The sequence below is a fragment of the Eretmochelys imbricata genome, chromosome 11 (assembly GCF_965152235.1).
Source record: "Eretmochelys imbricata isolate rEreImb1 chromosome 11, rEreImb1.hap1, whole genome shotgun sequence".
Classification (NCBI taxonomy): domain Eukaryota; kingdom Metazoa; phylum Chordata; order Testudines; family Cheloniidae; genus Eretmochelys; species Eretmochelys imbricata.
The window spans coordinates 78,297,357-78,368,231 of NC_135582.1; positions in this window are offsets into that span (position 1 = coordinate 78,297,357).

Here is a 70,875-nt window from a genome sequence, read left to right on the forward strand (position 1 = left end):
GTGGGGGGGCAGTGACATCACAAAGGCCTTTTGCAGGACCTCAGCCCATTGGGCAAAGGTGGTGGTGAGGGGGTGACCTCACAGAGAGACCCCGACATCAGCGGGGCAGGGCCGAGGTGCAGGGCCAGGGCAGTCGCTGAGACCCCCCCGGCTTTGCTGCCGCACGTCTCCTTCTCCCGGTCTCCCCTCGAGGACGGGGAGAGAATTAGGATTCACGTCGTAGCATGAGGAGGAGCCTCTGTGGAGTTTTCTCCTTTTCCACCACTGATTGTGCCAGAAAACGAACGTCCCTTGGACAAGGTCGGAGGCTGCGAGAGGTTTGGAACCTGTTGGGTCTGATGCACCTGCTGCAGGCAGAATTCTCGGCACAGAAAACACTGGCTTAAGGGGGCAGAATGTGATTTCCTACCGAGCGCTTTGACGCTTGGAATCACTGGGGACCTTGGGGTTTATCCTTTTTGGTTTCCCTTTTCCTCTTTCCTCCCTCCTTTCTCCTCTTCTCTTGCTTCTTTTTTCCCTGTTTCCCTCTCTCTCCCAAGGAGGGGTGTGTGTGGAGGGTGGGCAAGGGGGGTTGCTCTCATCACGGGAGGTCCTCACAAAGAGGTGGGTCTGGATCTGAGAGCGATCCGCTCTGATGGTGACCTGGCCGTCCTGTGGGACCTCTGGTGAGACCTCTCAGCCGCCCGCCCCTCAGAGTCTCAGGGCTGGTTGGCCGAGCGGGGGGCTATCGACAGCGAGGAGACTCAGGTCCTTTGGGTCTCGTTTCAAATCAGGCAAATAAGTCACAATCAATGCAAGGTATGGGATTAATCTTGCTGCTTCAGGGGCGGAAGGAGGCAGGGTCTTGGGGAAAGGGGTGTAGCGGGGGGGCGGGTCTAGGGTGGAGCGGACCTGCACCCCCCTCGGGGTGGCCTTGGCAGCAGTATTGGTCCCACCCCGCGGCAGGGCAGGGCTGGAACCAGATACGGCCGGGGCAGGGCAGGGCAGGGCACGGGGTGGGGGAAAGCTGGGCGGACGGGAGCCAGGGGAGGTACCTCTCAGGTTACAAGCCAGACCTCGTAACCTGAGATCCAGAGAGGCAGGGGCTCAGGACACACCCCTCCCATCGGCCTTTCCCGTAGGTGTGGAGATGCCTCGCACACTGGGTTTTGTGGGTCCTACTTTCAGACACCTCCTTCTTCCTGTAAGCGGGGGAATAGTCCCGCTCTTGTGGGGAACTTTCCTGGCTTCTGCACGACCCCGGTGAAGTGGGCTAGCGAAAGGATCTCAGTCCTCGCTCCCACTCCCTTTACCCAGTGGCCTCCCTGCCCTCGAGGACTCCCCTTCCACTCTCCTGTCTGGCAGAGTCCTCATAACCCCGACAAGGCTGGGCCCAGGATTCCTGGGGGGCTCGACCCCCAACCCTGCGGGGGTCAGCTAGGACAGGGGCTCGGGTGTCCCCACTCCGGGGTACTCTCTGCACTGGGTGCTTCCCTGACCCACTGATCATTACATACGATTTAAAGCAAATACAGTTTATTTAATCAGCAATTAATTTTAAAAAGAATAAGGGAAAATGGGAAAGGTGAAAGGAAACACATCACCCCGCTCTGTGGCAGGGAACATCACAAACAGCGTCTCTGGAACGTCAGGGCAGTTCACAGTGAGTTCCTTGTGAGTCCCAGGCCCCTTCTCCTGCCCTGGCCGTGCTGCGGGGATGCTGCGGGTCAGACACTCGCTCTGGTGGTGGCCACACGCTCTCAGGCTCGAAGTGGCAGGACCCTTCTTCCCAGTGTGGCCCCCGCCCTGTCGGGGTTACGATCCAAGCCTGGCCTGCAGAGCCCCTTGGCTGAGGCGTCTCCCTGTGCGGGGCCCGCTGCCCAGGGTCCCCCTCGCTCTCCCCAGCTGCTCACCGCACCCAGCTCCGGACTGCTCCAGCCCCAGCCCCACCACTCGGTCTCTGCACGGCTGCTGCTCTGCCCCCAGCTCCCTGGGCTGCTTCTCTGGCCCCTCTGGCTCTGGTTGCTCCCACGACAGGTCTGCTCTCTCTGGGCTGCTTTACTGGTCCCTCTGGATCTGGCACAGCTCCGCTCCCCAGCTCAGCTCGGGCCCCTGCTTTCTCCTTAGCTCGGCCCCACCCTGTCTGTCTGACCCAGGCAAATCCAGCTCACACGGAGGACAGAGGACGGGACCCGCCTGGCCTCCTGACTCCCTCATTAGCCTTCTCGCCCTGTCATTCAGGCTGACCTGGAGCGTTGGCCTCTCCCCATTGTTCCTGGGGACTATCAGTCTCAGGGTCCTGGTTTCCCATCGACCCTTCCCCTTTTAGTACTGGGAGCGAGCCAACCAAAACACCCCCACTGACTGTTAGTAAGGGGGCAACAGTCCCCTTACATTTAGGCTGTAGCTGGGGGGGTTGAGGATCGGCGGCATCTAAGTGTCAGATTTAGGTAACTAAAGTGAAAGTAGCAGCCAAGCCCAGTTCAGTATTTTTGTGGAGCTAGCCCCTGGTGCTTAACCTGTTTTGAACAGCCCACTAGGCCCCCATCTGTGTTGTCAGGTGCCCGATCCCAGACCTACATTATTTTAAACAGATGCTTTTGAAAAACGTACCAAAAGTCTAACGGGCTCTAAAAATCAGCTGAATACATTCCGGGCCTACAAGCACGAAAATACTTTCATCAAAACAGTGTCTTGTGCTTTGAACGGTATCACGACATGGCAGGGGCTGACAGTCAGTGCTAAATGTGTGAAGACCCATTTTTAATGATTCTTGATAAAGCCAGTCAGCAAATGTCGTCTCGGAGTAAGTGCTGTAATTATGGGGAAGAAAAATCTGCATTTTTCATACGTAACAGAAGTGGAATAACTGCATTCAAAAATAAAACAATGAAAAACTTGAAAGGCCACAAGCCCTCTCAGTCCTACTACTTGTTCAGCCAATCGCTCAGACAAACAGGTTTGTTGACTTTTGCAGGAGCTAATGTTGCCCACTTCTCATTGACAGTGTCACCTAAAAGGGAGACCAGGCATTCACAGGGCACTGTTGTAGCTGTCATCGCAGGATATTGACAGGCCAGATGTGCTGAAGAATCATACGTCCCTTCGCTTTTCAACCACCTTTCCAGAGGTCATGCGTCCATGTTGAGGACAGATTGAGATGTCACCAGCGGAAGGTTCATTTTCTTGTTCGATGGTTTGGATCTTGTCATTTCCACATTGGCGTGTTGCTCTTTTCAGACTTCTGAAAGCATGCGCCACACCTCATCCCGCTCAAATTTTGGAGTCCAATTTCAGACTCTTAACTCTTGGGTCAAGTCCTGTGGCTATCTTTAGAAATCTCACATTGGTCCTTCTTTGCCTTTTGTCAGATCTGCAATGAAAGTGTTCTTAAAATCAACACCACGTGTTGGGTCATCATCCGAGATGACTAGGAGATGCAATCTGTGGCAGAGTGCAGGTAAAACAGAACAATCTGTGGCAGAGTGCAGGTAAAACAGAGCAGGAGAAGACAATTCTCCCCCAAGGAGCTGAGTCACCGATTTAATTCACACATTACTTTTTTTTAATGAGTATCATCAGCATGGAAGCACGTCCTCTGGACTGGTGGCAAAAGCATGCAGGGGCATACGAATGTTTAGCATGCCTGGCACATAACTACCATGCAATGCTGGCTACAAAAGTGCCATGCGAACGCCTCTTCTCAACGTCCGGTGGCCTTGTAGGCGCGAAACATTTACACTGTTTTCCTTTTGGGTGCAGTTCTGGAACAAAACAAAAAATCTACATTTGTAAGTTGCATTTCACGGCCAAGAGCTTGCACTGCTGCACTTTTATGAGGGGAACTGAAAAATGCTCTTTCTTTTATTACTTTGACAGGGTAAATATTTGTAAACCATCATCCTAGAAAGTGAGCCCTGTATTCTGTGTTGTCATGGACATCAGTATATTTGAAAAAAGGAGAAAAACACCCCAAAATCTTTACTACATTTCAGTTGGTATTCAATGTTTAACAGGGTGATCAATCATACCTAAAAAAATCACAAATAAAAAATTAATCATGATTAATTGAAGTTTTAATTGTTTTAATTGCAATTAATTTTTTTGAGTTAATTGCGTGAGCTAATTGCGGTTCATCAAAAGCCCTAATTAAAATAAAATTAAAAAGGACTCTTCTGGCAAATGATCGTTTGTCTCATAAAATCCTCAATAAAGTTGTGCTCCATCCTGTCAAAGTAAAGTAATATCCAAATATGTGACCAAAGGGCCCTGAGGAAGAGAGAAAAAGGAACACAAGAAGATGGGCTGGCTGGCTAACTAACACTTCATCCGTGAGCTACAAAACACTTCCAGGTTCATACCGTCAAAGCCCGCAGAAACTTAACTTCAGAAAGAAGGAAACCAAATGTCTCCGTTTGCTTCTGAACAGCACTTCTTTGTTATGTGGTTGGGTCACACCCAACCATTGTAACCCGTTTCAGGGGGGAGCCCTGTTAGTCTGTTTCAGCAAAAACAGTGAGGAGTCTTGTGGCACCTTGAAGATGAACGCTTGGATTCGGGCTTCAGCCCACTTCTTCGGCTGCGGGAGCGCAAGCTGCAGTTTGCAGGTGAAGAAACCTGCTAAGACGGGGATGAAGCATCACTGTGTGGAGGACCAGGGCTAACAAGGCCATAGAATCCCAGAATATCAGGGCTGGAAGGGACCTCAGGGGGTCATCTAGTCCAACCCCCTGCTCAAAGCAGGACCAATCCCCAACTAAATTCAATCCGAGGGGGATGTGGCCCATTCGGAACAGTGGAGGAGAAGCTGTGAATAACAAACGAGAGAGAATACATTTGCAAACTTGATCCCATCAGACTCGGCCTGAATAGGGACTGGGCGTGGCTAGCTCACTGCAAAAGGTTTTCTCTCTCTTTTTGGATGTGAATGATGGGCACATGGTCACCCAGCCGCCCCCGCCCCTCAGGGGAGAGGCCGATGTCTGGGGGAGGGGGAGCTGTCACAGCCTCACTAGCCGTTTTCAGGATCTGTGGGCTCTGGGGGGCTTGCTGAGGCACCAGAGAGCTCTGGTGTTAAACACCTGCCTTTGTCTGAACCTGGAGAGCCCAGAGCCCTCCCCACACATGGAGCCAGTCCCAGGAAGGGAGCTCCCCAGAGATCCTGGATGTGAGTGAGAGTAATGCAGATAGGACAGGACACTGCTCCTGCTCCCATGAAAGCTGGAGGGATGGAGATGAATGAGCATGTCCATTTTTTCCTGACTCCTCTGTCCTGCTGGAGGAGGCATGAAGGTGAACACTGGGGCTGTGGACTGTGCGACCCACTCCCTTGTAATCTAACTGACCAGGGAAGAAAGAACCTGACCAGAGGCAGAAATGCAGGCCCCACGGCTTCACATAGCTGAGGGGACAGGATCCCTTACCCAGCGGGGTCACAGTCTGCTAATTCTCTCGCATGACGTCCCTGTAAAGCAGGGACCTCAAACTCAATTTACCTTAGGGCCAGTGTCAGTCTTCCAATCCTCCCAGGGGGCCAATAATGTCACTCATGCCGCCCAGCACCCGCCCCCCCGAACTCCGCCCCCCACCTGCCTAAGGCTCTGGGAGGGAGTTTGGGTGGGGGAGGAGGTCTGGGGTAGGGGATTGGGGTGCAGGTTCTGGGAGGGAGTTTGGGGGCAGGAGGGGTGAGAGGTTGGGCTCTGGGATGGAGTTTGGGTGCTGGGTCCAGGCTCTGGGCTGGGGCAGCGGGTGGGGGTGCAGGAGGAGGGGGTGGGGTTGCAGGCTCTGGGAGGGAGTTTGGGGGTGGGAGGGGATACATGGGGTGGGGGTGGGGTTGTAGGCTCTGGAAAGGAGTTTGGGGGCAGGAGGGGATACATGGGGAGGGGTGGGGTTGCAGGCTCTGGGAGGGAGTTTGGGGGCAGCAGGGGGTAGGTGGGGAGGGGATGGGGGTACATGCTCTGGGAGGGGGTGAGGGGTACGGGGCTTACCAGGGGTCCAAGGTGGGGTGGTCCTGGGGGCCTCTGTGCGCTGTTGCCCCCAGGCACTGCCCCCACAGCTTCCCATTGGCCGCAGGGGCGTTCGGGGCAGGGGCAGCAGGGGGAGTCACAGCCCCGCCCTGGGGCGCAGGGAGGGGCCGGCAGCCACGTGGGGCGAGCACGCAGGAAGCCGCTCAGCTCCGCATTGCGGCCGGTGGGGGGCAGGGCCCCAGGCCATTTTAAATCGCCCGGGGGACGCACGGGAGGGGAGCACATGGGGGTGGCAGGCGGGGCCAAGGGAGAGACCTGGCCCCAAAATTGCTGGAGCCCCGCACCCACATTGGGGAGGTCCTTAGGCCGCAGATGGCCTGTGGGCCAGGACGTTGAGACCCCTGCTGTAGAGGGTCCTTTGAGCGGGGTCCAGCAGAGCCCCCGGCCCCGCGGGGAAATACACAGCCGCCCCCTCGAGGGTCACCTGCATCTGCAACAACAGGTGCCCACCCCACAGTGCCTGCTGCCCCACTCACCATCCCGCGGGTCCTGGGGGAAGAATCACAACACTAGACAACTGGGGGAGGCCAGAGGAGCAGAATCCCGCCCCACCCTGCTCAGAGTGTTCGCACTGGGCCCGAAAAGATTGTGCTTTGGCCCTGCTTGCCTCTCGATCTCCCCAGCCGGGAAGGAGAGAGGCTGAAGGAGGACAAGAGACAGGTGGGGCTCGACAGGACTGGAACAGACACTTCCTCCTCCTCTTAAAAGACACCTTAAGCTCCCCCTTGAGAAGTTCCAGCCCTGGTGGGCTTAAACCACCCACCTTCCCGTGAACAGGCGGTGGCCGGAACCAGCTTTATCGCTGAAGGAAGGCCACCCACTCCTGCCTTCCTGGGGACTGCGACATGGATTTTACGTGGTTCACTCAAACCTCCCTCCCCACAAATCCATCCTTGAGACAAGGAGGCAGCTCTCCCCGGCGTGCTCCAGGGGGGCAAGGCGTTAGCGCCTGGCACTGATGGGCAGGGCTGAGGGGAGGGAGGCTGAGGCTGTGAGTTGAAGCGTTACCTGGAGCACTGTCTGTTTTCTTTAAGCAAATGGCTTCAGCCCTTCATCTTGCCCCGTGGAAAATCCAATTCCTGCTCAGAAGACACTGAGAAAGGGAGCCATCAAGATCAGGCCCCTTCACGTGGTACCTTGTCTACAGCAGTGGTCCTCAACCTATTGGCCATGGTGGCTGCCTATGCAGCTCTCTGTGTGCTCCGCGGGCCGCAGCCACACAATGTATATACTATTTGTGTGTCTCTGAGGAAGTCACGTGGGCCGCACCTGTGCTGATCGGGCCGCAAGGGGCCCGTGGGCCCCAGGTTGAGAACCACAGAGTGCCGGGCAGAATCTACAGCTCTGTGATACTCTGCTGTCCACCAACCCTCTGTGTCACCGTGGCTCACGCAGAGCCTCGAGTACGGCCCATCCTGTGAGTCGTGACCCCCGGACCCCGCATCTGCTCCTGGGGGATTCTGCCCCACTGCGCCCAAGCAGAGTTCATGTCTGGCACCCAATTATTTCCCCACAGAAAATACATTCTGGCCAAGAACTGCTGCAGTTCCAGCATGCCCCAGGTCCACGTAAACAGTGCGGCCACCTCCTGTTAGCGCCTCGCAGCCGCTCACCTTGAAATCAGGAGATATTGGGCTGCTGGAAAGAGGATTCTCTCCTGATAGTGCCCGTCACCCCCAGATAAAGAAACAAATCTTACGACGGTTAAAGAAAACTTAGTTTGATAGCATCGTGTCTGGCAGGAACTCACCTATCAATAGTTGTGATTGTGAAACCCTCACTTCTTGTTCTTTTGTCTTTATGGTCTCCACTTCTCTAGTGTTAATCTGTATGGTCTCAGTCTGGTTCTTGGATTGTTTCTGTCTGCTGTATCATTGATTTTGCTGGGTATAAACCAATTAAGGTGGTGGGATATAATTGGTTTGATAATAATCTTACAGTATGTTAGGATTAGTTAGTTAAATTTCAGTCAAATGATAGGTTAAGGTATAGCTGAGAATATTACTGTATAAATTGGGGGCAAACAGGAAGTAGGTTGAGGGGAAAAGGCAAAAGGAAACTGGAGTCATTGCTTGCTGGAATCTAACCCCCACAAACATCTAATTGTCTGCACCTTCGCTAGTTTTGCAGCTCTCTGTTTCAGCGAGAAGATCCAGGGCGTGAGAGGGTGAAGGGAGAAGCCCTCTAACATCTTGGTGCCATGACTCGCATACATTGAGTGGCAGCCTGTAAGTCCCCCTCCGCAACAGCCCAGGCAGCTGCTTGGAGGGGGTTATTATGGCGGACTGTGGTGATGGTAGTTGTGGGTTCTGGCAAGCCGGGGTAATGGATTGTTTGGATAAAGGGTTACGGAAGAATCAGGGCCCATTCCAGTTACGGGGGTCAACCTGAGATGAGATTAAGAAGGAAATGGGGGCAGCGGTAGGGGACCCGGAGGGATGGAGGTGGCTGAGGAGCCCACCCTCCTTGGTACATGGGGAGCGGAAGAAGATGCCTAAGGGGGCAGGATGGCTTCCAGGGAAAGGAGGCATTTCAGTCCACTTGTAAGGAGTTTAACGTAAACTGAGCATTGTGGGAGAGTGTCAGTGGTCTTTTGGGTTTGGTGCTGCTTCAGCAGCTTGAGGGCTGGTGAAGGATTGTGGATTGGATTTGGGGGCAGTTAAAGAGAATTGGGTACAACAGGGTTTGGAGTCAGAAGCAGAGTTAACAGACCACCTTAAGAGACAGGTGCTGGGACTTGGTCCTAGGGGAGTGGAGAAACAAAAGTTTCAAAGTGAAAAACTGCCGGGTTTGCAGGAGCAGGTAACAACCCCCACTCTTCTCCCAGAGCCAGGATAAATAACCTGGGGGTAAGGGCTCCAAACCCTCATGCTTCAGGGCAGAAGCTAAGCACTAACCGTCAGGTGCAGGAAGAGATATAGGAAGAGAGCCCACTTCGATGTTCATCTTGAGGCTTCTCTGAGTAGTTACTGCAACAGCTGGGGAAGCTCTTAGAAGGAAGCTAATATGGGGGGTGAGCAATCAGCTGTTGTGACCTGCACTGGATGTGCCATGTTTCTCTTTCTACGCTGCGGGAGGGACTTACCGTGGCATCTTCACGGTAGTGAGTCGACTCCTGCCGCTCCCCCGTTGACTCCGCTTGCCCCTCTCGCGGCGGTGGAGAACAGGAGTCGACGGGAGAGTGTTCGGGGATCGATTTATCACGTCTGCCCCCCCGGCCCCCCGAGCCCCCTGCCTGAGTGAAAGCGGCGCGGGTCGCCCTGGCCTCCGCTGCCGGCAGCTCCAGCCGCGCACAAGAGCACCTGGGAAGGGGGAGCGGGAGGGGGCACACACATGCTTGGCAGCCCCCGCCCTCTCCCGGCACCAGACGCCGAGGGGGCTTCTGGCGGGAGACATCTGGAGTGGACCCGCTTGACTCACCTGAGCAGCCGCTGGGGCTTCGGTGAGTGTTTGACCCTCTGATCCACCCACCCACCCCTCCTGCAAACACTGGGCAAGGGGCAGCCCTGTCCCCAGCCCCAGTGAGGCTATGAGGAGGGTGAGCAGGGGAGGAAGGAAGCCACATGTGATGGCAGTCCCCTCCCCACCACCCCCACCCCCCGTCCCAGAGCCCACACCCCTCTCTGGCCCCCAACTCCTTCCCAGAGCCTGCACCCCCAGCCTAGAGCCTGAACCCCAACTCTGACCCAGAGCCTGCATCCCTCACCCCCTTCTGCACCCCCAGGCCCTGCCCCAGTCCAGAGCCTGCACCCAGCACCCAAACTCCATCCCACAGCCTGCACCCCCATCCCCTTCCCACACCCCCCTCCTGCACTCAAACTCCCTCCTACACCCCCACCCCTTCCCCCAGCCCAGAGCCTACAACCAAACTCCCTTCCAGAGCCTGCAGCCCCTCCCTCCGCAGCCCCTCCCATCCCCAAACTCCCTCCCAGAGCCTGCACCCCTCCACCCATCCTGCACCCCCACCCTGTGCCCCAGCCCGGAGCCTGCACCCAGCACCCAAACTCCATCCCAGAGCCTGCACCCCAGACTCCATCCTAGAGTGGTGAACAGGACAGATTACTAACTCATCACAGAGGGTTTCAGCCCCCTAGGATCACCTGTCAGGATTTTTCCTTCCTTTAAAGAGGGCAGAACCCAAACCCCATTCAGAAGATGCGGGGAATCTTACAGTAAAGTCTTCCCACATAGTCCCCTCTGTAATCCCGTCTGTCAGAGCTTGCCTTAGCACACGAAAATAAGGCCACAAAGTGGTAACCACACAAACAAGACTTTATTTACGATGGGGGAAAGGACTAGGATAGGCTAGAGAAGGGGTGGAGTAACAAAACTTTAACTCTGGAAATACTCCACTCTCACAAACAATTACACCCACGAGGTAATGTTGATGTGCTTTCTACCTTCTCTTGCAGGGAGAGCGATGAACAGCTTCTGATCTCTTGACATTGGACGTCAGGGACAGACTTCGATGATGGACACAGGACCGGGTGAGTAGACCTAACTAAAAACCCTCCCTATCCCTCTTTGCGTCGTCTCTGCCTGGATGTTAGACACTATCTACGCGGATTCAATCCGTGCGTGGCAGTGTGCTTCCCAACCCAAAATAATATAGCCAATGGCAAAAGGTCACCTAATTCTTTTGCCAAGTCCAAGATGGCCACCTTATAGATAACACAAAACGTACATGCCTTTCTTCCCTTCTTTTACAAAAATTTGGCAGGGGCAAACACCATTTTACACACCCAGAGACTGCATTTGACCAATCAGGGGACGTTGCGGGGCAGGGTGATCCATCCAGAAGGGGGTTGTATCTACCCTCTGAGAACTCCTCCCTCTGTCCTCTACCAATTGAAGTGGGCGTCTGCCCTATAGGGCCACCCCGAGAGGGGATTTGACCAAATACGGGAAGTGCCATAGTGGAGTGAGCTGCCCGCAACAGGATCCCGTGGTCCCTAAAAAGTCACCACACCGCCCTCTACCAATTGGCGAGGGTTTCTCTCCCACCTTAGGCCATCTCAGAAGGCAAATGTGTACCAATCCAGAACAGGTTTAGCCCGAAGGCCTAGGCCACGATTTCTGCAAAAGACATCCTTGGAACGAGACGGGCTCTTCCACGCAGTGTTGTGTTGCGACTTCCAGGAGGATGCTGCCAGCCACGCAAACATGGAGCTCCAGAGATCGGCGGCTTCTGGCCTAGACCTTCGGGCACTGCCTATTCTGATCGGTACGTTTCCCTTCTGGGATGGCCTATGGGGTGTGTGAAACCCTGACCGATTAGTAGAGGACAGTGGGGGGATTTCATGGAGCGGTGATGGGCCCCTCTTACGGGCAGGTCACCCCACCACGGCACTTACCCTGTTTGGTGAAATCCCCTCTCTGGCTGGTCCTAAGGGGCTGAGGCTCACCCCAACTGGGAGGAGTTCTCGGAGGGGTCACGTGACCCACTTCCGGATGGGTCACTGTGCCCCAGAACTTTCCCCCATTGGTCAAATCCATTCCTGAGGCAGATGGATGGAGATAAAACAGCCCCAGATTGGTAGAGGAGTGGCAGGAGCTCTTAGAGGGGTCACATGCTACTCCTTGCTTCTACTCATATTTGCATCCTGATCCCGAAAGTCTTATATCATGGTGTGGGTCTTATGGTGACAGACGGGCGATGCCTTAGGGGTGAAGGGGCGAGGTCCCATGGGTGAAACTAAATAACTGTCCTTAGCCTCAGGGTGGTTTGGCCTTATGGCCAGAGCCAAAATGGCTGCCCTCCCACTCAGGGCTGTGTGGCCCAACAACCAGAGTCCATGCGGCCGCCCTCTCCGTCGGGGCTGTGTGGCCCAACGACCAGAGTCCGTGCGGCCGCCCTCTCCGTCGGGGCTGTGTGGCCCAGCGACCAGAGTCCGTGCGGCCGCCCTCTCCGTCGGGGCTGTGTGGCCCAACGACCAGAGTCCGTGCGGCCGCCCTCTCCGTCGGGGCTGTGTGGCCCAGCGACCAGAGTCCGTGCGGCCGTCCTCTCCGTCGCGGCTGTGTGGCCCAACGACCAGAGTCCGTGCGGCCGCCCGCTCCGTCGGGGCTGTGTGGCCCAACGACCAGAGTCCGTGCAGCCGCCCTCTCCGTCGGGGCTGTGTGGCCCAACGACCAGAGTCCGTGTGGCCGCCCTCTCCGTCGGGGCTGTGTGGCCCAACGACCAGAGTCCGTGCAGCCGCCCTCTCCGTCGGGGCTGTGTGGCCCAACGACCAGAGTCCGTGCGGCCGCCCTCTCCGACGGGGCTGTGTGGCCCAACGACCAGAGTCCGTGTGGCCGCCCTCTCCGTCGGGGCTGTGTGGCCCAACGACCAGAGTCCGTGTGGCCGCCCTCTCCGTCGGGGCTGTGTGGCCCAACAACCAGAGTCCGTGCGGCCGCCCGCTCTGTCCAGGGCTGTGTGGCCCAACGGCCAGAGTCCGTGCGGCCGCCCTCTCCGTCCAGGGCTGTGTGGCCCAACGACCAGAGTCCGTGCGGCCGCCCTCTCCGTCGGGGCTGTGTGGCCCAACGACCAGAGTCCGTGTGGCCGCCCTCTCCGTCGGGGCTGTGTGGCCCAACGACCAGAGTCCGTGCGGCCACCCGCTCCGTCCAGGGCTGTGTGGCCCAACGGCCAGAGTCCGTGTGGCCGCCCTCTCCGTCCAGGGCTGTGTGGCCCAACGGCCAGAGTCCGTGTGGCCGCCCTCTGCGTCGGGGCTGTGTGGCCCAACGACCAGAGTCCGTGTGGCCGCCCTCTCCATCCAGGGCTGTGTGGCCCAACGACCAGAGTCTGTGCGGCCGCCCGCTCCGTCGGGGCTGTGTGGCCCAACGACCAGAGTCCGTGCGGCCGCCCTCTCCGTCGGGGCTGTGTGGCCCAACGACCAGAGTCCGTGCGGCCGCCCTCTCCGTCGGGGCTGTGTGGCCCAACAACCAGAGTCCGTGCGGCCGCCCGCTCCGTCCAGGGCTGTGTGGCCCAACGGCCAGAGTCCGTGCAGCCGCCCTCTCCGTCCAGGGCTGTGTGGCCCAACGACCAGAGTCCGTGCGGCCGCCCTCTCCGTCCAGGGCTGTGTGGCCCAACGGCCAGAGTCCGTGCGGCCGCCCTCTCTGTCCAGGGCTGTGTGGCCCAACGGCCAGAGTCCGTGCGGCCGTCCTCTCCGTCGGGGCTGTGTGGCCCAACGACCAGAGTCCGTGCGGCTGTCCTCTCCGTCCAGGGCTGTGTGGTCCAGCGACCAGTGTCCGTGCGGCCGCCCTCTCCGTCGGGGCTGTGTGGCCCAACGACCAGAGTCCGTGCGGCCGCCCTCTCCATCCAGGGCTGTGTGGCCCAGCGACCAGTGTCCGTGCGGCTGCCCTTCAGTGCAGGGCTGTTTGGCTGAGAGTTCAGAGACAAGATGGTTGCCCGTCCTCTTTGGGCTGTGCAGTCTAGTGGCGCAATGGGGACGTGGGCAGCCACCCGAGGATGGATGGCAGCCAGGGCAGGGGAACCCAGATTCTCCTTACTCCCCCTTGCCCTAGCCCAGGGCCTTGTCCGTGGCCAATGTGTTTGCCGTTGAGTCAGGGGGGATCCAACCGGAACATGCTGACGTCACTCAGCATGACAATGGCTCGTTCACCCAGGTTACTTCAGAGGAGAAGTCTCTAGGCCACGGGCTGGGGGTCTCTGGGCTCCCGGCGTGGGAAACTCCCAGACACTCCGATCTCCCTTGGACGTCTGCAGGCACCCGGGGGTGCGGCTGGGTCTCGGCGCCTCGGGGCTCTGCAGTCAGGGGCTTCAGCTGCTTCTGGACTGGAGCCTACAATGTGCATCCTCCATTTTCGGCGCTCTGCCTAGCGTGAGCTGAGCTGCTCCCTTTCACACTGGTGCTCCAGTTGTAGCATGTCCGGCAGGGCTGGGGAGGGGCTTGGCTTCCTCCGCCTAGACTGTGGGGTTACGTGGGGCTGGTACACCCTGGCACATGCTGCTCGGCCTCTTCTGTCTCCTCCTTCCCGTGCAACAGCTGCTTTGCCATCTCACAAGAGATGGGATCAGTGGTGGGCTCAGTTGGCTCCTGTTGGCCTCTAGATGTCTGGAAGAGGGAGAAAGGGCAGGAGCACAAAATAGAAAAACAAAACCTTCAAGCAGGGTGGTTTTCCACTGCACAAAACCACCCCACTTTGCTAATGTTCATTTGCAACTTCCCGGAGAGCTGGCATTTCTTAAAAGAGCACGCAACCCCCCGCAACCTCCGCGACCCTGGGGGCTGGCAATGGTTAAAGGGAGTCTGGGAGAATTTCTCCTCTCTCCGCCTGGCACTGATGAGTGAGGGAACCACATGCGAGAAGCTGTGTGAATGTCGGGCTCTGTGCGGTGGGGTGAGATGTCCTACATGGTGCCCAAAGGTGGGGTTGTCCTGACTCTGCAGTGACTTCATTCCAGGGAGAGAGATGTCTGAGATCAGCTCCAGGGTGCTGCCCTGTAACAGTGTGTGGGAATGGGGCAGAAGTGGGGCAATGGTGCACTCAGGAAAGGAGCAGGGCTAAGGGGGGCCCGAGCTGCAGCCTCTAAAGCCCCTGTGTGCTGCGTTCCAGCCGGGCCGGCTCTGCCTGGATGGGGTGGGGGCGAGGAGGCTCCGCGCGCTGCTCTTCCTGTCCCCCCGCAGCCACGTCGCCGCGACCAGCACCGCACCGGGAACCTCTGTCCCGGGGGCTGCTCTTGCCTGTCGGCTCTGCCCTCTCCCCGCACATCCCCCCGCAGCTCCCATGGGCCGGGAATCGTTAATCCGGCCCTGGCCCTACTCCCCAGCCTGTTCCAATCCTGCTCTTGACTCCTGACTCCGGCTCCAACCCTTGGCTCCCCTCGGCTCGACCTCCACCACTCTGAGCCCTGGGCCCGAGCGCCCCTGCTCCAACCACTGGGCCCAACCAGCCGTGCTTTGGCTTCTGAACCCAGCGATATGGAGGAGTCGTTCACCGCACTGCTTTCCATGTGTATGGCCCTGCCCTGGTCAGCGCTGGTTTTCATCTGCCATGGTTCTGCCCAGTGACATGGCTTGATTACATCCCTTTGAACTTCTTCGAAGTCTTCTCTCGGCTGATTAATCTGCATAATCTTGTGTCATCTGCCAATATCCACCTCGTTGTTCAGCCCCGGTTCCAAACATAAGAACATGAGAAAGGCCAGACTGGGTCAGAGCAAAGGTCCATCTAGCCCAGTATCCTGTCTTCCAACAGTGGCCACTGCCAGGTGCCCCAGAGGAGTGAACAGACAGGAATCATCCAGTGCTCTATGCCCTGTCACCCATTCCTAGCTGCTGGCAAACAGAGGCTAGGGACACCAAAAAGTTGATAAGCGCCTGGTGTACGTACCATAGCAGGACAAAGAGCTCTTCTGTGTCGGTCCCGGTTCCCTAGTCAAATGCAGAACCCGACACGAGATTTACAAGCTTCTGCAACCATTTATAATGTCTGTTGAGGATGTACCACGTGGTCCTGTCAGATTTCAAAGGCACTTCCTGAAAAGCTGAAACCAAGAGGAAACGGGCTGAAAAGCCTCTGGTGCTGATGTGCCTGGTGCCTAGGAAATCTCCACTCCCGATGGCCAACGCCCCCTGCTATTAGCTCCCCAAGAGTCTAAGGGCACAAGAACAACAACTCCGCTCCTCCCAAAATAGCCCTGCACAGAGAGGAGACCCCATTCTTGTCACTTCCCCCTCCGCCGGCCTACACCCGTACACACACCCCTACACGCAGACGGTTGGGGGCACTTGTTCTTTCGATGGAACAGGAAAGTGACAGCCGCAGCGACATTAAACCATCCAACCTTTAGGCCGAGATCCACAAAGGGATTTAGGCTCCTAATGTCTACTGAAATCTTTTGTGGCCCTGTGCCTTCATTCCTCAAGAGGTCACAGGGAGAAGTGTTTCCCATGTGCCCTCATGGGATTTCCTATGAGCTGATAACCAATCTCGGAGGGAATCTCCCTGGCCTGCAATCACTCCAGTACAGGGAGGGCAGGTGATGAGGGTAATTGTCATCATCATCATCATCATCATCCTTAATAACAACGGCTCTTTTCAATTCTGTCAGGCCTTCCATTACAGACTTTCAGACCTTTATGAAGACAGTTTCCCCACACAGCTTTAAGGCTACATCTATACTAGGAGCTAAAGATGGAATTCCCCTGCTCCCATACACATATTGTGGTACTTCGATGACGCTCGCATGACCATCCTTCTTCCTTAAACGCTGTCCTTAGACAGAGAGGGACCTGTGTCCACATTCAAACCTGTGTTCGGGCCCTGTGCTGCACCCTGTACTTCCCACAGAGGCACAAACACACAGAGGTATTTCCTTACCTTCATACAGGCGGGAGATGCCATCTTCATTCACTGTTTCAAACAACAAATCACAGTAATGGTGGATAGTATTTCCTAGACATACAATGAATACAATGGATCTCATTACTTTTCAAATCCATCACTGAAAACTGCTGAAGATGCAGCCATTTCCCCAAGACAGCCCTTCGGAAAATTAAATACATTTCTTACATCTGTTCACAAAGCACATTAGATAAAGCATCAGATGCCCAGCAGTTACTGAGAAGCTGATTTCTAAAGGAGACTGAATTCACATCAAACCAGCATGATGTGAATTCAATCTCCCCTAGGTGCAGCCAAAGAGCTGCTGTGGGCAGGGGAAGTTGGTGCAGTCGATACAGCTAAGTTGCTCCCTTCATCTTGGAATACATGTTCATTCTCTCTCTCTCACACACACACACCCCCCGTTTTAGGATTCTGGTGCTGTTGGAGGGAACAGAGCAGCTGTCTAGAAAAGGGCTTTGAAGGAAACATTTAAGAAAGCTGAAGTGAATTTGCTCTGCTTACCAATGAACAAGGCTGCAGAGTGTCGTATTGTTGTCTGTGAGCTTTCCAGGTAGTCTAGGGCCTGGAACAGGAATTTGGGGATGTGGCTCTTGTTGTTCTGCATCTGGAAAGAAAGAAGGAAGAAATGCACAATATACAAATGACAGGTTCTCCCCACAGCGAATAGTCCAGGAAAGCCAAAGCATATAGCCAGGCCATGGCAACCGCTAATACGAACCCATACACCAGAGCAGCACCTCTCTGAAGTCACTGTTGTGTTCTCCAGAACCTCCGCTTTCATTTGAAAAGACAAAAGTTTGGAGGTCTGACAGTTGTGGAGAAAAATGTCAACAATGGGAACGGATTGTAACTCCTGCAGAAATGAACCAGCAGAGAGCCTGGAATAGCGTCTTGCAACCCGACCGAAGCGGATGGGTCCTCAGGCTGTGGGGTTAGAAAGGTCTCTCTCAAGTCCCCATTCACCCCTCTCAAGGCACAAGGAATTCACCTACCAGGCACTTCCCGACACTCTTCAAGAGCTGTGAGGAGCCATCCCAGGCCATGCTGCGGAACAGCCTCTTCAAATGAGCCCAGCCGAGAAACACTGCGCAGCGGAAGAGCGTCAGTTTACATCGCTGCAAGAGAAGGGGAGACCAAGAGGGTTCTCACTGAGAGAGGGATAGTGTGGGGGACACTGGACCTTCTCCACCCCTTGTGCTGTGTGCTGTGAGGATGGATGAGGCACGAGGCTCCAGCAGGAAGTGAAGCCGGGAGGAGAAGACTCTGCTTGGGCAAGGGGCTCTGGCGATGACTGGAGTGGGGGCCCCAGGGGATTCTGGCTCTTTGCTCTAAGGAAATAATGATCGTGGCACTTACCAGTGTCACACTCTCCTCCTGGTCTGCAAGATGCAGCAGCAGCGGGAGCAAGCAGTGGATGATTTCCTGCTGCACGAGGGCTTTGTCCGGGTCCTGCACCCTGCTCACCACGTTGCCAAGCAGTGAAATGGCAGCTGAGCGCACACTGCCCCTCTCCTGGCAATGACACACAGGGGGTGGGGACGCCCGGTTAAAGCCAGGCAGTATCAGAGCAGAACGCGACAGAGTCATAATCCGCCCGCTGCTCCGGTTCCCCCGTGTGAACTGACTTGGGTGGGGGGAGCAGGGCGGACACCAGGCCAGCGCCATAGACATCTTGTGCAGGGCCTGAGACCCTGGGCAGGACAGCGCAGCCCCAGGGTGTCCCAGAGGCAGTTTCTGTCTGGAGAGCCTAGAATCCCAGAACCCGAGAAGATTTGGGGAGAGGGAGGGAAGTCTGCTGGAGACTGGTCTGGGGAAGGGGAGAAGCCGCTGCTGGAGCCTTGCAGGGATTCGCTGCTACAAAACACAACATTTCTTTTGCTCTTCGGTGCCCCCGAGAGCCAGGCCATTCCCAACCCACCTCTTTCCTGCTGAGAATCTCCACCTCTTTGGGGGCCTGTGTTCTCCAGACAGCTGGGCATCTGCCCAGGGCCAGGCCCCCTCTCCCCCAGGCCAGGCTGCAGCAGGGGCTGGGAGCATGGCGCTGAGACTGAGCTTTGGCGAGAAGAGCTCTGACAGGGAGGTGGCTCAGCAGGAGATTCCCCACCCATGGCGGGGGCGCTCCTTGGAGGCTCCATGGCAGCCCTGAGGGGCGGGAGCCAAGGAGATGTGGAGAGAGAGACAAGGGCATCAGAGACAGGTGGAGGGGGGGGAACGGGCTTCTCCTGGGGTTCCAAGTCTTACGTCATCAATGAAGGGGCGAAGGCTGACTGCAATGTCCTGGGAGATGGAGCCAAGCCCCTCCCTCTTGAGGAGGTAGACGATGTCTTGAGCTTTGTGCATGGCCTCCTTGACACACCCTCCATCCCGGTCACAAAACCTGGCAACGGTTCCTGGCAGCTGGGCCTGTAACCATCTCACCTGCAGGAATGAAGAAGGCAACTCATTACTTTCCGGGGTGACAGCCTGGAGCACGTGCTGCACCACTCCCGCCTAGGAGAAACCATGGATGGCAGAGCCCCCCAACGGGGCAGAAAGTCGTTCTCCTGTCACTCTGTGCCAGCTGCTCACTGTAACCTTTGTCGTTGCTCACCCCACCTCCCCCATTGCATCCCATCTGCAATCAGGGCTCCGCTCATGGGAGCAGGGAGCATGTCATGCCTTGATTTGCTCAGGAAAGCACCTCCACCATTTGAGGGCTGTGTGTTAAACAACAAGGTTTATGTGGGGATCTGGCTCTCGTTTCCGAGCTATTTGAGAGACATTGGCTTCCTTGGTCCCCTGGGCAATCCACGCCTCTTACCTTTTCTGGCTGGAACACAATACTGCCAAGGCCTCGCAGACTGAGCTTACATATGACGGGATTTGTGTCCTTGGTCCATTCCATGAGCTGCGCCCGGAGCTCTGATTTTGTCAGCACTGTGTCAATGGAAGGACTCTGGAGAAACTGCAAAGAGGCAAATCAACATCAGGTTGAGGAACAGAGGTCTTCCTGTGGGGTCTCTTCCCTGGACAGTCATCTTTACCAAAGGGCCACTTACTCCCACCCAAAGTCTCTGGTGCGTAGGGAGCCAGTTGCTGCTGTTTCAGTTGGTTCATTCCCAAAAGTTGGACTCATGCACAGCTCACAAATCAACCCCCAGGGAAAGGGGCATCTCCAGGCCTCATTGAGCGCCATGCAGAGACCCCTGGGACAGAAGAAAAGCACAACCTCAGGAAAAGGTGAGGAGAGAAGCATGGTCTTGGGGCACTGGAGAAACCTCTCCTCTTGTCCCATAATCCCATCGAGGCACATCCAGCCAGGAGCAATCTCACCCTGTCTCTCCCTCCCTCTCTTTGCCATGCCCCACAACCAGCCTTGTGCAGAGAGGAGCTAGCTGGCGCTAAGGCTGCTGAGCTGCTGACAATGTGGCCCAGAGCTTACTGGCCTGAGCTGCTCTCCAGAAAGCCCCCTTGTGCCGATCAACTAATGTATCTCACCTCAATACAGAAAGCCATGGCAATTGTTCTCTGCTCCTCCTCCCTCTCACTCTGGATGATGGTGATTGCCTCTCTGAAAACTGCAGGGAGCTGAGGGTTCTCACACTCAATCATGGCTCTGGAACATGGAACAGAAAGTCCCTTGTGATTTTCAAGGGGGAGAGAGAGTTCCTCTCCAGTTGCTGGGCTGAGCTGGCAGCCTGGAACAGAGGAATATTTCACACGGAAATCCCATTCCCAAGAGAGACCCAGTGAGGAGGAAACTTTGGGCTCCTACCTTGCAATCAGGCCAACACCCTGTGAGTAGTAATATCGGGAGGCTATCGTGTCCCAACCCTGCTGAAACTGGATGATGGCAAATTCCTTCCAGTAGCCGGGCATGGAGAAAAGAGTCTTCACAGCCTCCACTGATGTGCTAAAGAGGAGAAAATACCAGTCTCAGGCAACGAGATCAGCCCCAGGCATGGCAAATCTGCACGAGCCCTGGGAAACACAGCGTGGTCAGCAGTAGCTAGCCTCCCCGAGGATAGATCCAGAGTGATATCATGGTGCTTCCCTGCCCAATGGGCCCTGTCTACACTGCAGTTTCATTGAGTTTCTAACCAATTAGTGACAATGTAGCTTCTTAAGATGATTGGTGTCATCACTCCCTATGGCTGAATACTTGACTCTTTACTGTGACAGGTAACAGGACTCAAGCGGGCATGTGGGGTCGGGTCCTTAGTTGGTGTAAGCGAGCAAAGCGATGTCAGTTTACACCACCTGAAGTGTCTTCCGGCGCTCTGGTTTTCCCGTGTAGATGGAAGCCCCTCACTATGCCCACAGAACCAGTTGAACGGGTCCCTCTTCCTCCTGCCTGCCTGTGAGGCTGAGATCCTGCAGGGCCTGGCCCCATGTGCTCCCGGTGTGGCTCTGTCTGCGTTTGGGGACGGAGGCCCCCAGATTTGCTCAGCAGACAGTGATGAAAGCACTGACCCTTTGGCGGGTGGCACAGGTGGATGGATGCACAAACATGGTTGCTGCCTGAGTGTGTGGGGAAAGCAGCTGGCCTGTGGACGGCGTCAGATGAGCGAGTGTGACTCACAAGAACACACGGCTCTCAACCCTGTTCCCTCAAGAGAGACCTGCACCCAACTGAGCCTGGGCCAACGACAGCACCCGAACCACCGATGGCCATGAACGGACCCCAGGTGTTTAGCAGAACAAATCTGTTCTTCCTTTTCCTTTCAGTCATTACCTTAGGAGACTGAGGCAGCTGGATCCCTCCTCGGGGCTGGATGTCTCGCTGGCCATGTAGGTCCCTGGCAAGCGCAGATCCATCACATACTGCACTTGCCTGACGCAGAGGATGAGCAGCTGGGGATACATTTCCAGGATGGCTTCTCGGTATCCCCATAGGAAAAGGACCTCGTAAATGGTCTTCATGGCCTGGAGGGGGGAAAGAATTTCACTCAACTATCCCAATCTGCCCCCTGCCCCCATTGCCATTTGCGACTGTCCTTTTGTCATGTCTCATTTCCTCTCCAGCGTGTTTCAAAAGAGGATTGGCTCCTGAGAGGGGAGGAGACATTTGGAAGCTCCTAAACCTTCCCCCATTGCTGGAACGGAAGCAGGATGGAACCCTATGGAAAGATCAGAAGAGTCTGGGTGACGTTATTCCCCGTTATTTCTCTTAATGGTGCAGACCCTGCACTTTGGCTTTCCAGCCGTGACTGGATGGGCTGAAATCATCCTGAGGAGATGCGTTCTCATAGGCCCAGTGTTTCTGGCCCAGTCCAACGTACTGGACATCTCAAGATCCCATGCTGGGAAGGTTTCTAGCCACAGTTTACAAAGCCAGAAACCTGGATACTTCCAAGAGACGCCCGAACTGCACCTGCTCACTAAAGGGCCATCTAAAGCAGAAGACGACGGAGCCAGGGTACCAGCAGAGAAACCACTTAAGATCTGTAACTTTTACCTGGGGGAAACTTTATTTACACCTCTTTGGTTTGATTGGATGTGGCCAGGACACACGAAGGTCTGATCTATACGACAGAGTTAGGTCAACACAAGGCCACTTACCCAGCATCACCCTAACTATGGAATTTCCTTCCCATTGGCAGAACTGCCCCTGGGGGCCAAGTTCATAACTCCACGTCCACAAGGGGCAGAGAGTCCAAGTCAATGCAGTTCGGTCGATGCAGTGTCAGCGTGGACACCGCGTCGTTTACGTCAACTGACCCTCAGGAGCCTTCCCGCAATGCCCCACCCTGACCGAGGAATCGCGACAAGCGCTTCTGGTGAGGACGTGCGCTGCTGGCACCAGGGCTGGCTCCAGCTTTTTGGCGGCCCCAAGCGGAGAAGAGAAAAAAAGAAAAACCCGATTGAGCTGCCCCCGAAGTGGCGCTGAAGAGGAAGAGAGGGAATGAAGGACCCGCTGCCGAATTACCGCCAAAGACCTGGACGTGCCGCCCCAACTTTCTATTGGCTGCCCCAGGTCCCTGCTTCCTTTGCTGGCACCCGGAGCCGGCCCTGGCTGACACAAGCAGCAAAGTGCAGTCCCACCCAAGGGATGGGCTTGCTGTGGCGGCTGTGAGCCGAGGGAGGTTAGGTCAGCTGAGCTGTGTAGTGGAGCTGTGGCCTGAAGCTCAGAAGGGGCGAAGCTCACACACAGACACACACACACACAAAGATGCACCATCCTCCCTGCGGTGGTGCGTTCGCAAAGTGACATCTCAAATCTCACTTACAGCCAGGGACACACAGCCGCTCTTCTCCTCCCGGCGTCTCTGCTGGAGCTTGTCCAGCAGCTGCCGCAGCACCTCCCTGGTGAGCTGGGGTTCTTCACCCAAGGCCTTCCACAGCTCAAGGGCACATCTGCAGAGTCAGAAACAGAAGTCAGACCTTCCCTGCCTGGCCACCTCTCACCCTCCCCAGGGAGAGGCTTGCAATGTAGGCAGGAAAGGCATCTCTCAGTGGAAACACCGATTGGTGTGGGGAGGCTGAGGCTGGGCAAGTCCCTTCAGAGAATGTTGTATTTATTCAACGCTGAGGCTGAGGCTCGGCAAGAAATTCAATTTCTTTCATGCTGCTCTTCAATTTGCTCTCCCATGTGACACAGATTTGTCTCTGGGCAGTGCAGAACTGCATTGCAGAAGATGCCGAGGAAAGCCGGAGTTTTGACCTCTGCCTAGGGTCCAAGTTGAGTTTCACGGCCCCTAGGGACATGGGGATTGTGTTCTAAACACCTCAGATGGATGACTCTGCAAAGTGACCAGCAATAACCAGCAGGACTCAGAGTTTACAACATATTGAGATGAAAAGAGGCACTCACCCCTCTCAGAGCTATTATTGCCGGCTGTCTGCAGACTCAGGCAGGCTGCACTGCATTTACGCTCTGGTCATGTGTGGATGATTTTTTGTCTTTTTTGCAACAATAAGCCCTGGAAATTTCTGTCTTCAGAGATTTACCTCTGCTGCACAGCTCCAGAAGAATGAGTGTATTTTTTGACCTATTCCTCAGCCATGGAATAACTAGGGATCTGACGACAGGTAACAATCCTGCCCTGGTCTGCAGAGGATAGACAGATGGGGCTCATGGGCCATTTCCGTCTCTGCCTTCTCTCATGCACTAAGGAGCAGCCAGACTTCATGAGCGAGGGATGTTGAGTGAGCCCCAAAGTCATTTATTGGCCCTGTACTGGATCTGAGAGGAAGTGGGTGACCCATAGAAATCAGGACAATGCTGGAATTCTCCAGAAAACTGGCACGTCTCCATCCCGGGGAGTGCAGGAGGAGGGGTTGGCTCCTCAGCGGCTGGGCCTGGCCATCTCCTCTTAGTAAGCATGGACAGCTCTCTGCACAGCAGGAAACTCCCTCCAACTGTGTGAGCCCCACGGACCCTTCCCGGCCTGTGGCCTGTCAGTGGGAGCAGGAAGAGAAATAACAGGCTGAGGTGATAACAGAGCAGCTCCCTACCTGTGCGATGACAGCGTGTGAGCCACACAGGTCAGAACCACGACCTGGGGGTGGGAGCGAGCCAGCAAGGCCGTGGCCCTCAGCGCTGCTTTTCTGGCTCTGGGATCACAGACGTTGTCGAGCCAGATTAAGATCCCTCCCACGACGTCTCCAACCTGGAAGAATGCCAGGAAGTTGAGGGATGGATTAATCAAAGAGTGGCCTCCTCCCAGAGAACCCCTTCTGGCAGCCCTGCAAGCCGCCTCTGACCTCAGTTTCCCATCTTGGCTCCTCCCTAATCTGAAGAAAGAGGCTTTGACAAGTCCAGGAACCCCAGTCTTCCTGAGGTCTGGTTTAGCACTTTAAAGCTCAGAAACACACACAAAAGCCTTCCCCAAAACCTAACAGGGGGCACAGCCCAAACTCCCCTGATGTCCCAGGGCCTTCCCTGCCATGGCAAACTGCTCTCAGCCCTGCTCTCAAAGGCTTCCCTGCAGGAGCCTTTCCTCAGTCTCTGCAGCTTCCTGTTGCTCTTTCTAGCACAATCAGTTCCTCCAGACCAGCGGTCTCAACCTAGTTTCCATTGTGGGCCACATCCAATCCTACCTGTTTGGCCCTGAGGATGTCCCATGGGGCGCAGCTCTGTGCTGATTGGGCCGCAGGCTGAGAACCACTGCTCCAGACCCCAGAGCCCATCCTAGAGATGGCAGGCCGGGCTGGTTGGATGGGGCGAGCCAGCTCCAGGCCCCAGCCCTAAGGAGAACCTCTGTGCTGCGGGATTGTAAAACCTGCCGTAACAAATCTTAAAGCCGGCTCTCTCCCCTCGGGCTCAGGCTCTGGCACCAAGAACAGCAGTGTAGACGTGGTGACTTGGGCTGGAGCCCAGGCTCTGAAGCTCCCCTCCTCCCTGGGCTTCAGAGATCAAAGTCCAGCCCAAGCCCAGAAGAGTCTGCATTCCTCTTTTGGCCCCACAGTGCCAGCCCTGGCAGCCCAAGTCCATAGGGCCAGGAGGCTTTCAGGCTCCTGCTGCAGAGTTTGCAGCACAGGCTAGACAGACCCTAGAGGGACAAGCCCCCCCGAGGGCTCTTCCATGAGGAATTGGTCATGGCTCTTGCCTCTCTCGAACAAGGAGCAGGAGTTACAGCCCTGGGTGGGGGATTCTGGTGACCTGTTCTGCTAGCGGGGTGGGAAACGGGATCAGAGCTTGGGAGAGACAGAGAGAGACGTGCAAAGCCAAATTCTTCCTGATACTTCAGCTGGAAAACAAGGCCCTGCAGCATGTCTGAGGAAACCATGTCTGCTCCTGGAGCCTAATGTGGAGGCTCGTCAGCAGACTAGGTGAGTGCTGCCTTGCCCGGGCTGGGGCTGTCACACACCTTCAGTGTGGCTGGGCGTCCTCAGGGAAGTGTCAGAGCTCCTTCGGGCAGAGAACACTTCAAAACCTGACGCCGCGGATCCCCGCGGCCAAGCGCTGAATGGCAAGGGGCTGAGCCAACCTTCAAAGCACCATGCCAGTGTGTCCCAGGAACGGTTTCCTAGGAGAGGCGATTCTCCCATCCCCCACTCTGCCCAGCATCCCCCTGCCCCACTGCGGGCGTCTCTTACTCTCTCCATCTTGTCTCCGTGGAGAGATACGATGGCCCTCAGCTCTTCCTCTGCGGCTCTAAATCTCTGCAGGGTGGGTGTTGTCAGACCCTGCACGGCTGTCATCAGCAGGGCGTGGAGCGGGTCTGAGGAAGGGTGCTCCCCGAGGGTCTGCAATGAACAGGGACAAAGCCTGTGGGGACTGAGTTTTTCCCTCGGGCAGCTGCCCGGGAACAGTCTGTCCCCGGGGGAGGCTGCCAGCGCCGAGGGAGCCTGGAGACTCCGGCTGAGCCCGTTTCTTAAAAAGCCTCCCCAGATGCCAAGGTTTCCTCAGCCTTTCGTCCACGCTCTGTCCCCCTCTCCTGAGAAGAGACGGGAGGTTCTCGGGCAGTGCGGGGACCCCAAAGGCCACCCCATTTCCTCCCTCTCTAGCCCCTCCTCCCAGGACGCCCAGCTGTTGCTGAGAAAGCCTCAATGTCCTGCAAAGCCCATTCGAGTTGCTCCTTGAGTGTCGCCGAGGGGTCACTGGAGAACCTGCCCCATGTCCCATCCCACCCCGAGCGCCTGAGGAGATTGGCTCAGCAACTCTGGCAGCCCACAGTGTCTGCGAGGAAAGGAGTGAGAATAGGGCCCAAAGGGAAACGCCCTCTTCCTTCCCCACCCTGCAGCATGAGGCGCTGCCAGAAAACAGGCAGGAATCGCCGGCAGGAGAGAAAGTAGCTGAGACTGAAGGAGCGAGTCTGCCTGGCTGAGGAGAACCCCAAACCGTGGGCCTCCGGGGCCAGGCCCCTGTGGGTCAGAACTCACTGGGCACAATGTTACTCCTGGGGGCCCGGTTCCAGGGTCACCTCAACCCAGGGCCTGAGGTGCTGGAGGCTTTGCCCTGGTGTCTCAGGGCAGCCCCTGGGGATTGCTGCGGCTGGCCTGCGTGGCGCTGGATTAGCACCGTCTGTCCTGGATGCCCACAGCTGAGGACGCAGTAGAGCACAACGGAGTGGCCGACTCGCCTCCACACTCCAGCCCCCCGGCACCTCAGGAGCTCCCAGAATTGCAGACTTTTGTACGCGCTGCAGGGTGCTCTGTCCCTGACAGCAAGAGTCACAAGGGCGTCGAGGTGCCTTTGTGACTCGGACGGAGCCCAGATGTTGGCAGGCGGGATCGAACCTGGGATCTCAATGCAGGAGCCCCTGCCACAGGAGCTAAAACCCATGCGGCTGTTAGCTCAGGCTGGAGAGCAGACTCATCGGTTCTGTCTCGAAGTGGTCCTGGTGCCACGAGATGGGCCAGAACCCCACAGCCAGGAGATATGCGGGTCACCCCGACAAGGGCAGGGATGGGCCTGGTCTGACTTTCAGCCGTGCCTGTGGGCCATGGGAAGTGCCTCAGAATCAGGCACCTGAGCCAGGCACGTCTGCCAATCCCACGAAGCACCCCTGGGCTTCTTGAGGTGCCTAAACCCCCTTGTCAAACTGGGCCTCCTTCGACAACCCAGAGAAACTCGTAAAGACTGGCTGGAGTTGATCACACTTCAAGAGTGTTCCTTTTCAGCCCCCTGAGCAAGGGGCAGGTCGTTCTCCTGTCAGAGATCCCAGCTCCGGGAGATATGAACACACACAGCAAGGGGTGCTTTCCATGAGCACAGCCACACAGAGTCATTACCATCGTCCTAGGGGAGATGCTCGTTAATGAGGAGACGGGAGCGCGCTCTTCTTCCTGCTCTTCTGGGCTCCCTTTTTCCCACTTCTCCTTCGTCTCCGACGGCTCCTTCTTCATCCCTGCAGCAGAAAGAAACATTCTTAACATTTTGCTTTTCCATGTCTTCTCCCTGGTTTCCAGAGGGTGGAAGCTGGGCACAGAGCCCTGAAGCGAATTGCCCCGGCTCAGACTGAAGGTTGTTGGCAGAGCTGAGCAGAGAACTCCAATCTCCTGACTCTTAGCTGGGGGCTTTTACCAAACAAGGCTTCCTCTTACCTAGGGGCCAGTTTATTTTCTATTCTACTCTTCCCCTCCCCTTGCCCACCTTTCCCGTCAGTGACGGGCATCAGGCCTCATTTTGCATTTAACCCCCCAAGAAGCAATGACTCAGCTCTGGTACGGTTCCCAGGTGTGACCTGCTGAGACCTCGGGAGCATTTTCCTGATGGAAGGAACCCGATCCAGGAGAAAAGAAATGATTTCCTATAGCGTCCAGCCTCTCTGTTCCCCTTACAGCCTGGAGTAATGTTAGTACTCCCCACCGCACAGGGCCAGAACCCAAGAGGGGGTGACCTGACATTATCAGCTCTCCCCACCTCAGCGATGGACCTCTGCCACCTTCTCCAAGAGGATCCAGCACTAAATGGATTCCAGAGTCTGAGGTACCCATCACTGTCCCATGAGACGGCCCTGATGTGGAAGTGTAAGGGGACTGTTGGCCCCTTACTCAAACTCAGTGGGGTTTTTGGTTGGCTAGGTCCCAGTCCCAAAAGGAAGGGGAAGGGTGGATGGGAAACCAGGACTCTGATACTGACAGTCCTCAGGGGCCATGGGGAGAGGCCAACGCTCCAGGTCAGCCTGATTGACAGGGCGGGCAGGCTAATGACGGAGTCGGGGTCAGAAAGGGCCCCGTCCTCCACGTGAGCTGGAATTGCCTGGCTCAGGCAGCGTGGGGCCGAGCTAAGGAGAGAGCAGGGGCCCGAGCTGAGCTGGGGAGCAGAGGCGGGCCAGCCAGCGGGGCAGAGACACAGCCCAGGGAGAGCAGACCCTGGGCTGGGAGCAGGGCTGCAGCCACAGAGCCAGCGGGGCCGGAGAAGCAGCCCCGGGGGCTGGAGGCAGAGCAGCAGCATCCGTGCTGAGGCAGGGTGGAGCCGGAGCTTGAACAGTGGGGCTGGGGCTGGAGCTGGAGCAGTCTGGAGCTGGGTGCGGAGAGCAACGGGGGCCAGCCAAGGGGGGACCCTGGCAAAGGGCCCAGCACAGAGAGACACCCCCAGCCGAGGGTCCTTGCAGGCCAGTCTGGGAGGGGGATCTGAACCCGGCGGGAAGGAGGGTCCCACTCCCCAAAGGCCGGAGGGGTGTGGTCACCACCAGAGCAAGTGTCCGACCCGCAGCATCCCTGCAGCACAGCCAGGGCCGGAGAAGGGGCCTGGGACCTACAAGGAACCAACTGTGAACGGCCTGACGTTCCAGAGACATGGTTTGTGACGTTCCCTGCCACAGAGCGGGGTGATGTGTTTTCCTTTCATCTTTCCCATTTTTCCTTATTCTTTTTTACATTAATTGCTGATTAAATAAACTGTATTTTCTTTAAATCGTATGTAATGATCAGTGGGTCTGGGAAGTGCTCAGTGCAGAGAGAGCACCCCGGAGTGGGGACACCCTAGCCCCTGTCCTAGGTGGCCACAGCAAGGTTGGGGGTCGAGCCCCCCAGGAATCCTGGGCCCAGCCTTGTCGGGGTTACGAGGACTCTGCCAGACAGGAGAGTGGAAGGGGAGTCCTCCAGGGCAGGGAGGCCTCTGGGGAAAGGAAGTGGGAGCGAGGACTCAGATCCTTCCTCTAGCCCATTGCACCGGAGTAGTGCAGAAGCCAGGAAAGTTCCCCACAATAGCAGGACCGTTCCCCCGCTTCCATAAGGCTTGTAGAGTGACTGGTATGAGTATTCCTCACATGCTCCTTGCTAACCACGTGATTTGTATCCTCACCTGTAAGATCCAGTTCAACTTGGTCTTGCTTCTCCTGCAGCTTCTCCTCCTCTGACGCCACCTGGTTCTTGGCTGCTTTCTTCTTCTTCTTCTTCTTCTCCTTCTTCAGGGAAAAGCACGTCCACCTTCTTGGAGAGGAAACTGTTCTCTCCTCATCGCTATCTGCCATCGAGTTGTCAGACTGGCTACAGACACAGAGTCTTTTCATGCCTGATAGGATCTTCCACGAGCATTTGCTTCTCGTGGGCTTCTCTGGCAAGGCCTGTTCTTGCTGGCTGATGGCAGAGCATGCCTCCATGGCTGCCGGTTGGACAAACACCGTGTGCACATGGCTCTCTCTGTGCTCCCGAGAGGTGAGTCTTTGAAAAAAGGAACGAAGCCTGGAATAGAAAGACGGAGGAAATGGGTTTTTCTGTCCTACTCTAAAGGAAGGGAATTAGTTTGCCCAGCATTCCCAGATCCAAGAGAGTGGTCTTTTGAAGCCATCTGCTCCTCTAATAGTCAGGACTGGTTCATACAACAAAAGAATATAAACAACAAAAGACTGGCCACACTGGGTCAAACGAAAGGTTCATCTAGCCCTGTATCCTGTCTTCCGACAGTGGCCAGTGCCAGGTGCCCCAGAGGGAATGAACAGAGAATCATCAAGTGATCCATTCCTGTTGCTCACTCCTGGCTTCTGGCAAACAGAGGCTAGGGACACCATCCCTTCCCATCTTGGCTAACAGTGATTAATGGACCTATCCTCCATGAATTTTTCTAGTTCATTTTTGAATCCTTTGTTTCTTTGAAATTTGCTGCTTATTAACAAAGGCTTCAATGGGGCACTTCGATTTGAACCAAGGACTACTTAATGTGCAGTCAAACACTCTATCACTGAGCTCTACCCCCATGACTAGACCCAGCCCCAGGTGAAGACACTTGGGACCATGGTGAAAGAGGAATTCTTCTGGGAAAGTTCCAGGGCCCGTCTTATGCAGGAGGTCAGACTAGATGATCAGGGCTGGCCTTAGAGCCTTTGAAACTGTGAATTTATGAACCTCAAGTTGCCTTTAACGGCTAATATGAAAGTTGCCGCTCCTCTCCAAGAGGAGATGCTTTGAGGTTTCCTTGGGGAGAGGCACCAGGATCCCCGTTCCACCTTTGTCACAGCCTTTCTTGGACACAGCGCATCACAGCTTCTCCCCTTTTGCTCTATAACAAGAAACCTCCACGCACCAGATCTGTAATCCCGTCCTAGCACAGTCACTGGCTCCAGTTGCTAGCCTGACTCTCACCCCATGGAGCTCACGCCTTCTCTGCCAATGGACAGACATGGAAACAGCCAAGGTCAATTTCTGTTTTCTTTGCTCATTGCCTGGGCCTAGCTGCAAAAATGCTTCATTATTAACCCCACTCCTTTGCGCACAGAATGTTGGGACTCTGGGAACAGACAGGGCCAAGCCAAAACCCAAGACACCTCTGTTCCCAGAGAAGCCAGGAAAAGGAACAAAGATTCTCATCTAGAAGGCTTGAGGGTCTGGAAGGATGGATTAGCAGCCGCAAATATGTTGACTTATTCTCAACTATTCCAAAATCTGGACTGTATTAGCAGGGGGAAAATAACCAGTAAACTTTAACTGAAGAATTTACCATACTATTTATAACGTCCAATCAGAACAATAGGCCACCCAAACAATGACAAAGAAATCACAGCGAGACCCATGACAAATTTAGGCTGCAGTTTATTTAAACCCCTTTTCTGGAAAGGAATTGCAGGGTGGATTTAACACGTCTATTTTATGTAGCCCAATGGGGGAATAGTAGAATTTGTACAGAGTTTTGAAGTCTCTCTCCATGAGATTATTTCTGAGAGAACTACCAAGATGGCAGCCAGGGGATGGGAGTGGAGCTGGGTCACTTTCAATAGCTTCAGATTTATTTCTTCTGCATATTTGAGCTCATTTCTGTGTCTTTCAATCATGTAAATTCTGAGACCGATCTTGTCTCACTACACATACATTAGACAATCATGACATGAGACAGACGGTCTCTATTCACTACTTGAAGGCAAGGAGTGCATTAGGGGCAACTCCGAGGGAAATACTATTGATGGAGCTATCAACCTAAATTCTACACCAGTTTTTAATCTTCCCTTTAGGTTATAGCCATGGAAATTCACCCATGCTAGTCTGTTGAAAGATAAAAGCATCGAAATCTGCCTCCAAAGACCGTGACAGGCTGAAGCAGACGGAGAAGGGAGAGATGCCTACATTCAAATCAAAACGGAACGCTGAGACCTGACTGTTGCAACGCTGGCCCCCACCCGTCCCTGCAACGGGGGGTGGGGCAAGCTGAACCTGAGAATAGGCAGAATTGACCAATGAACATTGCCAAAGAGCCCCAGTAAAATGCCTGCAGCTCCCCATCCACCACCCCCTCCAGCCCCCTGCACCTCCCGCCCAGCGGCAGCCCCCCCCCATCAGCGCCTCCCCCTCCCTCCCCACTCCTCCCGCCCGCCACAATCGGCTGTTCTGCAGTGCGCAGGAGGCTCTGGTGGGGAAGGGGCAGGAGCGAGGGCATGGCAGGCTCGGGGGAAGGGGCAGGGGCCTTGGGGGAAGGGGTGGAGAGGTGGCAGGACCTGGGGCAGAGCAGGGGGTTGAGCAGTGAGCACCCCACAGCGTATTGGAAAGTTGGCATCTGTAGCTCCAGCCTCGGAGTCAGCGCTGTGCAAGGAGCCGCGTCTTAACCTCTGACGAGCCGCATGCGGCCCCGGAGCCCCAGGTCGGCCACCCCTGCCCGTGGGGAAGGAGGCACCAACCTGTCATGTGCGATCGAAGGAGCAGGAAAAGAATCTGGGAATTACCTTCTGTAAAAACTCATCTTTTGTCGAAAACCTGTGGAAAAAGCTGATGCAAGAAGTTGTTGACAGAGGGATAGTCCGCGTCTCTCAGCAGCTCCTTGGGTCACCAGCCGTTGTCAGCCAAGGCAGTTGGCAGACTGAAGGCAGGGCAAGAATGCTGAGGCCGAACAGTCTTTGCTGTTGGCATCCGTGACCTCACAATCAACTTAAGCATCAACACACACAGACCCCCCCACCCAGAGAGACACGCACACACAGAAGCTGGTAACTTTTACAACATGGAGAGATGCACCCAAAATCTCGAGGACTTTTGATTTGGGGGAGGGCATCATCGGCACTGACTGCATGGGTGCCCCGAGGCTGGAGCACCCATGGGGAAAAATTAGTGGGTGCTTAGCACCCACCAGCAGCCAAGCTCTGCCCTCCCCCAGAGCATCTCTCACGGACCAACTCCTCCCCCACCCTCCCAGGGCCCAATATTCCCATTGCTATGACTGCTTGCTGTGTGCGCCACGATCTCTGTGAGAGTAAGGGGGAGACGTTTATGGCGGGCTGGGAAGTTGAGGCAAATCGCCTGGCCGCTGGTTACGCACAGCCAGGCACCAGGGCGGTTAGAAGAGCACAGCGGGGCGCGCTGCGCATCAGACTAGCTTTGAAATCCAGTTTCATGGCTGGCCAGGCTATGGGGTGACAGTTCTGTTTGTTTCTCCTTGATGAAAACCTGCCCCCTTGGTTCTCTCTACGTCCCTGTAAGCCAACCGCCCTCCCCTCCCCACTTCGATCACCGCTTGCAGAGGCAAGAAAGTCATTGTTTCAAATTCATGCATTCTTTATTAATTTGTCACACAAATAGAGGGAGAACTGCCAAGGTAGCCTGGGTGGGGTGCAGGAGGAGGGAAGGACAAGGCCACACTGCACTTCAAACTTCTTGAATGCCAGTCGTCTGTTGCTTGAGCAGTCCTCTGGGGTGGAGTGGCTGGGTGCCCGGAGCTCTGCCCCCCGCACTCTTGGGCGTCTGGGTGAGGAGGCTATGGGGCTTGGGGAGGAGGGCGGTTGGTTACACGGGGGCTGCAGTGGCGGTCTGTGCCTTTCCTGCGCCTCAACCATACGCCGGAGCATCTCAGTTTGATCCGCCAGTCGCCTCAGCATTGCATCCTGCCTCCTCCCATCATGCTGCTGCCACCTTTCCTCTTGAGCCCGCCAGCTCTCCTGTTGCTCCCGGCACCTGTCCTCTCGCGCGTCCCTCCTGTCCTCGCATTCATTTTGTGCTTTCCTGGGCTCTGCCATTGTCTGCCTCCACGCATTGGGCTGGGCTCTTTCAGGCTGGGTGGACGGCACGAGCTCAGAGAACGGTTCATCGCGAGTGTGTTTTTTTCCCCTTCTTATCTGTGCCAGCCCCGGGACGGAGATGCGAGTGGCAGCATTGAAACATTTGCAGCTGTCGGAGGGAAAAAAGGGAGAGTAAAACTGAAAGAGACACACTGGCCATTTCAAAGGAGGGGCTGATGTTTTCGGGTTAATGCGCAGCACAAACCCAACTAACTGCCCCCCCCAACACACGCCCCCCCTCCAATTCTCTGGGATGATCGCTTCTCCCCTCCCACCACCGCGTGGCTAACAGGCAGGATGATTTCTTTTCAGCCACAGGCAAACAGCCCAGCAGGAACAGCCACCTCTGAATGTCCCCTTAATAAAATTCCCCGATTTCAACCAGGTGACCGTGAATGATGTCACTCTCCTGAGGATAACACAGAGAGATAAAGAACGGATGTTGCTTGAATGCCAGCAAACACCGGGACCACACGCTGCCATGCTTTCTTATGCAATGATTCCAGATTACGTGCTACCAGCCTGCCGTGGGAAAGTGTCCTACCATGGAGGACGCGATAAGGCTGCCCTCCCCAGAAACCTTTTGCAAAGACTTTGGGAGTACCTCCAGGACAGCTTCATTGAAATGTCCCTGGAGGATTTCCCCTCCATCCCCGGACACGTGAACAGACTTTTCCTATAGCTGTACTGGCCGCAAATGCATCCCAAGTCTTCAGGGCAAATTAATCATTAAACACGCTTGCTTTTAAACTGTGTATTATATTTACAAAGGTACACTCACCAGAGCTGCCTTCTCCGCCTTCAAGGTCCTGGAGCCCGGGTTGGGAGGGTACTGTCTCCAGGGTGATCAACAGTTCCTGGCTGTCAGGGAGAACGGTTTCTCCACTTGCCTGGTGTGTGCTATCTTCAACCTCCCCCTCCTCATCATCTTCCTCGTCCCCCAAATCCTCATCCCTGTGTCGTGAGATGCCCTTGCAGGAGTCCAGGTACAGGGGTGGGTAGTTACAGGGGCACCCCTAGAACTGCATGCAGCTCAACATAGAAGCGGCATGTCTGGGGCTCTGACCCCGAGCGGGCGTTTGCCTCTTGGGTTTTTTGGTAGGCTTGCCTGAGCTCCTTCAGTTTCACACGGCACTGCTGCGGGTCCCTGTGATAGCCTCTGTCCTTGGAGATTTTTTCAAATATTTTGGCATTCTGTCTTTTGGAACGAAGTTCTGATAGCACGGATTCGTCTCCCCACAGCAATCAGATCCAGCGCCTCCCGTTCGGGCCATGCTGGAGCTCTTTTGCGATTGTGGGACTCCATGGTCACCTCTGCTGATGGGATCTGCACGGTCACCTGTGCTGATCAGCCTGCCCCGCTGGCCAAACAGCAAATGAAATTCAAAAGTTCGCGGGGCTTTTGCTGTCTACCTGGCCAGTGCATCCGAGCTGAGAGTGCTGTCCAGAGCAGTCACAATGGAGCACTGTGGGATAGCTCCCGGAGGCCAGTACGGTCGAATTGCCTCCACACTAACCCAAATTCGACCCGGTGATGTCGATTTCAGTGCTAATCCCCTCGTCGGGGAGGAGTACAGAAATTGATTTTCAGAGCCCATTAAGTCGACAAAAATGGCTTCTTTGTGTGGACGAGTGCAGGGTTGAGTCGATCTAACACTGCTAAATTCGACCTCAGCTCGTAGTGTAGACCAGGGCTAAGGGCTTGTCTCCACTTCAAACACCACTGTAGCACAGCTGTGTGCCTCCATGGAGACCCCCCCGTGCCAACGGAACGCCATCGCCGGCTGCGGAGAGCTGGGGGACGGACGAATTCTCTCCTGGACCTAGCACTGTCTCCGGGTCGGGGCGTGGGGGGAGGAGGGACGTCTGTTGGCTCCGCTAGGCTGCGCAGGGGTCTGGATTTCACCCTTCAATGATGTCATTCTGTTGACCTCCTTTTCTAGTGCAGCCAGGCCTAAGTAAGACACCTCCTCTTCCAGCCTCTCTTTTCCCTTCCGTATCGCTTTTTCTTTCTCCTATCCCTCTCCTTCTGCTTCTGTTCAATCAACATTTGACTTAGCCGGCCAAGACTGCATGTTTTGCAACACTGCTGTAAGCCTGTGAGCAGAACAACAGCTAAATGCCATGCCCCAAGCAGCCTGAGCTGAAACAAGTTGGCTCGGTCTCGGAGTGGCTGGAAGGCCTTGTGCAAGGCTTGTGTTTCTCTGGCAGTGAAGCTGCAAGAGAAGGTCAACACCAGAGCCAGAAGCTGCATCTTCTATCTTTGCTGTTCCTTTCTTTCCCCATTTGGGTATGTGTTTGCCTTATCTTGCCACCTAGGAAATGGGATTGGACTTTTACAAGAAACACCACAACAATGACAGTTCCAGCCCATCTCAGCTAACCTCTTCTATTTCCCCAGAAGGACAGCTCTTACCATCTTAAATACCATCTAAGAGACTGTCACATAAGGAACTTTCCTTCTAAAAACTCTCCCAGCTAAAGAGAAAGGGCACAAGGGACGCTGTAAAAAGAAAAGTCTTATTGAATATTTTACATTTCTATTGCTTTAGCTCTTTCTCTTTTTTTCTCTGTATTTTAAGAAAACACGAACAAGGATTTTAGAGGGGTGTTTGCCTTGGGACTAAGCAGGCTGAAGTTTCTAAATACCAAACTGCAAGCCTTGTTTCACCTGTTTAATGTTGGACAGTGACAGGGTCACGTTAACACCTTTGTCTCTCTTTGAGCCCCTTGATTCTCTTTAAATTACCACCAAAGTTCCCACCCCCTGTGTGAGTGGCATGGGGGACGGAGCGTCTTTTCTCCTTTCTCCCCTCTAGGATGTCAGAAGCACCATAGACAGGTGCCTGGCTCCTTCCCCTTCACACCTCATTATTCTGGCCACAGGCTGAGACAAAACAACTATCCCAGGGCACAACTGCAAAGTGGGGAAGGTGACTCATGGGGTGGGAATCTCCTTTGGTTTATTACAAACCTGGGGTTCCTGCATTTCCTACAAAACTAAAGCGGTTTTCTTAATCGCGTCTCTGCTAAGGCTGCGTCTACACTCCCCCTTGTGTCGGTAGAACGTATGTGGCTCAGGGGTGTGAATAAGCCACCCCCCGAGTGACACAAGTTACACGGACCTAAGCGCCGGTGTGGACAGTGCTATGGTGCTGGGAGAGCTTCTCCTGCCAACATGGCTACGGCTGCTCGTTGAGGGTGGAGAGCTCCCTCCCGTCGGCTTCCAGCGGCTCCACTCGAGACGGCCACTGTAAACTCCCCAGTGCAGCCACTGCCGTAGGGCAGGGACGATGCCCCGGGACTCCGGGGACACAGTCTGGGCCTGTCACCTCCAGGGCACTGGGGTTCTCTTCTGCCCAGGGCAGGAGTGAGCAAACGTCTGTAGGACGTGATGACCGTTCAGAAACCGGTGAGGAATGAGCTGGTTTGAGGGAGTCCAGTTGCAGGTGGGCAGATGTCCACAGAACAAAGACCAGCAGGAACATTGGAATCTATTGGTCACTGAAGCATGGAGGCCGAGGAGTGAATTGCCCACGGGGACTGAACTCCCGTCCTGTCCCCAGAGCTGGTCTCAGTCAATCAGGGCTGAAGCACATTGACGGGACACCTCGGGGAAGCTTGCCCAGCCATTGCTGGGGCTGTAGCTATTCTGTGGCTGGCTACACAGAGATTCATTCTCCAGGCCCCTCAATTCAGCATTTTGCAGTGGCAAGAAATTCATAGTAAAATACAAAAATAAAATAAATCATGATTATTTGGGGAAAAAACCTGTTTCTTTCTTGATGTGAAAAAGGAAAGTTCCAGCAGCTGGAGGACACGTCTCCTGACCTGGAAATCAGACCTGGTTATTGGTGCCAACAAACCAGTGATCTGAAGGAGACTCTGAGGAAAATCAAAGGTACCGAGAAGGGAGCTAGGTGGGGAAACTGAGGCACGCGTCTGGGACTTTCGGAAGTGACAGGTTCTGACCAATTAGTTGCAAGAGACGCGAACATAAAAATGAAACAAATCAGAGTGAACCAATAAACCATAATTTCTGACTCAGGGGAAGAGGCTGGGGTGGGGGGGCTGGGGGGGGGGGGAGAGCAGTTTTCCAAGGCAACAAAAATAGCAAACGGTTCATAATCTGTAGTCATTTGAATGTGATTCATTTTTCCACTGAGAAGTTTCTCTGAAGGAATGAGAAATCCAGGGTCCAGGTGAAAGGAGCCGTGTCCCATTCTCCCGGCTGACAGTCCAGTCATGGCTTAGTCCTGTTTATAAAGAGAGACAAGAGACAATAAAAACAGGGGAATCGAGCGAGACAGTCAGGACAGGGGAGGATAAAGCAGGGAGGGGCAGAGCTGGGCTCTAACTCCCTGCGTGGCCTTGGCCAGGTCAGTGAACCTCTCCCTGTCTCCCTTTACAGTGGGGATAGCAACAATTACAGGCCCCACAGGAGGGGGTTGGTTTGATGTTTAACCACATGGCTAAGCAATGAGAACCCCAAATCCCCCTGCGCTTTGGGAGCCAGGTTTCCTGTTTGAATTCTGTGTTTCTGATGACTTCAGGCCTGGGCACTGTGATTATTTACCAGTTTCTTGGGCCTTAGGGGGGGTCACGTCACTCACAGCTGTGAGGGCCGAGCGGTTAAGGCGTTGGACTCGAAGTCCGACCGGGTTTCCCTGCGCAGGTTCAAATCCTGCTCACTGTGTTTTAGCCACACTTGCTCACCAGGGCAATACATCTCCACCGGCCCTGAGACGCTCTCCATACACTCCCCACCCCAGGTAAACCCTGTTCTGCTCCTTTCATGGGGATGCCTGGGATGGTGCCTCACGCTGTGTCCCTGCGGTCTCAGCTCCCGAGGCCTCTGCCCCTCACCCAGCGCCCCCCGGCTCAGCCCCACCCCTGGGTGCTGCTCCTCTCCAGCGTGTGGAAGGAGCTGAGCACGGGCAGCTCGTATAAAAGGCCATGGGAGGCTGAGCCTCCCCCAAAAGGCCATCCATGCGGGGGGGAAACGCTGGGGATGTGGGGCGGGTCTCCCCGCTGGAGGCCCGTGGGCCCGTGGTCAACTTTCGAGCGCTGGAAATGAAGCTCCAGAGAAGTGGGGGCCCCACCTGCACCCCGCTCCCCTCTGCCTCTTAGCCCAATGCCCTGCTCTTGCTCTGCCTCTTCCCATCCCCCCTCCGCTTCTTCCCCCAAAACCTGCACCCCACCCCCCCTCGGCCTTTTCCCCCACTGCCCCGTCTTCTCGTGCCTCTTCCTGTCCTGCTCCACCTCCTTCCCCAAGGACCCCACTGCCCCCCGCTCACCGAAGACAGAGAAAAGGGACGGGTGCCTGGCCCCATGGCCCCCCGGTAGCCCCCTTAGGGGAAAGGGGCAGAGAGGAGCAAGCAGGGGGTGAGTGGAGTCCTGGGGGAAGAGGCGGAGAGGAGCGAGGGGCAGGTAGGGGGACCTCGGGGGCCAGAGGAGTGAACAGTGGGTGGGCGGGGCCTCGGGGGAAGAGGATGACCGGGGGCAGGGCCTCTGTGGCAGGGCCATGCTCTAGGCCCCGGTGGCCCCCCACTTCTCGGGGTCATCTGAAACCCAGGATGAAGGTGACACAGGGCCTGGTTCCTCTTTGGGCTAAGATTCCATAACACCTCTCCCTTCCTGGCAGTGTGAGGGGGCTGGACAGGGGCATAAAGCCCTTCATACACGGCCGGAGACAGGGACAGGGCCGTCAATGCGGAAGAGAATCAGGCCCAGAGTTAGACAAGGGGTGCAGAGAATATTCTGGATTCAGGTAATTGCACTTCGCCCTTGCTCGAAATGCTTCCTCTATTTTCTCCATTTCACTCCCTGACTCTCGATCTCTGCCCCTTTCCCCGTTTTGTCCTCAGAATTAGCACGTTCAGCCAGTTAATCGCAGCAATCCCGCCATAAGACGGCAGCCTGAAACCTCAGCTCTCCCCCGCCCCTCGCACGAGACCTGCTGCCAGCTGAACGGGAGAAAGAATGGGGAACGTCTCTGGCAGAGGGTGTGAAACAGACACCCGGAAAAGGTGAGTTTTCACAGCGATTTCCTCAAATTAGGACAAACTTGGGGTGCCAGTTAGTGTCCAGAAAACCCTTCAGGGATCAAACAAACCAAGGCCCAGCCCACCCCGATCTGGGCTCCACGTGGGAGTGAGCAGGGGGCTGCTGAGACACACACGGACTGCTGGGCACGCACGGACTGTGGCTGGGGAGGGGGCTGCCAGACCTCCCTCGGGTGACCAGACAGCAAGTGTGAAAAATCGGGACGGGGGTGGGAGGTAATCAGAGCCTATATAAGAAAAAGACCCAAAAATCGGGACTGTCTCTCTAAAATCGGGACACCTGGCCACCCTAGACCTCCCCCACAGACTGCCACTGAGTGAGTGGGGGGCAGTTGCACAGACCTGCAGGGACCACACGGATTGTGAGGTTTGCTCCCCTCCTGTCTCCAGTGGGGCTGAGGTTTCTCCCTGAGCCTGCTGAGCCCTGTGGCCCTTCCCAGCCACGCCCGTGGGAGTAGAAAACACCGAGAGACCAGGCCGGGGAAGTCATATGGTTTATTGGACCCGCTTTTGTTGGGGAGAGAGACCAGAGCCTGAGGACGAGCTCTGTGGAGCTCGAAGGCTTGACTCTCCCCAGCAGAAGTTGGAGAATGAAAGAGATCCCCTCCCTGCCTTGTCTCTCTAATCTCCTGGCACCGACCTTGCAAACAGAGAACTCTGAGGCAGTTCAGTGCTTCCGACCGAGCCCCAGGAGCCCATATGTAACACAGACGTTGCACTCATTCAAACAGTGCCTAGCGCAGCTAGGACTAGAAGGACCTAGACAAATTGGAGGATTGGGCCAAAAGAAATCTGATGAGGTTCAATAAGGATAAGTGCAGGGTCCTGCACTTAGGATGGAAGAATCCAATGCACCGCTACAGACTAGGGACCGAATGGCTAGGCAGCAGTTCTGCGGAAAAGGACCTAGGGGTGACAGTGGACGAGAAGCTGGATATGAGTCAGCAGTGTGCCCTTGTTGCCAAGAAGGCCAATGGCATTTTGGGATGTATAAGTAGGGGCATAGCGAGCAGATCGAGGGACGTGATCGTTCCCCTCAATTCGACATTGGTGAGGCCTCATCTGGAGTACTGTGTCCAGTTTTGGGCCCCACACTACAAGAAGGATGTGGATAAATTGGAGAGAGTCCAGCGAAGGGCAACAAAAATGATTAGGGGTCTAGAACACATGATTTATGAGGAGAGGCTGAGGGAGCTGGGATTGTTTAGCCTGCAGAAGAGAAGAATGAGGGGGGATTTGATAGCTGCTTTCAACTACCTGAAAGGGGGTTCCAAAGAGGATGGCTCTAGACTGTTCTCAATGGTAGCAGATGACAGAACGAGGAGTAATGGTCTCAAGTTGCAGTGGGGGAGGTTTAGATTGGATATTAGGAAAAACTTTTTCACTAAGAGGGTGGTGAAACACTGGAATGCGTTACCTAGGGAGGTGGTAGAATCTCCTTCCTTAGAGGTTTTTAAGGTCAGGCTTGACAAAGCCCTGGCTGGGATGATTTAACTGGGAATTGGTCCTGCTTCGAGCAGGGGGTTGGACTAGATAACCTTCTGGGGTCCCTTCCAACCCTGATATTCTATGATTCTATGATTCTATGACGGGCTTCAAGCTGCTGCCAGCCACAGCCCCTTCTGTGCCCCAAACCGGGGGCGACTGCGCCTACCGGCCAGACCCCTCTGTTCCAGAACGGAGGTGCCCTTTGGTCTCTCAGCCCGGCGCTCTCACACAACCACAGCAGCTCCAGTCACCAGGTCCCCTCTTGGCGCAGTGGGAGGGGGCAGCAGGACAGAGCAGGCAGGCCACCGAGGGGGAACTGTACTCCGGGAAGCCGTGACTCTGTCAAGGATTTAGGTGTCATACCGGGCAAGCCGCTCAACATCCGCTCCCGTTGCGATGCTGTGGGGAACAGGGCCAAAGCCATCGGTGATGACGGGGGGATTTTCTTGGTTTTTCAATGGTTTGCATGCCTCAGTTTCCCTGGGTGCTGTTTGTTTAACGAGGTGGGAGAGGTAGTTTATTGTTACAGAGGACCAGCGGTGATCTCTCCTGTCAGTTGGGCCCTCAGGTAAAGGCCTGGAGAATGGATACCCCAGCGACTGGTGAGCGGGAGGCCCAGCTTTGAAGTCACAGCCAGGTCGGGCCAGTAGTAGGACAATGGGCTGAGGAGAGAAGACCCGGTGACTGCTTTCAGCCAGGGGGAAAGAAAAGAGGGAGGAGAGGAGAGGCTGAGATAGAGGAGACCCAGGCAGCCTGTTCACCTGGGACAGAAGACAAAGGACACAGGCTTGTGGCAAGGTGATATCGGACGCTTAGCTGGAAGGAGCGGGCTTCTGGACTGGGGAGAGAAAACAGCCAGAGCCCACACGGGTGCAGGAGAGACCTAGATGGACTGTGCAGAGGGAGATTAGGCCTGAGGCCCTGAGAGTTTCCTGTGCTGTGTTCAGATGCTCAATAAACCCCTCTCTTTTACGCTGTCTGAGAGTCACGGCAGTCTCGAGATCGGGGTTGCTTTCTTCCCTCTGGGAGTAGAGGCCCCAGGGGTCCAGAGTGAGGGGACTCCCTGAGGGGGCCCATGGCAGACAGGCATGCTCAAGGCTCAGAGAAGAGGGGTTGCAGGAGGCGGAAGGGCCTATGGCTTAACCCTCGAGAGAGTGGATCTCCGAGAAGGGCTGTCACACTGAAGGGGTTCCTCCCAAGGATTGTACGAGGCTGAGAGAGAGCACAAGTCCTGTGAGTCCGTGACGCCATCCATGGATAGATAAAGAGAGGATGGAAAGGGATGTGATTCAGCAGCGGGGAGACTGACACTGGAATACTGCATCCCGTTCTGGTGTCCACATTTCAAAAATAACGTTAAAAAAAACTGGAGAGGGTGCAGAAAAGAGCCATATTTGAGGGATGGAGAAGACTTATAAGGAGGAATTGAAAAACTCAGTCTGTTTAGTTTTTAAAAAGATGGAGAGGTGAGCTGATGGCAGCCTGCAAGTGCCTTCGCTGAGAGAAAACACCAAGTATTTAAAGGGCTCTTTAGTCTTGCAAAGAAAGGCAGAACAAGAACCAATGGCTGGAAGCAGAAATCAGAAAAATTCTCCTTAGAACAAGGCAGAGATTTGTAAGAGGGAGGGTGACTCATCACTGGAACAAACTGGCAAGAGAAGTGATGGATTCTCCATCTCTTGATGTCTTCCAGTGAAGACTAGATGCCTTTCGGGAAAGTGCTTTCATCAAAAAGCAGCTCTTATGATACACAGGAGGGCTGGGAGATGCAGGGCGTCATATTAGATGCTCCCATGGTCCCTTCTGGCCTTAAGTCGACTAATTTATGAAAAACTGGTGGTTTATTGTATAGCCGGCTCCATCCCCAGACTCACCAGTCATTGAGTGCGGAGATCCGGGGGCAACAACTCCAAGCTCCAAGAGGCTGGGCAGGGGCAGGACATCAGCTGGGAGGGGAGGGGTGGGGGGGCAGTGACATCACCAAGGCCTTTTGCAGGACCTCAGCCCATTGGGCAAAGGTGGTGGGGAGGGGGTGACCTCACAGAGAGACCCCGACATCAGCGGGGCAGGGCCGAGGTGCAGGGCCAGGGTAGTCGCTGAGACCCCCCCGGCTTTGCTGCCGCACGTCTCCTTCTCCCGGTCTCCCCTCGAGGACGGGGAGAGAATTAGGATTCACGTCGTAGCATGAGGAGGAGCCTCTGTGGAGTTTTCTCCTTTCCGACCACTGATTGTGCCAGAAAACGAACTTCCCTTGGACAAGGTCGGAGGCTGCGAGAGGTTTGGAATCTGTTGGGTCTGATGCACCTGCTGCAGGCAGAATTCTCGGCACAGAAAACACGGGCTTAAGGGGGCAGAATGTGATTTCCTACCGAGCGCTTTGACGCTTGGAATCACTGGGGACCTTGGGGTTTATACTTTTGGGTTTCCCTTCTCCTCTTTCCTCCCTCCTTTCTCCTCTTCTCTTGCTTCTTTTTTCCCTGTTTCCCTCTCTCTCCCAAGGAGGGGTGTGTGTGGAGGGTGGGCAAGTGGGGGTTGCTCTCATCGCGGGCGGTCCTCACAAAGAGGTGGGTCTGGATCTGAGAGCGATCCGCTCTGATGGTGACCTGGCCGTCCTCTGGGACCTCTGGTGAGACCTCTCAGCCGCCCGCCCCTCAGAGTGTCAGGGCTGGTTGGCCGAGCGGGGGGCTATCGACAGCGAGGAGACTCAGGTCCTTTTGGTCTCGTTTCAAATCAGGCAAATAAGTCACAATCAATGCAATGTATGGGATTAATCTTGCTGCTTCAGGGGCGGAAGGAGGCAGGGTCTTGGGGGAAGGGGTGGAGCGGGGTGGGGTCTGGGGAGGAGTGGGGGTTGCCCCGAGCCCGCACCCCCCTCAGGAGGGCCTTGGCAGCAGTATTGGTCCCACCCCGCGGCAGGGCCGGGCTGGAACCAGGTACGGCCGGGGCAGGGCAGGGCAGGGCAGGGCAGGGGGTGGGGGAAAGCTGGGCGGGCGGGAGCCGGGGGAGGTACCTCTCTCCAAGCCAGACCTCGTAACCTGAGATCCAGAGAGGCAGGGGGGGCTCAGGACACACCCCTCCCATCGGCCTTTCCCGTTGGTTAGTGTCGGTGTGGAGATGCCTCGCACACTGGGTTTTGTGGGTCCTACTTTCAGGCACCTCCTTCTTCCTCTAAGCGGGGGAATAGTCCCGCTCTTGTGGGGAACTGTCCTGGCTTCTGCACGACCCCGGTGAAGTGGGCTCGCGAAAGGATCTGAGTCCTCGCTCCCACTCCCTTTACCCAGAGGCCTCCCTACCCTGGAGGACTCCCCTTCCACTCTCCTGTCTGGCAGAGTCCTCAGAACCCCGACAAGGCTGGACCCAGGATTCCTGGGGGTCTCGACCCCCAACCCTGCGGTGGTCACCTAGGACAGGGGCTCGGGTGTCCCCACTCCGGGGTACTCTCTGTACTGGGCACTTCTCTGACCCACTAATCATTACATATAATTTAAAGCAAATGCAAGTTATTTAATCAACAATTAATTTTAAAAAAGAATAAGGGAAAATGGGAAAGGTGAAAGGAAACACATCACCCCGCTCTGTGGCAGGGAACATCACAAACAGCATCTCTGGAACGTCAGGGCAGTTCACAGTCTGCTCCTTGTGAGTCCCAGGCCCCTTCTCCGGCCCTGGCCGTGCTGCGGGGATGCTGCGGGTCGGACACTCGCTCTGGTGGTGGCCACACGCTCTCAGGCTCGAAGTGGCAGGACCCTTCTTCCCAGTGTGGCCCCCGCCCTGTCAGGGTTACGATCCAAGCCTGGCCTGCAGAGCCCCTTGGCTGAGGCGTCTCCCTGTGCGGGGCCCACTGCCCAGGGTCCCCCTCGCTCTCCCCAGCTGCTCACCGCATCCAGCTCCGAACTGCTCCAGCCCCAGCCCCACCACTCGGTCTCTGCACGGCTGCTGCTCTGCCCCCAGCTCCCTGGGCTGCTTCTCTGGCCCCTCTGGCTCTGGTTGCTCCCACGACAGGTCTGCTCTCTCTGGGCTGCTTTACTGGTCCCTCTGGATCGGCACAGCTCCGCTCCCCAGCTCAGCTCGGGCCCCTGCTTTCTCCTTAGCTCGGCCCCACTCTGTCTGTCTGACCCAGGCAAATCCAGCTCACACAGAGGACGGGACCCCCCTGGCCTCCTGACTCCCTCATTAGCCTTCTCGCCCTGTCATTCAGGCTGACCTGGAGCATTGGCCTCTCCCCATTGTTCCTGGGGACTATCAGTCTCAGGGTCCTGGTTTCCCATCGACCCTTCCCCTTTTAGTACTGGGAGCTAGCCAATCAAAACACCCCCACTGACTGTTAGTAAGGGGGCAACAGTCCCCTTACATTTAGGCTGTAGCTGTGGGGGGTTGAGGATCGGCAGCATCTCAGTGTCAGATTTAGGGAGCTAAAGTGAAAGTAGCAGCCAAGCCCAGCTCAGTATTTTTATGGAGCTAGCCCCTGGTGCCTAACCTGTTTTGAACAGCCCACTCGGCCCCCATCTGTGTTGTCAGGTGCCCGATCCCAGACCTACATTATTTTAAACAGATGCTTTTGAAGAACATACCAAAAGTCTAACAGGCTCTAAAAATCAGCTGAATACATTCTGGGCCTACAAGCACTAAAATACCTTCATCAAAACAGTGTATTGTGCTTTGAACGGTATCACAACATGGCAGGGGCTGACAGTCAGTGCTAAATGTGTGAAGACCCATTTTTAATGATTCTTGATAAAGCCAGTCAGCAAATGTCGTCTAGGAGTAAGTGCTGTAATTATGGGGAAGAAAAATCTGCATTTTTCACACGTAACAGAAGTGGAATAACTGCATTCAAAAATAAAATGATGAAAAACTTGAAAGGCCACAAGCCCTCTCAGTCCTGCTACTTGTTCAGCCAATCGCTCAGACAAACAGGTTTGTTGACATTTGCAGGAGCTAATGTTGCCCACTTCTCGTTGACAGTGTCACCTAAAAGGGAGACCAGGCATTCACAGGGCACTGTTGTAGCTGGCATCGCAGGATATTGACAGGCCAGATGTGCTGAAGAATCATACGTCCCTTCGCGTTTCAACCACCGTTCCAGAGGTCATGCGTCCATGTTGAGGACAGATTGAGATGTCACCAGCGGAAGGTTCATTTTCTTGTTCGGTGGTTTGGATCTTGTCATTTCCACATTGGCGTGTTGCTCTTTTCAGACTTCAGAAAGTATGCGCCACGCCTCATCCCGCTCAAATTTTGGAGTCCAATTTCAGACTCTTAACTCTTGGGTCAAGTCCTGTGGCTATCTTTAGAAATCTCACATTGGTCCTTCTTCGCCTTTTGTCAGATCTGCAGTGAAAGTGTTCTTAAAACGAACACCACGTGTTGGGTCATCATCCGAGATGGCTAGGAGATGAAATCTGTGGCAGAGTGCAGGTAAAAGAGAGCAGGAGAAGACAATTCTCCCCCAAGGAGCTGAGTCACCGATTTAATTCACACATTACTTTTTTTTAACGAGTATCATCAGCATGGAAGCATGTCCTCTGGACTGGTGGCAAAAGCATGCAGGGGCATACGAATGTTTAGCATGCCTGGCACATAACTACCATGCAATGCTGACTACAAAAGTGCCATGTGAACGCCTCTTCTCAACGTCCGGTGGCCTTGTAGGCGCGAAACATTGACACTGTTTTCCTTTTGGGTGCAGTTCTAGAACAAAACAAAAAATCTACATTTGTAAGTTGCACTTTCACGGCCAAGAGCTTGCACTGCTGCACTTTTATGAGGGGAACTGAAAAATGCTCTTTCTTTTATTACTTTGACAGTGTAAATATTTGTAAACCATCATCCTAGAAAGTGAGCCCTGTATTCTGTGTTGTCATGGACATCAGTATATTTGAAAAAAGGAGAAAAACAACCAAAATCTTTAATACATTTCAGTTGGTATTCAATGTTTAACAGGGTGATCAATCATACCTAAAAAAAATCACAATTAAAAAATTAATCATGATTAATTGCAGTTTTAATTTTTTTAATTGCGATTAATTTTTTTGAGTTAATTGCATGAGTTAATTGCGGTTCTCCCTGCCCCAGCCCAGAGCCTGCACCCCCACCCTCTTCCCACACACCCTCTCCTGCACCCAAACTTCCTCCTACACCCCCACCCCTTCCCCCAGCCCAGAGCCTACAACCAAACTCCGTTCCACAGCCTGCAGCCCCTCCCTCCGCAGCCCCTCCCATCCCCAAACTCCCTTCCAGAGCCTGCACCCCTCCACCCATCCTGCACCCCCACCCTGTGCCCCAGCCCGGAGCCTGCACCCAGCACCCAAACTCCATCCCAGAGCCTGCATCCCAGACTCCATCCTAGAGTGGTGAACAGGACAGATTACTAACTCATCACAGAGGGTTTCAGCCCCCTAGGATCACCTGTCAGGATTTTTCCTTCCTTTAAAGAGGGCAGAACCCAAACCCCATTCAGAAGATGCGGGGAATCTTACAGTAAAGTCTTCCCACATAGTCCCCTCTGTAATCCCGTCTGTCAGAGCTTGCCTTAGCACACGAAAATAAGGCCATGGAGTGGTAACCACACAAACAAGACTTTATTTACGATGGGGGAAAGGACTAGGATAGGCTAGAGAAGGGGTGGAATAACAAAACTTTAACTCTGGAAATGCTCCACTCTCACAAACAATTACACCCACGAGGAAATGTTGATGTGCTTTCTACCTTCTCTTGCAGGGAGAGCGATGGACAGCTTCTGCTCTCTTGACATTGGACGTCAGGGACAGACTTCGATGATGGACACAGGACCGGGTGAGTAGACCTAACTAAAAACCCTCCCTATCCCTCTTTGCGTCGTCTCTGCCTGGATGTTAGACCCTATCTACGCGGATTCAATCCGTGCGTGGCAGTGTGCTTCCCAACCCAAAATAATATAGCCAATGGCAAAAGGTCACCAAATTCTTTTGCCAAGTCCAAGATGGCCACCTTATAGATAACACAAAACATACATGCCTTTCTTCCCTTCTTTTATGAAAATTTGGCAGGGGCAAACACCATTTTACACACCCAGAGAATGCATTTGACCAATCAGGGGACGTTGCGGGGCAGGGTGACCCATCCAGAAGGGGGTTGTATCTCCCCTCTGAGAACTCCTCCCTCTGTCCTCTACAACTGAAGTGGGCGTCTGCCCTGTAGGGCCACCCCGAGAGGGGATTTGACCAAATATGGGAAGTGCCATAGTGGAGTGAGCTGCCCGCAACAGGATCCTGTGGACCCTAAAAAGTCCCCACACCGCCCTCTACCAATTGGCGAGGGTTTCACTCCCACCTTAGGTCATCTCAGAAGGGAAACGTGTCCCAATCCAGAACAGGTTTAGCCCGAAGGCCTAGGCCACAATTTCTGCAAAAGACATCCTTGGAACGAGACGGGATCTTCCACGCAGTGTTGTGTTGCGACTTCCAGGAGGATGCTGCCAGCCACGCAAACATGGAGCTCCAGAGATCGGCGGCTTCTGGCCTAGACCTTCGGGCACTGCCTATTCTGATCGGTACGTTTCCCTTCTGGGATGGACTATGGGGTGTGTGAAACCCTGACAGATTAGTAGAGGAGGGTTGGGGGATTTCATGGAGCGGTGATGGGCCCCTCTTACGGGCAGGTCACCACACCACGGCACTTACCCTGTTTGGTGAAATCCCCTCTCTGGCTGGTCCTAAGGGGCTGAGGCTCACCCCAACTGGGAGGAGTTCTCGGAGGGGTCACGTGACCCACTTCCGGATGGGTCACTCTGCCCCAGAACTTTCCCCCATTGGTCAAATCCATTCCTGAGGCAGATGGATGGAGATAAAACACCCCCAGATTGGTAGAGGAGTGGCAGGAGCTCTTAGAGGGGTCACATGCTACTCCTTGCTTCTACTCATATTTGCATCGTGATCCCGAAAGTCTTATATCATGGTGTGGGTCTTATGGTGACAGACGGGCGATGCCTTAGGGGTGAAGGGGCGAGGTCCCATGGGTGAAACTAAATAACTGTCCTTAGCCTCAGGGTGGTTTGGCCTTATGGCCAGAGCCAAAATGGCTGCCCTCCCACTCAGGGCTGTGTGGCCCAACGACCAGAGTCCGTGTGGCTGCCCTCTCCGTCGGGGCTGTGTGGCCCAACGACCAGAGTCCGTGCGGCTGCCCTCTCCGTCGCGGCTGTGTGGCCCAACGACCAGAGTCCGTGCGGCCGCCCTCTCCGTCGGGGCTGTGTGGCCCAACGACCAGAGTCCGTGCGGCCGCCCTCTCCGTCGGGGCTGTGTGGCCCAACGACCAGAGTCCGTGCGGCCGCCCTCTCCGTCGGGGCTGTGTGGCTCAACGGCCAGAGTCCGTGCGGCCGCCCGCTCCGTCGGGGCTGTGTGGCCCAAAGCCCAGAGTCCGTGCGGCCGCCCGCTCCATCGGGGCTGTGTGGCCCAACGCCCAGAGTCCGTGCGGCCGCCCTCTCCGTCGGGGCTGTGTGGCCCAACGACCAGAGTCCGTGCGGCCGCCCGCTCCGTCGGGGCTGTGTGGCCCAAGGACCAGAGTCCGTGCGGCCGCCCTCTCCGTCGGGGCTGTGTGGCCCAACGACCAGAGTCCGTGCGGCCGCCCGCTCCATCGGGGCTGTGTGGCCCAACGACCAGAGTCCGTGCGGCTGCCCTCTCTGTCGGGGCTGTGTGGCCCAACGACCAGAGTCCGTGCGGCTGTCCTCTCCGTCGGGGCTGTGTGGCCCAACGGCCAGAGTCAACGGCTGCCCTTCAGTGCAGGGCTGTTTGGCTGAGAGTTCAGAGACAAGATGGTTGCCCCTCCTCTTTGGGCTGTGCAGTCTAGTGGCGCAATGGGGACGTGGGCAGCCACCCGAGGATGAATGGCAGCCAGGGCAGTGGGACCCAGACTCTCCTTACTCCCCCTTGCCCTAGCCCAGGGCCTTGTCCGTGGCCAATGTGTTTGCCGTTGAGTCAGGGGGGATCCAACCAGAACATGCTGACATCACTCAGCATGACAATGGCTCGTTCACCCAGGTTACTTCAGAAGAGAAGTCTCTAGGCCACGGGCTGGGGGTCTCTGGGCTCCCGGCGTGGGAAACTCCCAGACACTCCGATCTCCCTTGCACGTCTGCAGGCACCCGGGGGTGCGGCTGGGTCTCGGCGCCTCGGGGCTTCAGCTGCTTCTGGACTGGAGCCTACAAGGTGCATCCTCCAGTTTCGGCGCTCTGCCTAGCAAGAGCTGAGCTGCTTCCTTTCACACTGGTGCTCCAGTTGTAGCGTGTCCGGCAGGGCTGGGGAGGGGCTTGGCTTCCTCCGCCTAGACTGTGGGTTACGTGGGGCTGGTACACCCCGGCACACGCTGCTCGGCCTCTTCTGTCTCCTCCTTCCCGTGCAACAGCTGCTTTGCCATCTCACAAGAGATGGGATCAGTGGTGGGCTCAGTTGGCTCCTGTTGGCCTCTAGATGTCTGGAAGAGGGAGAAAGGGCAGGAGCACAAATTAGAAAAACAAAACCTTCAAGCAGGGTGGTTTTCCACAGCACAAAAGTACCCCACTGTGCTAATGTTCATTTGCAACTTCCCGGAGAGCTGGCATTTCTTAAAGAGAGCACCCAACCCCCGGCAACCGCCACTACCCTGGGGGCTGGCAATGGTTAAAGGGAGTCTGGGAGAATTTCTCCTCTCTCCGCCTGGCACTGATGAGTGAGGGAATCACATGCGAGAAGCTGTGTGAATGTCGGGCTCTGTGCGGTGGGGTGAGATGTCCCACATGGTGCCCAAAGGTGGGGTTGTCCTGACTCTGCAGTGACTTCATTCCAGGGAGAGAGATGTCAGAGATCAGCTCCAGGGAGATGCCCTGTAACAGAGGGTGGCAATGGGGCAGAAGTGGGGCAATGGTGCACTCAGGAAAGGAGCAGGGCTAAGGGGGGCCCGAGCTGCAGCCTCTAAAGCCCCTGTGTGCTGCGTTCCAGCCGGGCCGGCTCTGCCTGGCTGGGGTGGGGGCGAGGAGGCTCCGCGCGCTGCTCTTCCTGTCCCCCCGCAGCCACGTCGCCGCGACGAGCACTGCACCGGGAACCTCTGTCCCGGGGGCTGCTCTTGCCTGTCGGCTCTGCCCTCCCCCCGCGCGTCCCCCCGCAGCTCCCATGGGCCGGGAATCGTTAATCCGGCCCTGGCCCTACTCCCCAGCCTGTTCCAATCCTGCTCTTGACTCCTGACTCCGGCTCCAACCCTTGGCTCCCCTCGGCTCGACCTCCACCACTCTGAGCACGCGGCCCCACCGCCCTTGCTCAAACCACTGTGCCCAACCAGCCGTGCTTTGGCTTCTGACCCCAGCGATATGGAGGAGTCGTTCACCTCACTGCTTTCCATGTGTATGGCCCTGCCTTGGTCAGCGCTGGTTTTCATCTGCCATTGTGCTGCCCAGTCACATGGCTTGATTAGATCCCTTTGAACTTCTTCAAAGTCTCCTCTAGGCTGATTAATCTGCATAATCTTGTGTCATCTGCCAATATCCACCTCGTTGTTCAGCCCCGGTTCCAAACATAAGAACATGAGAAAGGCCAGACTGGGTCAGAGCAAAGGTCCATCTAGCCCAGTATCCTGTCTTCCGACAGTGGCCACTGCCAAGTGCCCCAGAGGGAGTGAACAGACAGGAATCATCCAGTGCTCTATGCCCTGTCACCCATTCCTAGCTGCTGGCAAACAGAGGCTAGGGACACCAAAAAGTTGATAAGCGTCTGCTGTACGTACCATAGCAGGACAAAGAGCTCTTCTGTGTCGGTCCCGGTTCCCTAGTCAAATGCAGAACCCGACACGAGATTTACAAGCTTCTGCAACCATTTATAATGTCTGTTGAGGATGTACCATGTGGTCCTGTCAGATTTCAAAGGCACTTCCTGAAAAGCTGAAAACAAGAGGAAACAGGTTGAAAAGCCTCTGGTGCTGATGTGCCTGGTGCCTAGGAAATCTCCACTCCCGATGGCCAACGCCCCCTGCTATTAGCTCCCCAAGAGTCTAAGGGCACAAGAACAACAACTCCGCTCCTCCCAAAATAGCCCTGCACAGAGAGGAGACCCCATTCTTGTCACTTCCCCTTCCGCCGGCCTACACCCGTACACACACCCCTACCCACAGACGGTTGGGGGCACTTGTTCTTTCGATGGAACAGGAAAGTGACAGCCGCAGCGACATTAAACCATCCAACATTTAGGCCGAGATCCACAAAGGGATTTAGGCTCCTAATGTCTACTGAAATCTTTTGTGGCCCTGTGCCTTCATTCCTCAAGAGGTCACAGAGAGAAGTGTTTCCCATGTGCCCTCATGGGATTTCCTATGAGCTGATGACCAATCTCGGAGGGAATCTCCCTGGCCTGCAATCACTTCAGTACAGGGAGGGCAGGTGATGAGGGTAATTGTCATCATCATCATCATCCTTAATAACAACGGCTCTTTTCAATACTGTCAGGCCTTCCATTACAGACTTTCAGACCTTTATGAAGACACTTTCCCCACACAGCTTTAAGGTTACGTCTATACAAGGAGCTAGAGATGGAATTCCCCTGCTCCCATACACATATTGTGGTACCTCGATGACGCTCGCATGACCATTCTTCTTCGTTAAATGCTGTCCTTAGACAGAGAGGGACCTGTGTCCACATTCAAACCTGTGTTTGGGCCCTGTGCTGCACCCTGTACTTCCCACAGAGGCACAAACACACAGAGGTATTTCCTTACCTTCATACAGGCGGGAGATGCCATCTTCATTCACTGTTTCAGACAACAAATCACAGTAATGGTGGATAGTATTTCCTAGGCATACAATGAATACAATGGATCTCATTACTTTTCAAATCCTTCGCTGAAAACTGCTGAAGATGCAGCCATTTCCCCAAGACAGCCCTTCGGAAAATTAAATACATTTCTTACATCTGTTCACAAAGCAAATTAGATAAAGCATCAGATGCCCAGCAGTTACTGAGAAGCTGATTTCTAAAGGAGACTGAATTCACATCAAACCAGCATGATGTGAATTCAATCTCCCTTAGGCGCAGCCAAAGAGCTGTTGTGGGCAGGGGAAGTTGGTGCAGTCGATACAGCTAAGTTGCTCCCTTCATCTTGGAATACATGTTAATTCTCTCTCTCTCACACACACACACCCCCCGTTTTAGGATTCTGGTGCTGTTGGAGGGAACAGAGCAGCTGTCTAGAAAAGGGCTTTGAAGGAAACATTTAAAAAAGCTGAAGTGAATTTGCTCTGCTTACCAATGAACAAGGCTGCAGAGTGTCGTATTGTTGTCTGTGAGCTTTCCAGGTAGTCTAGGGCCTGGAACAGGAATTTGGGGATGTGGCTCTTGTTGTTCTGCATCTGGAAAGAAAGAAGGAAGAAATGCACAATATACAAATGACATGTTCTCCCCACAGCGAATAGTCCAGGAAAGCCAAAGCATATAGCCAGGCCATGGCAACCGCTAATACGAACCCATACACCAGAGCAGCACCTCTCTGAAGTCACTGTTGTGTTCTCCAGAACCTCCGCTTTCATTTGAAAAGACAAAAGTTTGGAGGTCTGACAGTTGTGGAGAAAAATGTCAACAATGGGAACGGATTGTAACTCCTGCAGAAATGAACCAGCAGAGAGCCTGGAATAGCGTCTTGCAACCCGACCGAAGCGGATGGGTTCTCAGGCTGTGGGGTTAGAAAGGTTTCCCTCAAGTCCCCATTCACCCCTCTCAAGGCACAAGGAATTCACCTACCAGGCACTTCCCGACACTCTTCAAGAGCTGTGAGGAGCCATCCCAGGCCATGCTGCGGAACAGCCTCTTCAAATGAGCCCAGCCGAGAAACACTGCGCAGCGGAAGAGCGTCAGTTTACATCGCTGCAAGAGAAGGGAGACCAAGAGGGTTCTCACTGAGAGAGGGATAGTGTGGGGGACATTGGACCTTCTCCACCCCTTGTGCTGTGTGCTGTGAGGATGGATGAGGCACGAGGCTCCAGCAGGGAGTGAAGCCGGGAGGAGAAGACTCTGCTTGGGCAAGGGGCTCTGGCGATGACTAGAGTGGGGGCCCCAGGGGATTCTGGCTCTTTGCTCTGAAGGAAATAATGATCGTGGCACTTACCAGTGTCACACTCTCCTCCTGGTCTGCAAGATGCAGCAGCAGCGGGAGCAAGCAGTGGATGATTTCCTGCTGCACGAGGGCTTTGTCCGGGTCCTGCACCCTGCTCACCACGTTGCCAAGCAGTGAAATGGCAGCTGAGCGCACACTGCCCCTCTCCTGGCAATGACACACAGGGGGTGGGGACGCCCGGTTAAAGCCAGGCAGTATCAGAGCAGAACGCGACAGAGTCATAATCCGCCCGCTGCTCCGGTTCCCCCGTGTGAACTGACTTGGGTGGGGGGAGCAGGGCGGACACCAGGCCAGCGCCATAGACATCTTGTGCAGGCCTGAGACCCTGTGCAGGACAGCGCAGCCCCAGGGTGTCCCAGAGGCAGTTTCTGTCTGGAGAGCCTAGAATCCCAGAACCCGAGAAGATTTGGGGAGAGGGAGGGAAGTCTGCTGGAGACTGGTCTGGGGAAGGGGAGAAGCCGCTGCTGGAGCCTTGCAGGGATTCGCTGCTACAAAACACAGCATTTCTTTTGCTCTTCGGTGCCCCCGAGAGCCGGGCCATTCCCGACCCACCTCTTTCCTGCTGAGAATCTCCACCTCTTTGGGGGCCTGTGTTCTCCAGACAGCTGGTCATCTGCCCAGGGCCAGGCCCCTCTCCCCCAGGCCAGGCTGCAGCAGGGGCTGGGAGCATGGCGCTGAGACTCAGCTTTGGCGAGAAGAGCTCTGACAGGGAGGTGGCTAAGCAGGACATTCCCCACCCATGGCGGGGGCGCTCCTTGGAGGCTCCATGGCAGCCCTGAGGGGCGGGAGCCAAGGAGATGGGGAGAGAGAGACAAGGGCATCAGAGACAGGTGGAGGGGGGGGAACGGGCTTCTCCTGGGGTTCCAAGTCTTACGTCATCAATGAAGGGGCGAAGGCTGACTGCAATGTCCTGGGAGATGGAGCCAAGCCCCTCCCTCTTGAGGAGGTAGATGATGTCTTGAGCTTTGTGCATGGCCTCCTTGACACACCCTCCATCCCGGTCACAAAACCTGGCAACGGTTCCTGGCAGCTGGGCCTGTAACCATCTCACCTGCAGGAATGAAGAAGGCAACTCATTCCTTTCCGGGGTGACAGCCTGGAGCATGTGCTGCACCACTCCCGCCTAGGAGAAACCACGGATGGCAGAGCCCCCCAACGGGGCAGAAAGTCGTTCTCCTGTCACTCTGTGCGAGCTGCTCACTGTAACCTTTGTCGTTGCTCACCCCACCTCCCCCATTGCATCCCATCTGCAATCAGGGCTCCGCTCATGGGAGCAGGGAGCACGTCATACCTTGATTTGCTCAGGAAAGCACCTCCACCATTTGAGGGCTGTGTGTTAAACAACAAGGTTTATGTGGGGATCTGGCTCTCGTTTCCGAGCTATTTGAGAGACATTGGCTTCCTTGGTCCCCTGGGCAATCCACGCCTCTTACCTTTTCTGGCTGGAACACAATACTGCCAAGGCCTCGTAGACTGAGCTTACATATGACGGGATTTGTGTCCTTGGTCCATTCCATGAGCTGCGCCCGGAGCTCTGATTTTGTCAGCACTGTGTCAATGGAAGGACTCTGGAGAAACTGCAAAGAGTCAAATCAACATCAGGTTGAGGAACAGAGGTCTTCCTGTGGGGTCTCTTCCCTGGACAGTCGTCTTTACCAAAGGGCCACTTACTCCCACCCAAAGTCTCTGGTGCGTAGGGAGCCAGTTGCTGCTGTTTCAGTTGGTTCATTCCCAAAAGTTGGACTCATGCACAGCTCACAAATCAACCCCCAGGGAAAGGGGCATCTCCAGGCCTCATTGAGTGCCATGCAGAGACCCCTGGGACAGAAGAAAAGCAGAACCTCAGGAAAAGGTGAGGAGAGAAGCATGGTTTTGGGGCACTGGAGAAACCTCTCCTCTTGTCCCATAATCCCATCGAGGCACATCCAGCCAGGAGCAATCTCACCCTATCTCTCCCTCCCTCTCTTTGCCATGCCCCACAACCAGCCTTGTGCAGAGAGGAGCTAGCTGGCGGTAAGGCTGCTGAGCTGCTGACAATCTGGCCCAGAGCTTACTGGCCTGAGCTGCTCTCCAGAAAGCCCCCTTGTGCCTATCAACTAATGTATCTCACCTCAATACAGAAAGCCATGGCAATTGTTCTCTGCTCCTCCTCCCTCTCACTCTGGATGATGGTGATTGCCTCTCTGAAAACTGCAGGGAGCTGAGGGTTCTCACACTCAATCATGGCTCTGGAACATGGAACAGAAAGTCCCTTGTGATTTTCAAGGGGGAGAGAGAGTTCCTCTCCAGTTGCTGGGCTGAGCTGGCAGCCTGGAACAGAGGAATATTTCACACGGAAATCCCATTCCCAAGAGAGACCCAGTGAGGAGGAAACTTTGGGCTCCTACCTTGCAATCAGGCCAACACCCTGTGAGTAGTAATATCGGGAGGCTATCGTGTCTTAACCCTGCTGAAACTGGATGATGGCAAATTCCTTCCAGTAGCCGGGCATGGAGAAAAGAGTCTTCACAGCCTCCACTGATGTGCTAAAGAGGAGAAAATACCAGTCTCAGGCAACGAGATCAGCCCCAGGCATGGCAAATCTGCACGAGCCCTGGGAAACACAGCGTGGTCAGCAGTAGCTAGCCTCTCCGAGGATAGATCCAGAGTGATATCATGGTGCTTCCCTGCCCAATGGGCCCTGTCTACACTGCAGTTTCATTGAGTTTCTAACCAATTAGTGACAATGTAGCTTCTTAAGATGATTGGTGTCATCACTCCCTATGGCTGTATACTTGACTCTTTACTGTGACAGGTAACAGGACTCAAGTTGGCATGTGGGGTCAGGTCCTTAGTTGGTGTAAGCGAGCAAAGCGATGTCAGTTTACACCACCTGAGGTGTCTTCCGGCGCTCTGGTTTTCCCGTGTAGATGGAAGCCCCTCACTGTGCCCACAGAACCAGATGAACGGGTCCCTCTTCCTCCTGCCTGCCTGTGAGGCTGAGATCCTGCAGGGCCTGGCCCCATGTTCTCCCGGTGTGGCTCTGTCTGCATTCGGGGACGGAGGCCCCCAGATTTGCTCAGCAGACAGTGATGAAAGCACTGACCCTTTGGCGGGTGGCACAGGTGGATGGATGCACAAACATGGCTGCTGCCTGAGTGTGTGGGGAAAGCAGCTGGCCTGTGGACGGCGTCAGATGAGCGAGTGTGACTCACAAGAACACACGGCTCTCAACCCTTTTCCCTCAAGAGAGACCTGCACCCAACTGAGCCTGGGCCAACGACAGCACCCGAACCACCGATGGCCATGAACGGACCCCAGGTGTTTAGCAGAACAAATCTGTTCTTCCTTTTCCTTTCAGTCATTACCTTAGGAGACTGAGGCAGCTGGATCCCTCCTCGGGGCTGGATGTCTCGCTGGCCATGTAGGTCCCTGGCAAGCGCAGATCCATCACATACTGCACTTGCCTGACGCAGAGGATGAGCAGCTGGGGATACATTTCCAGGATGGCTTCTCGGTATCCCCATAGGAAAAGGACCTCGTAAATGGTTTTCATGGCCTGGAGGGGGGAAAGAATTTCACTCAACTATCCCAATCTGCCCCCTGCCCCCATTGCCATTTGCGACTGTCCTTTTGTCATGTCTCATTTCCTCTCCAGCATGTTACAAAAGAGGATTGGCTCCTGAGAGGGGAGGGGACATTTGGAAGCTCCTAAACCTTCCCCCATTGCTGGAACGGAAGCAGGATGGAACCCTATGGAAAGATCAGAAGAGTCTGGGTGACGTTATTCCCCGTTATTTCTCTTAATGGTGCAGACCCTGCGCTTTGGCTTTCCAGCCGTGACTGGACTGGCTGAAATCATCCTGAGGAGATGCGTTCTCATAGGCCCAGTGTTTCTGGCCCAGTCCAACGTACTGGACATCTCAAGATCCCATGCTGGGAAGGTTTCTAGCCACAGTTTACAAAGCCAGAAACCTGGATACTTCCAAGAGACGCCCGAACTGCACCTGCTCACTAAAGGGCCATCTAAAGCAGAAGACGACGGAGCCAGGGTACCAGCAGAGAAACCACTTAAGATCTGTAACTTTTACCTGGGGGAAACTTTATTTACACCTCTTTGGTTTGATTGGAGGTGGCCAGGACACACGAAGGTCTGATCTACACGACAGAGTTAGGTCAACACAAGGCCACTTACCCAGCATCACCCTAACTATGGAATTTCCTTCCCATTGGCAGAACTGCCCCTGGGGGCCAAGTTCATAACTCCACGTCCAGAAGGGGCAGAGAGTCCAAGTCAATGCAGTTCGGTCGATGCAGTGTCAGCGTGGACACCGCGTCGTTTACGTCAACTGACCCTCAGGAGCCTTCCCGCAATGCCCCACCCTGACCGAGGAATCGCGACAAGCGCTTCTGGTGAGGACGTGCGCTGCTGGCACCAGGGCTGGCTCCAGCTTTTTGGCGGCCCCAAGCGGAGAAGAGAAAGAAAAGAAAAACCCGACTGAGCTGCCCCCGAAGTGGCGCTGAAGAGGAAGAGAGGGAATGAAGGACCCGCTGCCAAATTACCGCCGAAGACCCGGACGTGCCGCCCCAACTTTCTATTGGCTGCCCCAGGTCCCTGCTTCCTTTGCTGGCCCCCGGAGCCGGCCCTGGCTGACACAAGCAGCAAAGTGCAGTCCCACCCAAGGGATGGGCTTGCAGTGGCGGCTGTGAGCCCAGGGAGGTTAGGTCAGCTGAGCTGTGTAGTGGAGCTGTGGCCTGAAGCTCAGAAGGGGCGAAGCTCACACACAGACACACACACACACACAAAGATGCACCATCCTCCCTGCGGTGGTGCGTTCGCAAAGTGACATCTCAAATCTCACTTACAGCCAGGGACACATAGCCGCTCTTCTCCTCCCGGCGTCTCTGCTGGAGCTTGTCCAGCAGCTGCCGCAGCACCTCCCTGGTGAGCTGGGGTTCTTCACCCAAGGCCTTCCACAGCTCAAGGGCACATCTGCAGAGTCCGAAACAGAAGTCAGACCTTCCCTGCCTGGCCACCTCTCGCCCTCCCCAGGGAGAGGCTTGCAATGTAGGCAGGAAAGGCGTCTCTCAGTGGAAACACCGATTGGTGTGGGGAGGCTGAGGCTGGGCAAGTCCCTTCAGAGAATGTTGTATTTATTCAACGCTGAGGCTGAGGCTCGGCAAGAAATTCAATTTCTTTCATGCTGCTCTTCAATTTCCTCTCCCATGTGACACAGATTTGTCTCTGGGCAGTGCAGAACAGCATTGCAGAAGATGCCGAGGAAAGCCGGAGTTGTGACCTCTGGCTAGGGACCAAGTTGGGTTTCACGGCCCCTAGGGACATGGGGATTGTGTTCTAAACACCTCAGATGGATGACTCTGCAAAGTGACCAGCAATAACCAGCAGGACTCAGAGTTTACAACATATTGAGATGAAAAGAGGCACTCACCCCTCTCAGAGCTATTATTGCCGGCTGTCTGCAGACTCAGGCAGGCTGCACTGCATTTACGCTCTGGTGATGTGTGGATGATTTTTTGTCTTTTTTGCAACAATAAGCCCTGGAAATTTCTGTCTTCAGAGATTTACCTCTGCTGCACAGCTCCAGAAGAATGAGTGTATTTTTTGACCTATTCCTCAGCCATGGAATAACTAGGGATCTGACAACAGGTAACAATCCTGCCCTGGTCTGCAGAGGATAGACAGATGGGGCTCATGGGCCATTTCCGTCTCTGCCTTCTCTCATGCACTAAGGAGCAGCCAGACTTCATGAGCGAGGGATGTTGAGTGAGCCCCAAAGTCATTTATTGGCCCTGTACTGGATCTGAGAGGAAGTGGGTGACCCATAGAAATCAGGACAATGCTGGAATTCTCCAGAAAACTGGCACGTCTCCATCCCGGGGAGTGCAGGAGGAGGGGTTGGCTCCTCAGCGGCTGGGCCTGGCCATCTCCTCTTAGTAAGCATGGACAGCTCTCTGCACAGCAGGAAACTCCCTCCAACTGTGTGAGCCCCAAGGACCCTTCCCGGCCTGTGGCCTGTCAGTGGGAGCAGGAAGAGAAATAACAGGCTGAGGTGATAACAGAGCAGCTTCCTACCTGTGCGATGACAGCGTGTGAGCCACACAAGTCAGAACCACGTCCTGGGGATGGGAGCGAGCCAGCAAGGCCGTGGCCCTCAGCGCTGCTTTTCTGGCTCTGGGATCACAAACGTTGTCGAGCCAGATTAAGATCCCTCCCACGACGTCTCCAACCTGAAAGAAAGCCAGGAAGTTGAGGGATGGATTAATCAAAGAGTGGCCTCCTCCCAGAGAACCCCTCCTGGCAGCCCTGCAAGCCGCCTCTGACCTCAGTTTCCCATCTTGGCTCCTCCCTAATCTGAAGAAAGAGGCTTTGACAAGTCCAGGAACCCCAGTCTTCCTGAGGTCTGGTTTAGCACCTTAAAGCTCAGAAACACACACAAAAGCCTTCCCCAAAACCTAACAGGGGGCACAGCCCAAACTCCCCTGATGTCCCAGGGCCTTCCCTGCCATGGCAAACTGCTCTCAGCCCTGCTCTCAAAGGCTTCCCTGCAGGAGCCTTTCCTCAGTCTCTGCAGCTTCCTGTTGCTCTTTCTAGCACAATCAGTTCCTCCAGACCAGGGGTCTCAACCTAGTTTCCATTGTGGGCCACATCCAATCCTACCTGTTTGGCCCTGAGGATGTCCCATGGGGCGCAGCTCTGTGCTGATTGGGCCGCAGGCTGAGAACCACTGCTCCAGACCCCAGAGCCCATCCTAGAGATGGCAGGCTGGGCTGGTTGGATGGGGCGAGCCAGCTCCAGGCCCCAGCCCTAAGGAGAACCTCTGTGCTGCGGGATTGTAAAACCTGCCGTAACAAATCTTAAAGCTGGCTCTCTACCCTCGGGCTCAGGCTATGGCACCAAGAACAGCAGTGTAGACGTGGTGACTTGGACTGGAGCCCAGGCTCTGAAGCTCCCCTCCTCCCTGGGCTTCAGAGATCAAAGTCCAGCCCAAGCCCAGAAGAGTCTGCATTTCTCTTTTGGCCCCACAGTGCCAGCCCTGGGAGCCCAAGTCCATAGGGCCAGGAGGCTTTCAGGCTCCTGCTGCAGAGTTTGCAGCACAGGCTAGACAGACCCTAGAGGGACAAGCCCCCCCGAGGGCTCTTCCATGAGGAATTGGTCATGGCTCTTGCCTCTCTCGCACAAGGAGCAGGAGTTACAGCCCTGGGTGGGGGATTCTGGTGACCTGTTCTGCTAGCGGGGTGGGAAACGGGATCAGAGCTTGGGAGAGACAGAGAGAGACGTGCAAAGCCAAATTCTTCCTGATACTTCAGCTGGAAAACAAGGCCCTGCAGCATGTCTGAGGAAACCATGTCTGCTCCTGGAGCCTAATGTGGAGGCTCGTCAGCAGACTAGGTGAGTGCTGCCTTGCCAGGGCTGGGGCTGTCACACACCTTCAGTGTGGCTGGGCGTCCTCAGGGAAGTGTCAGAGCTCCTTCGGGCAGAGAACACTTCAAAACCTGACGCCGCGGATCCCCGTGGCCAAGCGCTGAATGGCAAGGGCCTGAGCCAACCTTCAAAGCACCATGCCAGTGTGTCCCAGGAACGGTTTCCTAGGAGAGGCGATTCTCCCGTCCCCCACTCTGCACAGCATCCCCCTGCCCCACGGCGGGCGTCTCTTACTCTCTCCATCTTGTCTCCGTGGAGAGATACGATGGCCCTCAGCTCTTCCTCTGCGGCTCTAAATCTCTGCAGGGTGGGTGTTGTCAGACCCTGCACGGCTGTCATCAGCAGGGCGTGGAGCGGGTCTGAGGAAGGGTGCTCCCCGAGGGTCTGCAATGAACAGGGACAAAGCCTGTGGGGACTGAGTTTTTCCCTCGGGCAGCTGCCCTGGAACAGTCTGTCCCCGGGGGAGGCTGCCAGCGCCGAGGGAGCCTGGAGACTCCGGCTGAGCCCGTTTCTTAAAAAGCCTCCCCAGATGCCAAGGTTTCCTCAGCCTTTCGTCCACGCTCTGTCCCCCTCTCCTGAGAAGAGACGGGAGGTTCTCGGGCAGTGCGGGGACCCCAAAGGCCACCCCATTTCCTCCCTCTCTAGCCCCTCCTCCCAGGACACCCAGCTGTTGCTGAGAAAGCCTCAATGTCCTGCAAAGCCCATTCGAGTTGCTCCTTGAGTGTCGCCGAGGGGTCACTGGAGAACCTGCCCCATGTCCCATCCCACCCCGAGCGCCTGAGGAGATTGGCTCAGCAACTCTGGCAGCCCACAGTGTCTGCGAGGAAAGGAGTGAGAATAGGGCCCAAAAGGGAAACGCCCTCTTCCTTCCCCACCCCGCAGCGTGAGGCGCTGCCAGAAAACAGGCAGGAATCGCCGGCAGGAGAGAAAGTAGCTGAGACTGAAGGAGCGAGTCTGCCTAGCTGAGGAGAACCCAAAACCGTGGGCCTCCGGGGCCAGGCTCCTGTGGGTCAGAACTCACTGGGCACAATGTTACTCCTGGGGGCCCGGTTCCAGGGTCACCTCAACCCAGGGCCTGGGGTACTGGAGGCTTTGCCCTTGTGTCCCAGGGCAGCCCCTGGGGATTGCTGCGGCTGGCCTACGTGGCGCTGGATTAGCACCGTCCGTCCTGGATGCCCACAGCTGAGGACGCAGTAGAGCACACCGGAGTGGCCAACTCGCATACACACTCCAGCCCCCCGGCACCTCAGGAGCTCCCAGAATTGCAGACTTTTGTATGCGCTGCAGGGTGCTCTGTCCCTGACAGCAAGAGTCACAAGGGCGTCGAGGTGCCTTTGTGACTCGGACGGAGCCCAGATGTTGGCAGGCGGGATCGAACCTGGGATCTCAATGCAGGAGCCCCTGCCACAGGAGCTAAAACCCATGCGGCTGTTAGCTCAGGCTGGAGAGCAGACTCATCGGTTCTGTCTCGAAGTGGTCCTGGTGCCACGAGATGGGCCAGAACCCCACAGCCAGGAGATATGCGGGTCACCCCGACAAGGGCAGGGATGGGCCTGGTCTGACTTTCAGCCGTGCCTGTGGGCCATGGGAAGTGCCTCAGAATCAGGCACCTGAGCCAGGCACGTCTGCCAATCCCACGAAGCACCCCTGGGCTTCTTGAGGTGCCTAAACCCCCTTGTCAAACTGGGCCTCCTTCGACAACCCAGAGAAACTCGTAAAGACTGGCTGGAGTTGATCACACTTCAAGAGTCTTCCTTTTCAGCCCCCTGAGCAAGGGGCAGGTCGTTCTCCTGTCAGAGATCCCAGCTCCGGGAGATATGAACACACACAGCAAGGGGTGCTTTCCATGAGCACAGCCACACAGCGTCATTACCATCGTCCTAGGGGAGATGCTCGTTAATGAGGAGACGGGAGCGCGCTCTTCTTCCTGCTCTTCTGGGCTCCCTTTTTCCCACTTCTCCTTCGTCTCCGACGGCTCCTTCTTCATCCCTGCAGCAGAAAGAAACATCCTTAACATTTTGCTTTTCCATGTCTTCTCCCTGGTTTCCAGAGGGTGGAAGCTGGGCACAGAGCCCTGAAGCGAATTGCCCCGGCTCAGACTGAAGGTTGTTGGCAGAGCTGAGCAGAGAACTCCAATCTCCTGACTCTTAGCTGGGGGCTTTTACCAAACAAGGCTTCCTCTTACCTAGGGGCCAGCTTCTTTTCTATTCTACTCTTCCCCTCCCCTTGCCCACCTTTCCCGTCAGTGACGGGCAACAGGTCTCATTTTGTATTTAACCCCCCAAGAAGCAATGACTCAGCTCTGGTACGGTTCCCAGGTGTGACCTGCTGAGACCTCGGGAGCATTTTCCTGATGAAAGGGACCCGATCCAGGAGAAAAGAAATGATTTCCTACAGCGTCCAGCCTCTCTGTTCCCCTTACAGCCTGGAGTAATGTTAGTACTCCCCACCGCACAGGGCCAGAACCCAAGAGGGGGTGACCTGACATTATCAGCTCTCCCCACCTCAGCGATGGACCTCTGCCACCTTCTCCAAGAGGATCCGGCACTAAATGGATTCCAGAGTCTGAGGTACCCATCACTGTCCCATGAGACGGCCCTGATGTGGAAGTGTAAGGGGACTGTTGGCCCCTTACTCAAACTCAGTGGGGTTTTTGGTTGGCTAGGTCCCAGTCCCAAAAGGAAGGGGAAGGGTGGATGGGAAACCAGGACTATGATACTGACAGTCCTCAGGGGCCATGGGGAGAGGCCAGTGCTCCAGGTCAGCCTGATTGACAGGGCGGGCAGGCTAATGACGGAGTCGGGGTCAGAAAGGTCCCCGTCCTCCATGTGAGCTGGAATTGCCTGGCTCAGGCAGCGTGGGGCCGAGCTAAGGAGAGAGCAGGGGCCCGAGCTGAGCTGGGGAGCAGAGGCGGGCCAGCCAGCGGGGCAGAGAGACAGCCCAGGGAGAGCAGACCCTGGGCTGGGAGCAGGGCTGCAGCCACAGAGCCAGCGGGGCCGGAGAAGCAGCCCCGGGGGCTGGAGGCAGAGCAGCAGCATCCGTGCTGAGGCAGGGTGGAGCCGGAGCTCGAACAGTGGGGCTGGGGCTGGGGCTGGAGCAGTCTGGAGCTGAGTGCGGAGAGCAACGGGGGCCAGCCAAGGGGGGACCCTGGCAAAGGACCCAGCGCAGAGAGACACCCCCAGCCGAGGGTCCTTGCAGGCCAGTCTGGGAGGGGGATCAGAACCCGACGGGAAGGAGGGTCCCACTCCCCAAAGGCTGGAGGGGTGTGGTCACCACCAGAGCAAGTGTCCGACCAGCAGCATCCCTGCAGCACAGCCAGGGCCGGAGAAGGGGCCTGGGACCTACAAGGAACCAACTGTGAACGGCCTGACGTTCCAGAGACATGGTTTGTGACGTTCCCTGCCACAGAGCGGGGTGATGTGTTTTCCTTTCATCTTTCCCATTTTTCCTTATTCTTTTTTACATTAATTGCTGATTAAATAAACTGTATTTGCTTTAAATCGTATGTAATGATCAGTGGGTCTGGGAAGCGCTCAGTGCAGAGAGAGCACCCCGGAGTGGGGACACCCTAGCCCCTGTCCTAGGTGGCCACAGCAAGGTTGGGGGTCGAGCCCCCCAGGAATCCTGGGCCCAGCCTTGTCGGGGTTACGAGGACTCTGCCAGACAGGAGAGTGGAAGGGGAGTCCTCCAGGGCAGGGAGGCCTCTGGGGAAAGGAAGTGGGAGCGAGGACTCAGATCCTTCCTCTAGCCCATTTCACCGGAGTAGTGCAGAAGCCAGGAAAGTTCCCCACAATAGCGGGACCGTTCCCCCGCTTCCATAAGGCTTGTAGAGTGACTGGTATGAGTATTCCTCACATGCTCCTTGCTAACCATGTGGTTTGTATCCTCACCTGTAAGATCCAGTTCAACTTGGTCTTGCTTCTCCTGCAGCTTCTCCTCCTCTGACGCCACCTGGTTCTTGGCTGCTTTCTTCTTCTTCTTCTTCTTCTCCTTCTTCAGGGAAAAGCACGTCCACCTTCTTGGAGAGGAAACTGTTCTCTCCTCATCGCTATCTGCCATCGAGTTGTCAGACTGGCTACAGACACAGAGTCTTTTCATGCCTGATAGGATCTTCCACGAGCATTTGCTTCTCGTGGGCTTCTCTGGAAAGGCCTGTTCTTGCTGGCTGATGGCAGAGCATGCCTCCATGGCTGCCGGTTGGACGACCACCGTGTGCACATGGCTCTCTCTGTGCTCCCGAGAGGTGAGTCTTTGGAAAAAGGAACGAAGCCTGGAATAGAAAGACAGAGGAAATGGGTTTTTCTGTCCTACTCTAAAGGAAGGGAATTAGTCTGCCCAGGATTCCCAGATCCAAGAGAGTGGTCTTTTGAAGCCATCTGCTCCTCTAATAGTCAGGACTGGTTCATACAACAAAAGAATATAAACAACAAAAGACTGGCCACACTGGCTCAAACGAAAGGTTCATCTAGCCCTGTATCCTGTCTTCCGACAGTGGCCAGTGCCAGGTGCCCCAGAGGGAATGAACAGAGAATCATCAAGTGATCCATTCCTGTTGCTCACTCCTGGTTTCTGGCAAACAGAGGCTAGGGACACCATCCCTTCCCATCTTGGCTAACAGTCATTAATGGACCTATCCTTCATGAATTTATCTAGTTCATTTTTGAATCCTTTGTTTCTTTGAAATTTGCTGCTTATTAACAAAGGCTTCAATGGGGGCACTTCGATTTGAACCAAGGACCACTTAATGTGCAGTCAAACACTCTATCACTGAGCTCTACCCCCATGACTAGACCCAGCCCCAGGTGAAGACACTTGGGACCATGGTGAAAGAGGAATTCTTCTGGGAAAGTTCCAGGGCCCGTCTTATGCAGGAGGTCAGACTAGATGATCAGGGCTGGCCTTAGAGCCTTTGAAACTGTGAATTTATGAACCTCAAGTTGCCTTTAACGGCTAATATGAAAGTTGCCGCTCCTCTCCAAGAGGAGATGCGCTGAGGTTTCCTTGGGGAGAGGCACCAGGATCCCCGTTCCACCTTTGTCACAGCCTTTCTTGGACACAGCACATCATAGCTTCTCCCCTTTTGCTCTATAACAAGAAACCTCCACGCACCAGATCTGTAATCCCGTCCTAGCACAGTCACTGGCTCCAGTTGCTAGCCTGACTCTCACCCCATGGAGCTCACGCCTTCTCTGCCAATGGACAGATATGGAAACAGCCAAGGTCAATTTCTGTTTTCTTTGCTCATTGCCTGGGCCTAGTTGCAAAAATGCTTCATTATTAACCCCACTCCTTTCTGCACAGAATGTTGGGACTCTGGGAACAGACAGGGCCAAGCCAAAAACCAAGACACCTCTGTTCCCAGAGAAGCCAGGAAAAGGAACAAAGATTCTCATCTAGAAGGCTTGAGGGTCTGGAAGGATGGATTAGGAGCTGCAAATATGTTGACTTACTCTCAACTATTCCAAAATCTGGACTGTATTAGCAGGGGGAAAATAACCAGTAAACTTTAACTGAAGAATTTCCCATACTATTTATAACGTCCAATCAGAACAATAGGCCACCCAAACAATGACAAAGAAATCACAGCGAGACCCATGACAAATTTAGGCTGCAGTTTATTTAAACCCCTTTTCTGGAAAGGAATTGCAGGGTGGATTTAACACGTCTATTTTATGTAGCCCAATGGGGGAATAGTAGAATTTGTAGAGAGTTTTGAAGTCTCTCTCCATGAGATTATTTCTGAGAGAACTACCAAGATGGCAGCCAGGGATGGGAGTGGAGCTGGGTCACTTTCAATAGCTTCAGATTTCTTTCTTCTGCATATCTGAGCTCATTTATGTGTCTTTCAATCATGTAAATTCTGAGACCGATCTTGTCTCAATACACATACATTAGACAATCATGACATGAGACAGACGGTTTCTATTCACTACTTGAAGGCAAGGAGTGCATTAGGGGCAACTCCGAGGGAAATACTATTGATGGAGCTATCAGTCTAATATCTACACCAGCTTTTTATCTTCCCTTTAGGTTATAGCCATGGAAATTCACCCATACTAGTCTGCTGAAAGATAAAAGCTTCGAAATCTGCCTCCAAAGACCGTGACAGGCTGAAGCAGACGGAGAAGGGAGAGATGCCCACATTCAAATCAAAACGGAACGCTGAGACCTGACTGTTGCAACGCTGGCCCCCACCCGTCCCTGCCCCGGGGGGGGGGCAAGCTGAACCTGAGAAGAGCCAGAATTGACTAATGAACATCGCCAAAGAGCCCCAGTAACACGCCAGCAGCCCCCCATCCACCACCCCCTCCAGACCCCAGCACCTCCCGCCCAGCGGCAGCCCCCCCCGTCAGCGCCTCCCCCTCCCTCCCCACTCCTCCCGCCCGCCGCAATCGGCTGTTCTGCAGTGCGCAGGAGGCTCTGGTGGGGAAGGGACAGGAGCGAGGGCATGGCAGGCTTGGGGGAAGGGGCAGGGGCCTTGGGGGAAGGGGTGGAGAGGTGGCAGGACCTGGGGCAGAGCAGGGGGTTGAGCAGTGAGCACCCCACAGCAAATTGGAAAGTTGGCATCTGTAGCTCCAGCCTCGGAGTCCGGGCCTGTGCAAGGAGCCGCGTATTAACCTCTGACGAGCCGCATGCGGCCCCGGAGCCCCAGGTCGGCCACCCCTGCCAGTGGGGAAGGAGGCACCAACCTGTCATGTGCGATCGAAGGAGCAGGAAAAGAATCTGGGAATTACCTTCTGTAAAAACTCATCTTTTGTCGAAAACCTGTGGAAAAAGCTGATGCAAGAAGTTGTTGACAGAGGGATAGTCCGCGTCTCTCAGCAGCTCCTTGGGTCACCAACCGTTGTCAACCAAGCCAGTTGGCAGACTGAAGGCAGGGCAAGAATGCTGAGGCCGAACAGTCTTTGCTGTTGGCATCCGCGACCTCACAATCAACTTAAGCATCAACACACACAGACCCCCCCACCCAGAGAGACACGCACACACAGAAGCTGGTAACATTTACAACATGTAGAGATGCACCCAAAATCTCGAGGACTTTTGATTTGGGGGAGGGCATCATCGGCGCTGACTGCATGGGTGCCCCGGGGCTGGAGCAGCCATGGGGAAAAATTAGTGGGTGCTTAGCACCCACCGGCAGCCAAGCTCTGCCCTCCCCACAGAGCATCTCCCGCTGACCAACTCCTCCACCACTCTTCCAGGGCCTTCTGCCCACCACAAACCAGCTGTTTGGCTGCATTCAGGATGCTCCCATTTGGTGGGGGAGGAGCAAAACCATAACTCACCCAGAGATGTGATTTTATTAAATGGTTCGGAGGCTCAGAAACACATAGAAAATGTTCTAAGGCCCTGAGCTAGTGAAAGTGCCAATCACCCAGAGAGCAGTGGGAGCAGGTCCAAGATGTAGCACAGAGAGTTTCCTGCAGGGAGAAGGGAAGCAGGGAGATTGCAGCTCTTTGGGACAGAGACTGTCTGTTTGTTCTGTATTTATGCAGGACCTGGCACAATGGGGCCTGATACCTGAGTAGGGCCTGGACACAGTGCTAATAAAGCAAGGGCATTTGTTGAATTACTGAAGTGCCCTGAGTCCCCTGAGTGGAAAAGTTGCAGGTGAAGCAGGGGCAAACCCTAGACAGATGGGATCTGCCCAGCCTGGGGCAGCATGTGTGGGAAGGGGAAGAGGAAAGGCCATTGGGAGTGTTTCCACAGAAGGCAAGAAATCAGGGCACCAGCCCTAGCATGGCTGAGTGAGGCTCTTTCCTGGGATAGATCTCCACAGACAGCATTTGTGGGCAGGCTGGGAGGGATGGCCTGGATTCACTTTGGAGTGGATCCAGTGTAAATGAGACTAGACTTGTCCCAGAAGGGCCCAGATACAACAGTGACAGACACTGTAGGTGGAGCCTGTGAATAAATAAATGAGGTGCATTATAAAACAATCGTAAAATAATCCCCCTGCTCTGGGACCCCAAGTCTGACCTTGTACCTGTCAATGGGGCATCATCACTGAATGGGGGAGCTGTTAATGAGGCCCCACAGGGATTGGCTGTAGCCCCCTCACGTCTCAACTTTTTAATTAACGATCTGGAAGTAAGTATAAAATCACTGTGGCTAACACAGCTTGGAGGAGTGGTAAATAATGCTAATGATGGGGCCGTTGTATGGAGCAGCCTGGATAGTTTGGTAAACTGGGATTAGTAAAACAAATGCAGCCAAAAGCAAGGCCCTATAGCTGGGAATGGAGATGGGTGGCCGCACCTAGAGCCTCGGGAACGGTAGCCTGGAAAGCAGTGACTAGGGAAGGATTTATGTGTCACAGAGGACAAAGAGCTGAACACCGACTCCCATTGCTAATGTGATCCTCGGACATAGAAACAGGGGAGCAGCCTTGGCTTCTTTGTGTATGTAATTAAATCACCTCTTCATTTCTTTAAGTAGCTCGTTGCTTGTTTGGGGGCTTTTCAGGGGGCTCGGCTTCTGCTTTGGTTTTGGTTTTGTTTAAATTTCCCGCCGGTGAGGGTGATTGGCTCCTGGTTGTGCAATCGACTCAAAAAAAAGATTTCAAGGGCTGCTGGCTACTTCCTCTGCTCAGGAAAGTGCGGGGGCGCCATGGCTGCCGGGGACCTAGCTGGGAGCTTGCAGGACGAAGTGACTTGCTCCATCTGCCTGGAGTATTTCACAGACCCGGTGACCATTGAGTGTGGGCAGAACTTCTGCCGGGCCTGCCTCAGCCAGTGCTGGGGGGAGCCGGAGCCAAACTTCTCCTGCCTCCAGTGCAGAGAAACCGCCCTGCAGAGAGACCTGCATCCCCACGGGCAGCTGGGGAACCTGGCGGAGCTAGTGAAACGCCTGAGGCTGCAGCCGGGGCCAGAGCCCGAGGGGCAGAGAGTGGGTGACAGGCACCAGGAGGCTCTGAAACTCTCCTGCGAGGAGGATCAGCCCCCCCTTTGCTTGGTGTGTGACCAATCCTGGGCGCACCGCACTCACACGGTGGTTCCCATGGAGGAGGCTGCCCAGGAGCACAGGGTAGGGAACAGTTATCTGCATGGTTGGAGTTACAAAGGCAGCTTCTCTGCAGCTACAGAGCCCGCCCGTGTGTCTGACCAGCCCTGGGTTAGAGCCAGGGAGCTGCCTAATAACGGGATTGTTGTGCAGTGGGAATTTTTCATAATAGTTTGGATGAATATTTTGTGTGCCTCAGTGTCCCCTACGTGGTGCATGTTTAACACCCACAGACCCCCATTGTCCTCAGCTGGGATCAAAGAGGGGGACCTGTGGAGCTTAATGGACGAGCCTCTACTGCGTGAGCTAAAAGACCTGTTCTCCTCTCCAAGACTGTAGGAGGTTCACACATCTTTAGTTGGTCTAGGTGCTGCTGAAGGGGGACAAAGCGTCACACCAAGCAGGCATGGGTTATACATGGTTAAGGCTATGAGTTTTTCACAGAGGTTGCAGAAGTCATGGAATCCGTGACTTCCAGAGACCTCTGTGACTTCAGCTCGTAGCTCCAAGCGAGCCCCCACAGCTGCCCAGCCACTGTGAGCGGTGTGGGGACCCCGCAGCTGAACTCCCCGTGGGCTTCTGTGAATTTTTCT